The 72,089-nt window shown below is 37.5% G+C and overlaps 5 protein-coding genes and 1 pseudogene across 5 annotated transcripts in view; 4 read left to right on the top strand and 2 right to left on the bottom strand.

The window, feature by feature from the left end:
• The window catches only part of LOC147513116 (putative pectinesterase/pectinesterase inhibitor 36), a 10,826-nt gene extending 6,995 nt beyond the window's left edge, over window positions 1-3,831 (top strand). The window contains exons 3-5 of the mRNA XM_086598860.1: window positions 2,766-2,801; window positions 3,142-3,208; window positions 3,315-3,831. Of these exons, the coding sequence (XP_086454986.1) occupies window positions 2,766-2,801; window positions 3,142-3,208; window positions 3,315-3,831 (620 nt within the window). The remainder of the gene's footprint in view (window positions 1-2,765; window positions 2,802-3,141; window positions 3,209-3,314) is intronic.
• A 2,713-nt stretch (window positions 3,832-6,544) lies between these two features.
• On the top strand, window positions 6,545-9,300 carry LOC147513115 (pectinesterase 2-like). The gene is made up of 2 exons (XM_086596143.1): window positions 6,545-7,596; window positions 8,356-9,300. The coding sequence occupies exons 1-2, from the start codon at window positions 6,747-6,749 to the stop codon at window positions 9,033-9,035; spliced, it is 1,530 nt and encodes a 509-aa protein (XP_086452269.1). The 5' UTR covers window positions 6,545-6,746; the 3' UTR covers window positions 9,036-9,300.
• Window positions 9,301-37,496: 28,196 nt separating this feature from the next.
• LOC147513114 (vacuolar-processing enzyme-like) lies at window positions 37,497-40,988 on the top strand. The gene is made up of 9 exons (XM_086596141.1): window positions 37,497-37,738; window positions 37,830-37,994; window positions 38,123-38,279; window positions 38,469-38,554; window positions 38,869-39,068; window positions 39,557-39,605; window positions 39,735-39,944; window positions 40,048-40,254; window positions 40,591-40,988. The coding sequence occupies exons 1-9, from the start codon at window positions 37,550-37,552 to the stop codon at window positions 40,771-40,773; spliced, it is 1,446 nt and encodes a 481-aa protein (XP_086452267.1). The 5' UTR covers window positions 37,497-37,549; the 3' UTR covers window positions 40,774-40,988.
• A 75-nt stretch (window positions 40,989-41,063) lies between these two features.
• On the bottom strand, window positions 41,064-42,499 carry LOC147513113 (uncharacterized). Its single transcript, XM_086596142.1, has 2 exons — window positions 41,477-42,499; window positions 41,064-41,308 (listed from the first exon to the last, which is right to left on the bottom strand). The coding sequence occupies exons 1-2, from the start codon at window positions 42,205-42,207 to the stop codon at window positions 41,278-41,280; spliced, it is 762 nt and encodes a 253-aa protein (XP_086452268.1). The 5' UTR covers window positions 42,208-42,499; the 3' UTR covers window positions 41,064-41,277.
• A 1,245-nt stretch (window positions 42,500-43,744) lies between these two features.
• LOC147513112 (14 kDa proline-rich protein DC2.15 pseudogene) lies at window positions 43,745-44,325 on the top strand (annotated as a pseudogene).
• An 8,825-nt stretch (window positions 44,326-53,150) lies between these two features.
• LOC147513111 (uncharacterized) lies at window positions 53,151-55,426 on the bottom strand. The gene is given in 3 exon segments (XM_086598859.1): window positions 53,151-53,926; window positions 53,928-54,499; window positions 54,612-55,426. Coding segments are annotated over 3 exon segments (1,959 nt in total). The 3' UTR covers window positions 53,151-53,354.
• Window positions 55,427-72,089: the final 16,663 nt, after the last annotated feature.

The raw sequence follows: 72,089 nt of genomic DNA, 5'->3' as shown, positions 1-72,089 counted from the left end.
AAAAAGCAAAATGATACCCGCGAGAAATTGAATTGAGAATTCGAGATGGTTTGATAAATGAAACCGAGAAAATGTCCAAATAATAGAGAAGGTGATTGAGAAATCGAGAACATTTGAGAAGTATACTAGAAAAAAAATGAAATGAATTACTCATTGGAGTAAAAGTAAAAGTGTGGACTTGGCCTATGTTACAGTCTTACAAAGTCCTTAATCCAAAATGTTAAAAATCATTAACTAATGAGCCAAGTTTTTTTTGGCTAATTACTAATGGGTTAAGTTAAATATTAAACATTTAAGTCTACTATTTTTTATTTTTTTTTAGGAAAAACTTGAGGGTATTCACTTGAATACCCTGCATATACACTGGGTCCGCCCATGCTTCTTGGTGATGGTATTGGATAGACAATTATTACTGGAAATCAACGACAAGTACCCGGAAAAACCAGCACAATGAACTCCGCAACTGTAGGTAAGGATTTCTCTTGCTACATACTGGCCGGCCTACTTCTACCATTTATTGTTCGGGGGAATATATTATGGGAGCGGATGAGATGAGTCCGGTTTTGTTGTCCAAAAGTTAACCTATCCTACCTATCCCACCAATCATACTCAAGGAAAATAGGAGTCCTTTGCAATTTAAAGTTCTTGTATTATTTCGAATTTGCATCAAAGTCTCTACTCTAAGAGCATTTCCAATGCAAGTCAATATTTTTCCCCTCTTATCACCTCCACGTAGGCAGTATTTCCTCTCTTTTCCACTGTTTTGGTGAAAAGCAAGGTGAAGCTGCCCACTACAAAGGTAAATATTAATCTCGGACGGGATGTGTCTGGACGTAAAAATTGAAAAAACGCTCCGGATGGAATGAAACATCCCGTCTTAAAAAAAAAAAAAAAAAAGACGGAATGAAACATTCCGTCCGAAAAAAAACCCATTTTTTTTAAAAAAAACACACGAGACGGAATTCAACATCCCGTCCGAAATTCACAACTTAACCACTATCTCGGTTGAAGATTTCACCCTAGTAATGACTTAGGAAAATAGTCACCCTCGTTTTCACCTCTGCATTGGGCACTGGATTTGAATGAAATGGAGGTGAAATTTTTCACATTCCCTTCAATTCCACCTGCATTGGGAATCCTCTAACCACCCACCCATATTTCACCGTGGAAATTGCCTTATTATCTTCTTCTTTTTAACATTGTCTTGGCCATTGTTGAATACCATCAAAATAATAAGAAATTAGCATCAGAAGAAAGAAAGAAAATAATTTACTTCAAGACATAAACAAAAAAACAATCTTATTCTAAAAAAACAACAACAATCTCATTCTTTGCTTCTTCTTTATGATGACAGATCGCGCAATTTATTTATGAAAATGAAATTGGTCATATATCCAATACCAAAACAGATTATGTCCCAAGATTTAATCGTGTTTAAAAGACTCTTATCAAGTATCAAGAGTTCTAATTCCGAATAAATTATGCTAATGATGTATCTAACACATAGTTTATAATTCATATGGTCATTAAAAATGGGACTAGTACTTGTACATAAGAAAAATTAGTGATTTCGGTAAAAGCGACTTTGTGCACAATAACAATGAGAAAACTAATTGTTATACAATGATGTTTATGACTAGAAGCAATTGTTATTTTCACTCAAAAGTTTTTTAATTAAGACTATTAAGTAGAAGAAAATGGGAGTAACAATGAGGAAGAAAGAATTTGTTTCCTTTAATAAAAGCTATCTTATTTTCTTAGATAGGAGCTAGAATCTGAGGAGATAAAACCTGATGGTTAGAGTAGGGACTTGGATACAAATTCAAGATAATATAAGAATGAGAATGAATTTGTGGACAAACTTGTCCACAAACATCACATTTTTATTGGTCAGTTTAACTTTTGGGCAGCTAAATAGTTTTTAGGGGCAGTTAAATAGGTTTTTTAGGCAGCTACTCCACCAATAAACAATTGATGTCTTGTGGACAACAAACAGTTGTCCGTCCACAAATTTATTCTGTATAAGAATTCTATATCACAAAACACTTCTATTTTAATTGAAATTGATTGGACAGCTAGGATAGCATAGTTACGTTTGGGACAGCAAAACCGGTATCGGATGAGACATAGATTTCACACAAATTGACAAACTCACGATAGTTAACACATTTAGGCATTTTAAATTGGAAGAACTTATTGAATCAATCGGGAACCTAACAATGCAAGTTAATTAAATGTTGCCCCTGCTATCTGATAATTTCTTGTTATGAAGATTTTCCAACTTTATGATTTAAAAAAAAAAACTTAAATGCCAGACTAGAAATTTCTACCGGTCCAAATCTGTTTGATTTCTATTTCTATTTTCATTTTCATTTTCATTTTTATTTCTTTTAATTCCCCCCCCCCCCCCCCACATGGGTTACTTTTGTGGTTCTATCATCACAACTTGTTTCATATCATTACCTAGTTTAGTAACTAACTACAACGTTGTGGCTCATAGCTGTGGAGGTGTGACAGATTCATTCCACAAGGAATAACAATCCGCAACACGGCTGGCCCAATTAGTCAAGTTGTTGCACTTCGTTCAAGTTCAGACATGTCAGCCTTCTATCGGTGTAGCTTCAACTTTCAAAGGATATCAAACATACTCTCTACCTTCGAAAGAATAGACAATTTTTCAGAGAGATTTTTTTTTTTTTTTTCGTTAATACCTTATATATATATCATCAAAACTAAACCATGACTGGCACTATATTGTTTGTCAGGATACACTGTGGAAGCTGACACACTTGCTGCTGATGGTAAGTCCATTTCGCCAGCAAATGTGCCTCACCATTATCTCTCCTGTTTATCCACTGTATTAAGTCCACATGTTTGGCTATTAAGAGCCTTGATACTTTATGAGCAATTTTCTTCTATCAAAACATCAATCCATCCCGAAGCTAGAGCCAGTCCTACTGCTATTTCTGCAGCCACCATCTCAGTTTCCTCTGCTGATCTGGCTTGATACCTTCTAGTGCCTGCCCCTACTATTTTTCCTTCATTGTTCCAAGCAATTGAAACAGCTGCTGCCCATTCTGTTGCAATCTAGAAAGAAGCATCAAACCTAATATTAATACAATTATATATTTGGTATAATAGGAAACACAGAGTCAAAATCAAAAAGAGTTGAACGATGTTCAGGAGCAATAGAAGTTCTATTTTCAAGGTTGTTTGTAGCAAGGCTAGCATAACACTTGTCTGCCTCCAACACACTCCTTGTGATAATCCTTTCTCAGTTTGGTGGTCTATGCTCAAACTTGACAATTTTTCAGAAAATGTGGTATATATGGTACTCTTGATTTCATATTCGGAGATGCGACTGCTGTCTTTCAAAGCTGCACTATATATGTACGGAATGGTGATCTAAGACATGGACATGTAATTACCGCTCAAGGTAAAGGAAAAAATCGTGATGGTGTTATTTCAGTATTGGATTCGAGAGTTACAGCTGCACCTGCTTTTAGACCGTATATGGACAAATATCCGGTTTACCTTGGACGGACGTGGGGAAATTTTTCTAACACTGTATTTATCCGAACATTTCTTGGTAGCTTCATTGCTCCTGAGGGATGGTTGAAATGGTCTAAAAAATTATATCTTGATGGTACAGTATATTATGGAGAGTATATGAACTATGGTCCAGGTGCTTGGACCGATCGGCGTGTTAAGTGGGGTGGTTATCATCTCTTGTCAACTGAGTACGAGGTATCACAATTCACTGTTGAAAAACTCATAGGAGGCCTTTCATGGTTGACTGCTACAAAGGTCCCATTTTATGCTGACCATTGATTCAATCCATTGCAAGGTTACGAACTTTAAGTAATTATATCTGGTGGTTTCCATTTTCGAATGCTGCATGTTCAAAAGTTTAGGCTGCATCTCGTTTTCCCTAATTCTTGAACCTTTAATTTTTCTTTGGATTCAGGAACTCCTAAAAGGCCATAATGCTATCAGGAAAGTTTTTTTACACAAAATAAGTGGCCAACTAATTAAGTGGGCCAATTCTGCCCAAGTGTTACATATTTCTTAAAAATATATACAAGCATCCATCGAGCAAAGGTCCTAACATTAATGTGGTAATTTCTCAAACAGGACTCAATAGTCATTTTGTTCCCAACCCAGACAATGTCAGCAACTTAGGCCAAAAACGTAGCTGACATAGATGTACATCGTTGTTATAAATTTAAACGATGTTGGTGACATGGTCCGGATTGGGAACAATCCATCCAGAGTCTGATTATACAGTAACCGGTTACTGGGATCAAATCCCAGCAACTATTACAAATTGCTGTTGGATTGTCTCGGTTACGGATCTCGGCGCACACACACGGATCTCGGATCTAAATCAATGGTGACTTGTAATGGTTGCTGGGATTTGATCCCAGTAACCGGTTACTGGAAAGTCGAATCCATCCATCAATAGCATCCCAAGTCTTTACGGGTTCATCTACTCGAAATCTATTACAAATTCCCTCAAAATTCTCAAAGTTTGTCAATGGACAAACGGTTGACTATATGATTTCAGATGCAAGAGGATGTTTCCCAGGCCCCAGTGCATGTAGAGGGTTGCCTGATAATTTTGAGGTTACTTGGGCCTGTCAATGGCCAAAGTAGAGCCCTACTATTGGACTAGTACACAGGCTTGACGAAGGAACTAGTTATACACTTATACATTCTATAGGTCCGAGCAACCTAATGTGACATTTAATTTACCCAATTCCGGCTCCATCGTTGAAAATAATAGTTTTTGAATTAGAGAATATGCGGTTCTAGCCCATTTTTTGAATTCAGTACAAGTAAGGGGGACGGAATGACGGATGGAGCATTCGAGCCACACCCTCGGAAGTCAGAAGAGCAAAATGTTAAAAGTTTATAGTGGATTCAGGTTCAGAACTTGGGATCAGATCAAAACCAGGGAGAAGTATTTACAGTGTTGGGATATTTACCCACTTCACAGTTGAATCTTCACTATGTCAATGAAGGTAAACCTGTATTTTTGTGAAGTTTGCCCTTGTATTGTAGAAAATTTTCAAATATAAACAAATCTTTCTTAGCCGAAATTCTAAAATCTTTAATTATATATGCAGATGCAACATATTCTACAATACAAGATTTTAAAGGGAGGCTACATTCAATTTGTTACGAGATGCTATTTTGTTTATTTGCAAATTAATGGGATGTGATCTTCATTCTTTTATACCTGCCATATTCTAAATTGTATGAAATCCAATTATCCATCTGTTTGTAAGAAGAGGCCTGCAATCTTACTTCACCGTGTTGAAGGCACAACCAATATCTTGAAGAGGTCAAATATTGGATGAGATTATTGCTGGATTAAATTTCTAAATTATATACTGTGTATCAATTGTATTCAATATTTCACATTTCCGCAAAATTCTATTCTACGACTACCTAAACGTGCACATTGAATAGTTTAGTTAGTATCTGTCTTGGTTTCTTGTGGCCTTGGTAGTTGGTCGTGATCTATTGGGATTTCCTAAGTCAACGACCTAGGTACCAAAGTTGGAAGGATAACAGCCCTAATGGCTAATAGAACCCTCATACAGTCATATGTTTATCAAAATCCAGGATTTTGTTTATATGAAAAAGAAGACAGTATAACAACTTTTAACTTTTAGGAAAATTGTATCTCTCTCATCCTTGAACTTGATCTTCGACTCTATAGTATTGGTTGATCCTAATTTTCCTTGCATGGTACTAATTAGTCACATCATGCTTAGTAACTTTCCTCCAACACTTGGTTAAAGCTTAATCCCAAGCTAGTACTTGATTAACCGAAGCTAAAATTGGTTCATTATTTTAGTTTGATTTTCTAATAGTTAGGGAATTGAATTTTCCGGTGGTTAGCTATTTTGCGATAGGTTTCAGTAGATATCTTTCATTATTACCGCAAAAGCAAAAAAAAACACATTTATTTTGCTTCTTAAAACTATTACACAATTTCTTACGAGGAATGAACAATGCTAGCTCCAAATCCACTGTGACCTATACAAGCCACAGACAACTGCACAACATTTGTTGTGCATTGAGAATTTGAGATGCACGTAGACATCTGCGCTATCCTAGCTAGAGCTAAACCAATTTAGATGTTGAATTCAATCATTCAGGCGACTAGCACTAGAAATTTTGTCTGCATGATTAACAGGACTAAACATATAACTCGTTGAATCAAACAGGCAAAAAAACTCAAATTATTTAAGATCAAAATGGACCCCGGAATGTATATGACTGCAATAGCTAGCTAGTTTTCAAATTTTACTGCATGCATCTCATGATTTCAGTTTCTGAATTTCTAAAACAACACGCATCATGCCAATGGTAAGTCACCTTTCCATGTCAAGTTGTCAACTACGAGAAAAAGTCCATAAGTTGAACAATCATATCTATACATCACTAATTAGCTGAGAACGTCAGATCTTATACTTAATTGAACCTGTGAAGCTTCCCTTCTTTCCTAATATAATCACAAACATACTTCTACAAACGTTGTTTATTTTCAAATGCCAAGTGGTTAAATAGAAACTAAACAATTTTCTTATCGATCAATTTAACATTGTTGACAACTTGGCATCCACATCACTAGTACTTTTGCACCCTTCACTATAAATATAGGAGTTCATTGACATATAAACACACCAACAGTCCAACAGAGAAAATTCGATAAGCCATTGAGAAAAATATTTATGGCATTTCGTCTATTTGTGGGGCTATTACTTGTTTTTCTCTTTTGTTCCTCTGTTACATCTGATAAAACTGGTTCCGACATAAAATGGTGGTGCAGCCAAACACCGAATCCTGAACCATGCGAGTTTTTTTTGAGCAGCAAACCTGTTGCGCATTCTATCAAGCATAAGTCACAATTCAAAAAACTTGCGGTACACCTCGCCTTGGAGCGAGCGGTAAAAGCCAAGGGTCGCACCGAAGGGCTTGGACTCCAGTTGCGCAACAAGAAGGAAAAAGCTGCATGGGCTGATTGTGTAGAGTTATATGACAGCACCATACGCCAACTCAATAAAACTGTCGATCCAAATAGAAAGCACACTGGTGAGGATGCACAGACCTGGTTAAGTACAGCTCTAACAAACCTAGGTACATGCTCGGATGGGCTCAAAGAGCTTGGGGTCTCTGAGTATATGTCGCCACTTATGACAAATAATGTTTCGAAACTGATTTGCAACACTCTTGAACTTAACAAGGTTGCACCTAGTAAACCAAAATACAAGGATGGATTCCCAGATTGGGTACCAACTGGTGACCGAAAGCTATTGCAAGCAGCAGCTCCTGCTGCTAATGTTGTGGTTGCTAAAGATGGATCAGGGAAGTTCAAGACTGTCAAACAAGCTTTTGATGCGGCAGCGAGTTGGAAGGGAAAGGGCAGGTTTGTTATATATGTGAAAGCAGGGGTATACAGTGAAAATGTTGTGACCAAAGCGAAGAATGTCATGCTGATAGGTGATGGCATAGGGAGGACCATTCTTACTGGAAGCAAGAGCGTAGTAGGAGGTTCTACTACCTTCGCTTCGGCTACCTTTGGTAAGGCACTAATATCTACTAGTTTAAATTATTTGACTAGAAATTTATACTTGTCTAGATCTTTTTTTTTTATGTTGTTTATCTTGAGATGCATATAAAATCTTGCGTGTATAAGAAGCGGCTGCTGCCGCTCCATTCATAGCCAATCGAGTTTTGGATGTTCCAATTATATTTAATTGTTGAAGCCATGGAATTACTGTTAGTGACTTAGTTCTTCACTTAGTTATATCAATTACTAGTTATCCAGAGTTTAATATTTTGAGCTTGTTTCCTAGATGTTTAACATGATAAACTAGAGACATTTAAAACTAGTCAATTTGATGAAACTAACAGTACGAGAAGGTTGATGTGTTCAACATTAATCTACACAGCTATACTCTTATATACATTAGAATGTATACTAATTAGATTGTATGAATTGAAGGGTCAAGTAGTGAGATTTTCAGAGAATCTACGTTTTATTATACTAGAGAAATTAGTTCGTTGTTTAGTAAGGGACCCTGCTTATTGATTTATTTCATATTGATTATTTCAATCACATAACCAATTAGAATAGTTGCTTATATGCAGAAACCATCATTGCGTCGTTTTCGTCACTATTCTCGTCATTATATTGTTTTATAAAGACCAACATACCTTGTTGCAATTTTTGAGACTAGTAGAACTGTTTGAACTTTGAAACCAAGGCATTTCTGCATTGTTTTTGCTCTTATTTTATACCTGAAAAAGCTCTAACTATTTCGAATTTTTAAATTTTAGCAACTGGGGGTTCTGGATTTATTGCTCGAGGGGTTACAATCCGTAACACAGCTGGACCTCAAAATCATCAAGCAGTTGCACTACGGTCAGACTCCGATCTCTCCGTGTTCTATCAGTGTAGTTTTGAAGGATTTCAAGATACACTCTATGTACATTCCCAGAGACAATTTTTCCGAGAATGCAATATAGTTGGTACAATTGATTTTATATTTGGAAATGCTGCCGTTGTTCTCCAAAACTGCAACATTTATGCTAGAAAGCCCATGCCTGGACAACCCTGCACATTAACAGCCCAAGGTCGAATGGATCCCAACCAAAACACTGGAATATCAATTCAAAATTCCAGACTACTAGCTACTGCGGATCTCGGGTCAACAATAGTATACTTGGGGAGGCCATGGAAGCAGTATTCCCGGACGGTTTATATGGAAACATTTATGGGTGCCCAGATAACTCCAGCTGGTTGGATGGAATGGGTTGGAAATTTCGCACTGAAAACCTTATACTATGGCGAGTACAGGAACACTGGTCCAGGTTCATCAACAGCTAATAGAGTGAAATGGCCTGGTTACAGGGTAATAACAAATCCGGCTGAAGCTTCAAAGTTCACCGTAGCAAACTTCATAGGTGGTAATTCATGGTTACCACCAACCAAAGTTCCTTTCACTCCTGGTCTTTGAAGGAAACTATCATAAGGTCCGAGAGACACATTATTCTGTGCCACAAGTCTTTTTAATTCTTTCAATAGTATCTTCGTCGTCAATTGTCAATAAGGTGTGCATGGCCTGTTATTATATTAAGTATATAATTCATTCAATTTACCCCGCAAATGTGAATAATTTTCGTATGTATCTGTAATTCTGTATGTATAAGATGAGCATTGTGTGGACTATCGAATTCATTCTCCAAGGAGAGATTATAGTAAGAAACAATGTTTTGGACAAATTTTCAAATAATTTCAATTCAGTGCATAGTTGGAGATTTCGGAATATTTGGAATTTCGAAAATATAGAAAACCGAAATTGACAATATTTCAACCCATATAATATTTTGATTTTGACTAATTTTGGAATCATCAATATTTCGATCCTAAGTTGGTTTTTCCATTTTTTTTAAATTGAAATATTCAGTGGAATTCTGACATTCCGTTCAGAATCGTGAACACTGATTCAATGAACATTTAACTTCTTAAGATTCTTTTGAAACTCCCAAGTCAGAGAGTTTATTATCGGACAAATTTCAAAACAAATATGCTTATAAATTCACTAAAAGTGAACGTTGTAAATCATTTATATTTCTTAGATTATTAACACTAAATACGTTTACATGTGCATGTGTCAAAAGTTGGTAAAATCTTTGGGTGATGATACCAGAGGTCTGGGGTTCGAACCCCACCCATCAATGGGTTATTGATCTTGCTTAAAAACATGTTTGTCAATCAATTATGCTTACATGTTGGTTACACAGGCACTATAAAACGTTATTTTTGCCTGAAATATTATGGTACCTTAAAGCCAATCAGTTCCAACTTTCAATACATTTAAAGACGTGATCAACTGAAATTTGAAGAGATTCTATAAAATTTTCTCTTTGGTGCCTACAAATTTAGTGATATTTCTCAAAATATCGAAGACTTTTTGTGCAATGGTTGGTAATCAAATATATGGCTAGGACAATATATCAATCATTATGTAACATTATTGTACCCAGGAAAGCTCATTTTGTTGTGAATGTTTTCTTGATTTTAGAGCACATGCTCATGGATGCTTAGTATATAGGAGGGATCAATATATCATGTCCTACAATTTCACATACAAGACAAACTAAAATCTAATTTTTTGTGGATATGTTAACAAATCATGGAGATCACCTTCACAGAATTTCATCTTATTTGATGGTTTTTAACAATATCAAAAGATGATTGCAAAATTGAAGAATCTCGATCGTTAAAAAAAATTCAAAGTTGGCAACATTTTTTTAAACTAGGTTAGAGGCTTCCAAATGAGCCAAATTTTGGTGGAGTAGCTATTCATAGTTAGCTATTTATAGTTACTAGATCATATCTACAAAATATTGGCTCTTAACTCATCTTGTAAAAGGGCATGGTATAAACCATAGTATAAAAAATCATGGTAAACGGATCCCTCCCCTCTCTCCCCTATATGTATATAAACAGGTGCAAGGTTTTAAATCATTAGCAAACTTTGCTTGATTTAAACTATGGTTTGTACCAGCTAGGCAGCTAATGATTTTTTTTTTCCAATAATTGTATCAGCTGATGATCAATGGAGGTTGCGCTGTTTTGTTTTTTAGTAGAAAAACCAAGTTTAATAATGACTTTAAAACAAAGAAAAATGAAAAGTAAATTTGTCTTAATTTGTGAAAATAATTTCCCTAGCTAATTGTTTACCGATAACCTCACAAGGGTAAGGGGTAGTAAACTAGTAATCATTGCAAACTCCGCAAAGGCTGGACTTCACGACCACTTCTAGTTGTACAGTTCCACTACGAGTCCGAATTTGTTCACCTTCCGTTTTGCTAGTAGATACTACCAGCGCTCTTAGTGGCCATGTGTGTTTACAAAACTCTCACTCCTTTTTTTTCTTTTTCTTTTTAAGAATTATTAATTAAACAAAATATATATCCAATAAAGGAAATAACAATTTTCTCCCCAAAATATTGGGGTCACTCTCTCTCTCTCTCTTCCCACCAACTTCCATTCTCTCCCTCCATCCCTCTTCTTCTCCACTAGTTTTTTTTTTTCCTATAATTGTTTTTTTCCAGTAAAGATAATGGAACCAATACTTGAGATAATATTTGACAGTGTTAAACATGCTCGTAATTATTATAACAATTATGCATGAGCAGTTGGGTTTAGCATTAGGATTAAAAAATCGAACAATAGTCGCTTAGATTTAAAAAATATATTAGGGTGAACTAGTCCCCTACTAGATATCCCCCCTCCTAAACACACGGTCAACTTGGTTTGACCGTTAACTTTCAAGTCAAACAACTAAAAATGACATAAATGCCCCCACCTAATTAAAATTGAATATTTATTTTTTGAAAACAATGTGGGCATTTGTGTAATTTTCAATTGTTTGATTTGAAAGTTAATGGTTAAACCAAGTTGACCGTGTGTTTTAGGGAGGAGACCCTAATTTCCCATTTAGTGGGGAATCCTAATTGGCTCATCTAGAGGGCGTAATACTAGTTAACAACCCAAAATATTAAAATGTTGTCTCTATTATTGTTGCGAAGGAGTATACAAAAAGATCAAAGTGCCGGAAAAAAAAAAGAAAGAGATGAAAGGCGATTCGAGTGTTTGGATGAGTTTGAGATTAGGCTAAAGAATGAGAAGTATATTTTGATTAAGTTCATTAGTGAATATAATCAGGAACTTGTTCCTCCATTGGATTCTAATTTGTTAAGATCCCACAGGTCAACAGATGAATCCCAAGAAGAAATGATGAAGAAAATGTATTCGGCAAGACTAAAATCAAGTCAAATTTACTTTTATGCTTGCGCAGAAGCAGGAGGAGCTAAATATCTGGACTACACTCGGATTGATTATAATAATCAGTTACAGAAAGAGCGAAGAGAGTATCTCAAGAAAGGAGACGTGCCAAATGTCTTCTTGGTTATTTCAGGGAGAAAAAGAAAGATTTTTTTTTATTCTATTCGGTACAATGAAGACAGTGAAATAACTGGAGTTTTCTTTTATGATATATGCAAAGTCAATATGAGATTATGGGTTATTCGGTGATGCAATTGATTTCGACATGACCTTCAAAGCAAACAATTATAATCTGATATGTGCTCCAATTGTTGGTATTAATAGTCATGGGCAAACAATACTTTATGGGTGTAGCTTATTGAGTGATGAAACCACACAATCATTCGTTTGGTTATTTAACACATTCTTGGAAGCCAGGGGGTAAGCATCCAAAAATTATTTTCACTGATCAAACTATGGTAATTTCTAATGCTATTAATAATGTATTTTTTGATAGTAGCCACCAACTTTGTCTTTAACACCTACATATGAATGCTCTCAAGAATTTGGCGAAGAAGTTTGGTCAATTCAAAAAAATTTATTCGATGTTCGAGAAATGGATATATGAACCAGAGATGGTAACTGAATTTGTAGAGAATTTGGAAGCCATGCTTAAATAATTTAGATTGGAAGAAAATGTTTGGTTGACCACTTTGTACAAGTCACGTACGTGAAAAGTGGGCACAAGTTTATGCACACACTTTTTTTTTTTGTGTTGGGATGACAACAACTCAAAGAAGCGAGAGCATCAATAATTAATGCAGTGAATGCACTGTTGAAACAATACTTAGTTTGGGAGTACTATCATTTTGTGACAGTTTGTGTGAGAATGAAAGAGTAGCAGAAACTAATGTTTGGTGGTCCCTCACTATGTGAAGTGTCACAGCCCGAATTTCTAAACAATAACAAAGTGAATATTTGAAATATAAATATCTCAAACATCACTAGGTTCACTTGTTTAAAAACCCAGACTATGACAGGGGATACTACACATACAAAACCCTAACAGCCATGTCATAAAAGAAACAACTTAAAATAAAATAATCCCAATAATTATCCGAAATCTCTTTATTAAGATAACATCCTTCAAAATAAAACATCAAACAAACTCTCCAAATAAAGTTCATCACTACCATGTCCTCATGCCATGAAAAAGGTAAACTACGTTATTACATTCTTCCAACAAAGAAATCAAACCTAAAAGAAAACTAACGGACCGCTCCAGGCACGAATCCCAATCACACGCCGCGGTTCCACTGCCTTCCACCTATGTTCCCAAGAACACACCCACGTTGCCAAAACAAAGCAAACATGGGTCAGCAAAATGGAATTTGCTGGTATGAGTAGACTAACCACATATAAACATTTCAAACTTTACTTATCCAACTAACACTTTAAATCTATCATAACCTAATCATTCTCAGCTTGGAAGACAAGTAGTTCCGTCATCTCAAACGGCATAGTTTCTTCCCAAGCAAAACTTCCATTTTATTAACCTCCATTTTATTAACTCATTCTAATAACTCCCTTTTAATATCTAAGTAATTGAATTACACTTACCGATATCCGCCGCTGTATAAGGGTAGGACCGCGTCCCTGCACAAAATATTATTAAGTCCTACCCTCCTGCAAAAGAAAGTTAGAACTTGTATATAACATATGTACATATCCTATATGTATTCAAAAATAAGCCCAAACACACTTGCATCATCAAATAAATTTCTCTTATCACTTAATCAATTACTTTTCTTATACACCCACCCTTTAGTACCTACTCCACGATTTGCACTCCACACATTTGCCAAAACACACATTCCTGTGTGCCTCTCTCCCACCGAATACCACAATATCATAGCCATCTCTGGGCTTTCATACACATATTTCACAGCCTCTTTGGGCACAAAAACTCAGGTCATTCATGGCACATTCAATGAATACCTTAGGTCATTCCCGCCACATTCAAGGAATACCTATCATATCACTAACGGGCCATTCATGGCACATTCAATGAATGCCCTGGGTCATTCCTGCCACATTCAAGGAATACCCAATCCTACATTCCCGTACACTCAAGGAATACAACTAACCCGCAAGGCGAATACCTTAGTTCCTCTTTAGGGCAGTCCACTACAATCTGGTCATTCATGGCACATTCAATGAATACCCTTATATAACACTAACGGGCCATTTATGGCACATTCAATAAATGCCCACCTAACATATGACATCATCAGTCATAAAACTCGATTCCAAAACTTGAAGTGGAGAAATCTAAAAGGGTGCGGTAAGTTTTGTTTTACGATTATTGTACTTTTATTGCATAGATTATTTCGTGAGAACGAGGGAATATCTTGATTCAATTAATTTTTTTGGTGTACGCGTTATTAATTTCATGAATGTATAAGAGTCATAACGTGGGGTATCGCAAAAGACTGAAAAATCACAAAGCAGTAAATACACGTACACAAGTATATTTATAAAGGTCCTAGCCTAAGTCAAACAGGCTAATAGTCCTAGACTTATCCTAATAAACCGAATCATAATTTTAGGAAAAAGTCTAATTTTCGGGTCAACTGGTCAAAGTCAACAGTCAACTCTGGTCAACCCGGCCTAAACTCCAAAAGCCCAAATCCTAAGGCCCATAGTCTAATCTAAAAGTCAAATTTTAAAAATTCAAAATAAAAAGATATTAGCCCACGATTTTGGCCCAAGCCCAAAATCGTTTTTTGGCTATTGTTCATCTCATTCCTCTCCAATTTCAACCAACCACCACCGACCACCACACAGCCACCACCGGCCACCTATAATTAAAACCAACCCAGCGGTTTGGTTCAGGGAGAAAAACCCTAACTACCCATATCAACAATTCACCATTCTGTTATACTGAAGAAATTCGACCGACGCCATTAAAGGTTTTTTTTTTCAAGCTTCAATTGTCAAATTTCCAACACCCAATCCTCACCAACAATCCCCCTCAACCCAACAACATAACCTCACAACAAAACAATCAAACCCGACAACAGTTAAGCAACAACATACACAAAACGGTTATGTTCTTGCTTGAACGCCATTAATGGCTGTTCAAGCTTCACAACACTTCCCCTCATCTGAAACAACCACCTCTACTTCACCACGCCCAGTCCAAACATCATCAATAACATTCAAGTTAACAAATTAACAATTCCACAAAACAAATAAAAACCATACAAAAAAACAAGGAACAGTTTGGTGCTGCTGATGGCGACGCCATTAGCCAATGTGTCCGATTAATCGCAGCTTTAAATGCCAAAAGTCGTCCTGTTTGATCTACTGCAGGGGTTCAAAATGGTGGCTAACCATTTACAGAGTTGACAAAAAATGAAATTTGAGAAAAACGGCATTACTGGTATGTTTAAATCGAAACCAATAAAAAATATAATATAGTATGACTACTCACTGTTAAAACCGAATGCCCGACAAATCTCGAAATCGAAAACCTCCAAAGACCAAGTCGACGGCGATCTTTCTTGTTCAAACCCCTTTTTTTTTTTCTCTCAGTAAAACTCTCACCTTTTTTTTTTTCTTCCCCCAAAACTCTACGTGAGAAACCCTTATTTTCTAGTTTTTTTCAAACCTCTCCGAAAAACCAGGGTTTTAAACCTATCTACTTACTTACGGGCTTTTTTTTCCAAAACTACTGGATATCCTATTTCTGTTTTCTATTTACATTATTATTATTATTATTACTATTAATATTATTATAGGAAAATGCAAATAAAAGACGGGGTGTTATAATATACACACCTTAAAAGGATCTCGTCCCGAGATTCAAGGTAGAGTGTCAGAGAAGAGCTCAGGGTGCATCTGCCTTATCTTATCTTCAAGTTCCCAGGTCACGTCATTTTCCCTTTCACTCCACTGCACTTTTACCAAGTTTACAATCCTCCTCCTAAGGTGTTTCACATCCCTATCTACTATCATGATAGGCCTCACTGTAAAAGTTACATCATCGTTCAACTCTAGCTCTGCTGGCTGAACAACCTCAGTAGGATCTTTCACACATTTCCGTAGCATAGACACGTGGAAGACATCGTGAATCATTGCTAAGTTAGGCGGCAAAGCAAGACGATACGCCAAACTACCAATGGAGGCTACTATCTCATATGGTCCAATATATCGTGGACTCAACTTCCCTTTCATGCCAAACCTCATAACTCCTCTCATAGGGGAAACCTTCAAAAACACAAAATCGCCTACAGAAAACTCTACCCGTTTCCTCTTCAAATCTGCATAACTCTTCTGCCTACTCTGTTGTCTTTTAATCCTTTCTCTAATGACTTTAATCTGCTCAGATGTCTCTCTCACTATCTCGGGCCCAAGCAATACTTTCGGTCTCCCACATCTTCCCAACAAGCGGTGATCGACATGGACGCATACAAAGCCTCAAAGGGTGCCATACCGATGCTCGACTGGAAACTGTTATTATATGCAAACTCCACCAAAGGTAAATGCTCCTCCCATCCTCCACCAAAATCCATTACACAAGACCGTAACATATCTTCTAATATCTGATTCACCCTCTCCGCCCGGCCCATCCGTCTGCGAGGATGATAAGCGTGACTCATCGCCAAACTAGTGCCCATAGCACGCTGAAAACTCTTCCAAAACTCGGAAGTGAACAAAGGATCTCGATCTGAAACAATACTCACTGGAATCCCATGTAACCTGACCACTTCCCGAATGTACAAGGAAACTAACTTATCTGTATTTCTACGCACGTCAATAGGGATGAAATGAGCAGATTTCGTTAGACGATCAACAATAACCCAAATAGATTCATTACCTCTCCGAGACTTAGGCAAGCCATCAATGAAATCCATAGAAATGTGCTCCCATTTCCACATCGGTATCTCTAATGGCTGCAATAATCCAGAAGGCCTCTGATGCTCTGCCTTAACCTGCTGACAAGTTAAACACTGAGAAATATATTCTCCGACATCTCTTTTCATTCCTTCCCACCAAAAAGTCCTCTTCAAGTCTTGGTACATCTTCGTTCCTCCAGGATGAATTGTAAACCGAGAACGATGAGCTTCATATAATATTTCCTTCTTTAACCCTACATCATCTGGTACACATAATCTCTCATGAAATCTCAATCCTCCCTCAGAATCTATTGCCCAATCAGACGGACAATCATCTAAAATATCAATGACCAGATCATCCAACCGACTCAAAAGAAATAGGTCTCTGTGTTGCATGGCAATCACTCTACTGAAAATCACCGGCCTAACCTCCAAACTACATATATACCCCTCATCTGTATCTGGTGTAGTCCGGACATCATAAGTTGCTATAGTCTCTAAACTCTTCCACTCTTGCACCATAAGAGTGGTCAAAACACCAGGCAATCGACTAAGTGCATCCGCAACTACATTGCCCTTGCCTGGGTGATACTGAATCTCGAAGTCATAACTACTTATAAACTCCATCCATCTCTGCTGTCTCATATTCAACTCTTTCTGTGAATAAAGATACTTCAAACTCTTGTGATCTGTGTAAAGCTCGAACTTCTCACCATATAAATAATGTCTCCACACCTTCAAAGCAAAAACCACTGCCGCTACTCCAGGTCATGAGTAGGATAACGTCTCGTGTATCTTCAACCGTAGTGAAGCATCACGACACCACCTTCTCGATCTTGCATTAGCACACAACCCAAACCAGTTCCACTAGCATCCGTAAAACCACTAGCTTTTCGCCTCTAGTCGGGATTACTAGAATTGGAGCTGTAGTCAACCTCTGTTTCAATTCTAGGAAAGCTTTCTCACAATCATTAGTCCACATAAACTTCACATCTTTCCTAGTTAACTTGGTGAGTGGAGCTGCAATAAGTGAGAACTTCTCAATAAATCTCCGATAATATCCAAATAACCCCAAGAAACTTCTAATCTCTCGTGATGCTGGTTGGTTGTTTCCATTCTTTCATCGGCAACCTTTTCGGGTCCATGTTAAATCCCTTCACTAGATACCACATGTCCAAAGAAACGAATTTCTTCTTCCCAAAATGGCACTTGCTAAACTTAGCATACAACTTATGTTCCCTTTAACGCGATGCAGATCACTTGTCTTCAAATGCATCTTATGTTCTTCCTCGTGTTTTGTGAATACACTAAAATGTCATCAATGAAAACAATCACAAATTTATCCAAATAGGGCCTGAATATACGATTCATCAGGTCCATAAAGAATGCAGGTGCATTCGTCAACCCAAAAGGCATCACAGAAAACTCATACAACCCATAACGAAGTTCTAAATGTAGTCAAGGGATATACTTTCTTCTTCGACTCCCATCCGGTAATAACCAAATCCTTAAATCAAACTTTGAAAATATCTTAGCCCCTTTCTCAACCGGGTCCAACAAGTCATCAATCCTAGGAAGCGGATACTTATTTTTTATAGTCACCTGATTTAAATCCCTGAAGTCAATACACATCCTCAAAGTACCATCCTTCTTGGAAACAAAAATAGCAGGCGCACCCCATGGTGAGTTGCTCGGTCGTATGAACCTGGTCATACACACCTTAAAAGATTCAAACCCATACACTCAAAAAGATATGTTTAAGCCAAAACAAAATCACTAAACATTAAACTCTTACCCCTTCTTGAGTAATTCCTCGACTTGCACTTTCATTTTAGTCCCAATAGCTTAGGTGCCAACCTGTAAGCCGACTTTGAAACTGGTGCAGTCCCCGGTAACAAGTCTATACGAAACTCCACCTCCCTCTTGGGTGGCAACCCTGGAATCTCCTGAAAAACATCTTCGAAGTCTCTCACTACTTCCACATCGCCGATATCCCTCGTGGGTATCTCTATAGAAACGCATGTGAAGCTAGACATCACCGAGTCCTCCTTACTAACACGGTGTGAATCAACCTCGGCATGCCGGTGTATTCACTATAACCTCCCTCCTCGCCTGATCCAAGGTAACATGATAACGTGTCAACCAATCCATACCAAGTATGAAATGGAAACCCTCAAACCCCAAAACGATCGGTCTACCATAAAGACACGTTCTAAGAAACATAACTTAAAACCTTTGCACTCGTCATACAAGGTAAATGTAACCTCCTAATTGTCTCAACACACAAGGACTTAGATAAAAGGGTAGTTTAAAACTTTCTTTCTCAACATACCGACGAGATATAAAGGAATGTGAAGCACCGAATCAAACAAAACTCAATGTAAACCGAGATGAACTAAAGGTACCTTCAACATTCCTGTGTCCCGGCATAGCTGCATAGGCTCTAGCACGAAGTGGCTGGTCTTTGGTGCTCGCTTCTGGCCGATTACCCCGCTTTGGTAGGGCAATAATGAGATAAATGCCCCACCGCTTACACTCCCCACAAGCCCTTTCAATAGGAACTATGGCTCGAGCATTGGTCTTTGGTGCGGGTAAAAGTAAAAAGTAATGCTATCGTCGATACTGAAGAGCGGGAGCTCGACCACTCAAGCTGGGGACCCCGCCTCGCATCGATTCCCCGAGGTCTAAAGCCTCCACCGCTGCCCGGTGGCCTATAACCACCCTGGCCGATGAAATCCTCCCCGGGTCGGAATACACCCTGGCCGATGAAATCCTCCCCGAAAAACCCCCGGGATGGTGGTCTCTCAAACGGAACCCTCTCGAGGTACATCATAAGGCCTAAACCGATTCGCCGCTTTGCTCTCAAAAGGCCTAGGACCAACAACCGGTATCTCACCAAACTTCCTCTTCCCCCGACTCTCTTAGGGGCTGCGTTCGCTCTTCTTATCTCAAGGCCAAGTCCAACACACGATCAAAAGTGTCCCCATCAAAAAGAATCAACTTGCTTTGACAAGTGACTCTCTAACCCACGTATGAACTTTTGGTTTTCTTCTTGTCGGATCCACAAGATAGGGAGCAAACCTCGACAACTCATTAAACTTGGTCACATACCCAGTTACCGACTTCCCGCCGCTTGAGTCAACTCAGAGAACTGCTTGAGCCAACCGCTCTTTTCGCCTCGGAATGAACTTACTCTCAAATCTAATCTTGAAGTCTTCCCAAGTCAAAGTTCTAGTGTCGGACTAGGGGTGAGAGCTTCGCCACCAAAACCTAGCGGCGTCATCAAGTTGGTGAGTACGCCAACTCCTCGCCGAACCTCGGTAAAGGCTGCGTATGCTCAAAGACATTTTCACAACTTTGAATCCAAGACTCCATTTTGCAATCGCGTTCCCAACACCATGAATCGCTGCCCACCAAGAGTACCAAACTCCTTATGGGCTTTAGCAAAAGGATCTCCCCGAATCGGATGGTTATTCTCGCGATAGCCCGCAACAAACCGATTCAATCGTACTCGACATCCGTCTTCGGAGTGTTCACTGCAGGTCCAGTGGTATTACCATGTCGTGTCTCAACCATGATCTACAGTTCAAACAAAACTCCCATTAATATTCACATATATCCAAAACTCTCAACACTATAACCCACATTCTACATCCGAGGATCACTTAGACTTTCCAACACTAAGCTAACCTAGGCTCTGATACCAAAATGTCACAGCCCGAATTTCTAAACAATAACAAAGTGAATATTTGAAATATAAATATCTCAAACATCACTAGGTTCACTTGTTTAAAAACCCAGACTATGACAGGGGATACTACACATACAAAACCCTAACAGCCATGTCATAAAAGAAACAACTTAAAATAAAATAATCCCAATAATTATCCGAAATCTCTTTATTAAGATAACATCCTTCAAAATAAAACATCAAACAAACTCTCCAAATAAAGTTCATCACTACCATGTCCTCATGCCATGAAAAAGGTAAACTACGTTATTACATTCTTCCAACAAAGAAATCAAACCTAAAAGAAAACTAACGGACCGCCCATGCACGAATCCCAATCACACGCCGCGGTTCCATTTGCCTTCCACCTATGTTCCCAAGAACACACCCACGTTGCAAAACAAAGCAAACATGGGTCAGCAAAATGGAATTTGCTGGTATGAGTAGACTAACCACATATAAACATTTCAAACTTTACTTATCCAACTAACACTTTAAATCTATCATAACCTAATCATTCTCAGCTTGGAAGACAAGTAGTTCCGTCATCTCAAACGGCATAGTTTCTTCCCAAGCAAAACTTCCATTTTATTAACCTCCATTTTATTAACTCATTCTAATAACTCCCTTTTAATATCTAAGTAATTGAATTACACTTACCGATATCCGCCGCTGTATAAGGGTAGGACCGCGTCCCTGCACAAAATATTATTAAGTCCTACCCTCCCCAAAAAGAAAGTTAGAACTTGTATATAACATATGTACATATCCTATATGTATTCAAAAATAAGCCCAAACACACTTGCATCATCAAATAAATTTCTCTTATCACTTAATCAATTACTTTTCTTATACACCCACCCTTTAGTACCTACTCCACGATTTGCACTCCACACATTTGCCAAAACACACATTCCCGTGTGCCTCTCTCCCACCTAATACCACAATATCATAGCCATCTCGGGCTTTCATACACATATTTCACGACCTCTTTTGGGCACAAAACTCGGTCATTCATGGCACATTCAATGAATACCTTAGGTCATTCCCGCCACATTCAAGGAATACCTATCATATCACTAACGGGCCATTCATGGCACATTCAATGAATGCCCTGGGTCATTCCTGCCACATTCAAGGAATACCCAATCCTACATTCCCTCACACTCAAGGAATACAACTAACCCCGGCAGGCTTAATACCTTAGTTCCTCTTTAGGGCAGTCCACTACAATCTGGTCATTCATGGCACATTCAATGAATACCCTTATATAACACTAACGGGCCATTTATGGCACATTCAATAAATGCCCACCTAACATATGACATCATCAGTCATAAAACTCGATTCCAAAACTTGAGGCGTGGAGAAATCTAAAAGGGTGCGGTAAGTTTTGTTTACGCATTATTGTACTTTATTGCATAGATTATTTCAGAGAACGTAGGAATATCTTGATTCAATTAATTTTTTTGGTGTACGCGTTATTAATTTCATGAATGTATAAGAGTCATAACGTGGGGTATCGCAAAAGACTGAAAAATCACAAAGCAGTAAATACACGTACACAAGTATATTTATAAAGGTCCTAGCCTAAGTCAAACAGGCTAATAGTCCTAGACTTATCCTAATAAACCGAATCATAATTTTAGGAAAAAGTCTAATTTTCGGGTCAACTGGTCAAAGTCAACAGTCAACTCTGGTCAACCCGGCCTAAACTCCAAAAGCCCAAATCTTAAGGCCCATAGTCTAATCTAAAAGTCAAATTTTAAAAATTCAAAATAAAAAGATTAGCCCACGATTTTGGCCCAAGCCCAAAATCGTTTTTTGGCTACTGTTCATCTCCTTCCTCTCGATTTCAACCAACCACCACCCACCACCACACGCCACCACCGCCACCTATAATTAAAACCAACCCAGCAGTTTGGTTCGGGGGAGAAAAACCCTAACTACCCATATCAACAATTCACCATTCTCATTTATCTTGAAGAAATTCGACCGACGCCATTAAAGGTTTTTTTCAAGCTTCAATTGTCAAATTTCCAACACCCAATCCTCACCAACAATCCCCTCAACCCAACAACATAACCTCACAACAAAACAATCAAACCCGACAACAGTTAAGCAACAACATACACAAAAGCGGTTATGTTCTTGCTTGAACGCCATTAATGGTCGCTCAAGCTTCACAAAGACTTCCCCTCATCCGAAACAACCACCTCTACTTCACCACGCCCACCCAAACATCATCAATAACATTCAAGTTAACAAATTAACAATTCCACAAAACAAATAAAACCATACAAAAACAAGGAACAGGTTTGGTGTTTGCCGATGGCGGCGCCATTAGCCACCGTGTGTCCGTGACCGGCAGCTTTAAATGCCAAAAGTCGCCCCTATTTGATCTATCATAGGGTTCAAAATGGTGGCTAACCATTTACAGAGTTGACAAAAATTGAAATTTGAGAAAAACGGCATTACTGGTATGTTTAAATCGAAACCAATAAAAAATATAATATAGTATGACTACTCACTGTTAAAACCGAACAGCCCGAACAGCTCCCCGAAATCGAAAACCTCCAAAGATTGAAGTCGACGACGATCTTTCTTGTTCAAACCCCTTTTTTTTTCTCTCTCAGTAAAACTCTCACCTTTTTTTTTTTCTTCCCCAAAACTCTACGTGAGAAACCCTTATTTTCTAGTTTTTTTCAAACCTCTCCGAAAAACCAGGGTTTTAAACCTATCTACTTACTTACGGGCTTTTTTTTCCAAAACTACTGGATATCCTATTTCTGTTTTCTATTTACATTATTATTATTATTATTGCTATTAATATTATTATAGGAAAATGCAAATAAAAGACGGGGTGTTATATGAAGATTGGGTACTGATTGTTGAGATCACCATAGATGGTGGACGCCTTGTGATATGCCTTGTGAGGAGGGTGCACGCCCCATAGCTTTGCATGATTGAGTTTCTCCAGGTTGTGAAGACATTAGTACTGACTATTAGGATCACTATATATAGAGGCGGATGCCCTTGAACATGCCTTGTGAGAGGGGCGCACGCCCCCATGGCTTTGCACAAACAAATTAAGTTTCGATTTTTTGCAGATAAACCGAGATGAATTGGAATTTCGTTTTACACTGAAATTTCAAGAAACTATATATAAGAAGTTAGGATTTTGACCCAAAATATATGAGAGAGAGAAACCAATTTTGAGAGACAACCAAAATTGAGAGAAAACCCTTGCAAAGAGATAAAGTTTGTAAGAAGAGAGATTAGTGAAGAGAGATCTAGTAAATGTGGAGATACTTCAGAGGAGTGATTGTAATCTGCTTTCCCACTCTTATAAATGGATTGGCTTATGTGGAAGTATGTATCATTGGCCGAACCACGGTATATTTTGTTTCTCATTATATTGTGTTATGTTTTTACTTTACATTGCTATTGTTTGTTTGTGATAATTAATTCTATTGCTTAGAATAGATTGAGGTTGTTGATTGTAGTGAAAGTTTAGATTTTGATTGGAGTTTATTAGAGTGTATATATACAAGTTATCTTAGTGGGGATCTTTTGGTATCATTTTTCCCAACAACCAAGTCTAAGCAAATTGCACCCAACTTAATGTCGATATACTTGGCGTGTTGAGAAAGAAGCGTCTAAAAATATATATAAGAAAGATATTTAGCCTTTTCTAGCAAGAGTACACAAAATTTCTTAATCTTCATTTATTGCAGGAATCTGGAGATAGGAATACTATTATTTACAAAGTTAAAAAGAGGGGAAAAGACAAAATGGATCGTACACTAACATATGTTCAAGCAGAACAAACAGTGCAATGTTCGTGCATAAAGTTTGAATTCCAAGGTATTTTTTTGATATTATTTTTGTTTTGCTAATCATTTGAATTAAATCTAAAAAAAATTATTGATTTGAATTCTAAGGTATCTTTTGCTCCCATGCGTTAAAATTGTTCCATGAATTGGAGTTTACAAGTCTGCATTCACAGTATTATTTGAAGAGGTGATCGAAGGAGTGTATAAATGAAGTTGTCTACGATGCATATGGTGATGCAATTTGTAGTGACTTTGATCCATTGCAAACGGCTTGTTACAATGAGTTGTCACATAATTCACAAAAAGTTATTGCTATTGGTGCAAAGTCAAATTTGTTGTGTGTGTATGCAAACTCAACGATGCTAGGACTCCGATCCATGGGGAATTGATAGCCTTAGATGTTTTTGAGAAAGAACGAGATGTGGGAAATTTAGAAAAAATCACATTAAATATTAATGATAATTCACCACAATATTCCTATTATGATGTGCAATTGAGGTCCCCAAAAGTAAAGTGCGCCAAGCCGAGGCTTGTCAAAAAATCGAAAAAAAGGTGTTATGGAGACGATCACATAAAAGAAGACGGTTCAATCCAAGCAAGAAGGTTTGTACTGGTATTTGGATTTCTGAATACATTGTTTTGTCACATGTACACTCACATTCTTTTGTGTAGGCGCTGGAGATGAAAATACAACCATGACTCACAATCTATCAACTATCCCAATCGATATGTGTGATACTTTAAAAGTGAGTGGATGAACTTTTGAGATTATATTTACAAAGAAATTTGTTTATTTTCCTTATTATTTTGAATGCTCAAACCTATCTTGATTGTGGGTCTTTACTTTACAACAGTCAGGTCCCTCGACAAGTGATGAACAAAGGAACCCGAACAATTTGGGAGCTCATCCTAATGCTTACAATCCTACTCAGGTGTGATACCAAGAAATTATATAACCCAAATTAAATGGGAGATTTCTTCTAGTCTTTATATATATATATTATAGCTCTATCCTCTTCAATTGAGGAAGCGTTTTTAGAGTGTCCACGTGTCATGGCTAATTAAGAAAAAGTATGAGATAAAATAGGAAACAAATATTTATCTTTATCCTTAGATATATATTATAGTTATACCCTCATAGAGACTCCAGTTCTTTCTAAACTCTATTACTAAATATAAAAAAGTAGGATATAAATAAGGAAACAATCCCATCTCGAGTTTCATAGACTCGCTCTCCAACTTTTTCTAAACATTATAGCTAATTACGAAAAAAACAATCTCATCTAGAGTTTCATAGAATCTCCAACTTTTCCTAAACAATATAGCTAATTACGAAAAAAAATAGGAGACAAAAAATTAAATTGCTAAAAACAATAATTTCCACCGAAAACGATTTTCCTAAAACCCTATCGATTTGCTGCGTCATCCATTGTGTGATTTAGACATTTATTCAGTTAAGGATTCAAAAAATCACAATTACACCCACAATAATTACGACATATTCTAATTCCTTAGATATATATTATACTTATACCATCACCAATCTATTTTTTGGAACACTCGCAGGGACTCCAGTTTTTTCTAAACTCTATTACTACTTATAAAAAAGTAGGATATAAATAAGAAAACAATCTCATCTAAAGTTTCAGAGAGTCTCTAACTTTTCCTAAACACTATAACTAATTATGAAAAAAATAATCTCATCTAGAGTTTTATAGTCTCCAACTTTTCCTAAACAATATAGCTAATTACGAAAAAAAATATGAGACAAAAAACTAAATTGCTAAAATAGTTTCCACCGAAAACGATTTTCCTAAAACCCTTTCGATTTGATGCGTTATCCACAATAGAATTTAAACATTTATTTATAGTTAAGGATTCCAAAAATCACAATAATTATGACATATTCCAATTAAATTTATAAATTTTCAACACGATATATATATATATATATATATATCAGTAATTCTCTAAAAAGTAACTACTTAAGTTAACTTAAAATAAGTATGTACGTAAAATTTCACCTACAAAATGAATTCAAACCTAATTTTTTGTGGTTATGAAGCACTCACTAAAATGATTATCTTCCCAAAATTTCAGTTCATTTGGGAAGATAATTCGGCTGAATAACGAGATTCAGTTAAAGTGAACGTTGGGCTTAAATAAATTATATACCAAACCAAAACAAATTACATGTGAAAAATTAAATTATACAAAAAATAACATCACAAAATATATAATAGAAAAAAAAAATAACGGCAAAACAATAATAACAAATATTTTAAAACATATATAATATTGAATGAAAATAACGTCAAAGAACAATTAATGAGGAACCGAAAACTGGATGCAATTGCATCGAACTAATCTCAGATAATATTTAACGAGAAATCGGAAACTGGATGCAAATGCAAGCATTAAACTAATCTTAAAAAATAATTAATAGAAAATCGGAATATGGATACAACTGCATTAAACTAACCTCAAAGAATAATTAACGGAAAATCAAAACTTGGAAGCAAATACATCAAACTAATATCAAAAAATAATTGTCAGGAAATCAGAAACTGGATGCAAATGCATTGAACTAACCCTCAAAGATTAAATTAATGGGAAATCGAAAACTGGATGCAACTGCATTGAACTAACATCAAAGAAAAATTAATTATAAATTGGAAACATGATACAAATGCGTGGAACTAATCTTAAAGAATAATTAACAGAAAATCAGAAACCGGATGCAATTGCACTGAACTAATCTTAAAAAATAAATTGGATGCAAATGCATTGAACTAACCTCAAGAAATACTTAACGGGAAATTGGAAACTGGATACAAATTCATTGAATTAACCACAAACAATAATTAACAGGAAATCGGAAACTAGATGCAAATGCAACCTTATCAAATAATAAACGAGAAATCGGAAACTATTTGCAAATGTATTAAACTAATCTCACAGAATAATTAATCGGAAATCAGAAACTGGATGCAAATGCATTAAACTTATCTCAAATAACAATTAACATGAAATTGAAAATTGGATGCAAATGTATTGAACTAACCGCAAATAATAATTAACGAGAAATCGAAACTAGATGCAACCGCATTGAACATACTAACCTAAAAAAAAATAACGGGAATCGGAAATTGGATTCAACTGCATTGAACTAACCTCAAAATATAAATAACGGAAAATCAGAACTGGATGCAAATGCATTGAACTAACCTCAAAACATAGTTGGATTATATGTTGTGTTTTGCATTTAAAATTGTGTTTATCTTATCTCTTTCTGTATGATTGGTAAGTCCTATTCAAGTAGCTTCAATATATACGAACTTCGCCTTATTAGGCAATCTCACAAAACTTCAATCAAACTTCTATTATTAAGCAACCAAATGAAGTTGAAGGGTTTTATCAAATGTGAGTTTTTCTTTAATAGAGAGTGGGGTTTTCACATTATAAGAAATTTGGATGAATGATTAATATAATATTAATATATAATAGTTTGTATATTTACAAATATTTTTAGAATAATTAATATAACAATATCCGTTCGTAGATAATCTTTGTAGATTTCACATAGTAAGTAATGCATAATTTAAAGAATAATTAACGGGAAATCGGGAATTGGATAATCTTTGATGATCCAATATAGTAAATCAAACATAATTTATTTTTTATGTCATGTTTGCAAGAATACTACAGATGGATCAATAGAAGTTTGTATTACACACCACATTGGATAATTAAAAGGAAATCAAAAACTAGATTCAAATACATAACTAAGCTAAAAAAGTAATTAACGGGAAATCGAAAATTTTATGCAAATGCAATAAACTAAACTCAAAAAGTAATTAACTAGAAATCGAAAACTGGATGCAATTGCATTAAACTAACGTCAGAAAATAACTAACGGAAAATTAGAAATTGGATGTAAATCCTTGAAAAATATTTAATGGGAAATCTTAAACGGTATGCAAATATATTAAATAAACCTCAAATAATAATTAATGGGAAACCAAAATCTGGATGCAAATGCATTGAATTAAACTCAAAAAATAATTAACAGAAAATAAAAAACCGAATGTAACTGCATTGAACTAACCTCATAAAATAATTGGTGGAAAATCAGAAACTAAATGCAAATATGCATTGAAATAACCTCAAAGAATAGTTAACGGGAAATCAGAAACCGGATGTAATTGCATCGAACTAACCTCAAGAAATAATTAACGGAAAATCGGAAACTGGATGCAAATTTATTGAACTAACCTCAAACAATAATTAACTGAAAATCGGGAACTATATACAAATGCAATCTTATCCAATAATAAACGAGAAATTGGAAATTGGATGCAAATGCATTAAACTAATCTCACAGAATAATTAATCGGAAATCAAAAATTGGATGCAAATGCATTGAACTTATCTCAAAGAATAATTAACATGAAATTGAAAATTGGATACAAATGTATTGAACTAACCACAAATAATAATTAACGAGAAATCGGAAGCTGGATGCAACTGCATTGAACTAACCTAAAAAATTAAATAACGGGAATTGGAAATTTGATACAACTACATTCAACTAACCTCAAAATATAAATAATGGAAAATCAGAAACTGGATGCAGATGTATTGAACTAATCTCAAAGAGTAATTAACGGGAGATTGGAACCTTGATGCAAATGCATTGAACTAATCTCAAAGACTAATTAACGAAACATCAAAAACTGGATGCAACTGTACTGAATTAACCTTAATGAATAACTAACGAGAAATTATAAAGTGGATGCAATTGCACTGAACTAACCTCAAATAATAATTAACGAAAAATCGGAAACTTGATGCAACTGCATTGAACTAACCTCAAAGAATAATTAATGAGAAATTGGAAACTGAATGCAATGTACTACATTGAACTAACCTCAAAGAATAATTAATGAAAAATCATAAACTTGATGCAAATGCATTGAACTAATAACCCTAAAACATGTTTGTATTATATGTAGGGAGAATAAATGTCTCGACAAATATAGTTTTGCATTTTAAGTAGTGTTTATCATAATTTTGTTATTATGATATATTAAGAATGTCATGTTATATATTCAAGTAGCTTCAATATTATCTTCGTCACATTGAGAATTCTCACAAAACTTCAATCAAACTTCTATTATTAAATCTAACAACAAAAAGAAGTCGATGAGTTTTATCAAGGTTTGATGCTTCCTTTTTATAGAGAGTGGTGCAAGAAATTTGAATGACTGATTAATATAATTTTCATATCTCATAGCTATGCATAGTTGCTAATATTTTTTACAATAATTTAATATAACGGCACAAATTCGTAGGACATGTTCGAAAACTAGTATATCAAATCACAGTAGTTATAATTAGCTTTATTTCCATTCCAAATTTTTTATTTGGTTTAATTGAACCCTTAAACGACTGCATATAGTTGACATTCATTATTGTGCGGGAGTTTTTTACATACCGTACCAACCACCACAGAACTCAAATCAGGTGCCACTTATGCAACAAAACGTCTATCCACCATCTTATATGACAGATACCCGATGATGTATAACATTAATGGTGCTCCACAAGTGAATCTTTGACAACAAAGTGATAGACCATTCTTTTTAACCAATGACCAGGATAGGAATCAATCGTAAATTCCATACGAATGTCCTGTACCTATGTTTTAGGTGCCAAGTTAGTTATCCAGGTCGTCCAGTCTAATGGCTAGATTTTCAAGACTCGTCAAGGGGTTAGTAAGCTATGTTGCAGTAAATAAGAAATCTTTTCTAGAAAAGAACCATTAATAATGTCACCTATAAATTTTTTAGGTGGAAGAAGGATATAATCTAGGAATGAGCCTATGTATCGTTTGCTTCCACTATTCGAGGCTTAGCTCTTATGCATGTTATTTGTGTATTGGGACAATTGAAAAGAGTTTTTGAATAGAGTTGTGGAAACAGATAATTCATCGAGTGTTACGAATATCAACTGAAACTTTTTAAGTAAAATGGCAGACACTCATGAAGATGCCAGAAAAAGAGGTATTTTTTATGTGGATTTCGCATTTCAAGAGTGATTGGTCCTCCACGATCACGTGGATTTCACAATCGATCATGTTCTTCATTTTGGTTGTGGCCACTCTTGGACAGCAGGGAAGCTTTATACTTAGGACTTCACAAGTCAGTTGCCACATACATTCCCTTTTATATCAGTTTAGTCAGTAGCCACAAAAAAATGTAGGGGATACTTGACTAACAGTAACACAAACTTGGCTTGCGTTTTCAGTTTGGTCCTTTTGAAATTCCCATTAAGTAATGAAACAAATAATTCTCAGTATCACACAAGTTTAACTCATCTCTGTACTGTTCTGCATAGGAAAAAAATTTGCATCTGTTCCATTTTCTTTGTCATATCATAAATAGGTTTATGTTTCCTATACTACTTCTCCATGTAGTTCTTGACTATTGTTGGGTGAGCCTAAGGAAGTTGACCACCATATTTTGTCTCAATGAAGTTAGAATTTTCTTCGTTAGTAGGCTTATCTTTCTCCAGTTCTATATGTGATCATCTCCTCATTGGAGCTAAAACGAAGGCTTTGTTGGACATGCTAATATTTTTTTTTTCCCGATAAGGACTGGACAAGCTAACACATTATATTACATATATGGTATCTCTTTTTCATTTTTTTTTTCTGATTTTTTAAAGTGAGGAAGGAGGGACGAGTGGAGAAGAAAAATGATGGAGAGAGAGAACGGAAGTTGGTGGCTGTGCAGTTTAAGCACTAATCGGGAGCAAGTTGCTCCAAGAGCTTATAGCGATTAATCGGAATTAATCGCATTAGTTAACCTATAATACATATGTCACATATAATTAAGTGATATAACAACCTAAAACAAAATAAAGTAAAAAAACTACAAGCCTGAGTGGTGGAGTTGAGTGGTGGAGTGCTAGCTGGCTTAATAGTTTTTTCTTTGGTGGTTTTTCACTTTTTTTACTTTTGATTATTTTTTCCCGGTGAAGCGAAACGTTTTCAATATATAGATTCGTGAGCTTTTCTTTTTTGGGCTTTTTTGTCGATTTAAATTTTTTTTAAAAAACAAGCAAAACCTGTAAACCTATTAATCGGCGCTTTTTTTATACCGATTTTCCGATTAATCGCCGATTAAGCAGAAGAAATCGTCTGTTTTATGGCACCCGTTCAGAAATCTAAATTTTTTCTTGATCTGATCGGTCGAGGGGCGCATCACGCTTATGCACCGATTAATAGGCGCTTAAACTGCCCAAGTTGGTGGGAAGAGGGAGAGAGAGGCGCCAATATTTTAGGGGAGAAAATCTCGGTTGGATATAATATTTTGTTAAAAAAAAAGAAAAAAAAAAAGGAAGAAGAAATGAGAGTTTTGTTAACACACGTGGGCCACTAAGAGCTAGGGGTGGGCAATGGGCCGGGTCGGGCTAGCCCGGCCCTAAACATTTAAAAACCTTTTAGATATTAAGGTCGGCTCGGCTCGGCCCAAAAGTTAGTATAGGGTCGGGTCGGGCCGGGTCACAAGTCTAAATCTCAAGCCCTGACCCTACCCTGCTAAGCCCTCTTTAAAGGCTTTAGGGCCAGGTTTTAGGGTCGAGCCTATATATTTTATTCGTTTTACAAATGCCATTTTCGCATTAAAAGTTGTTTTTTTATTTCGTATTTACAAATGTCTTTCTATATTTCGCTTTAATGGTGTGTTGGAAAACCTTTAGTTTTAGACTTGGCTTGGATGTGAATAAAAATATAATTTATAAGAAGTAAATGGAAAAATAAATTGAGAATAATAAGTTCTAGACTTTGATTTGATGATCAAAGGAATAAAGTCTTATTTTTTATTAGGCTGGCTAGTGCTCATTGTTCTTCATGGCCGCTATATAGGTTGACAAGTTTTGTTATATAAGACAAGTTATTGGAAGTACCCTTGGGTGTAAGTGATAAATTACAAAGCGACAATGTTATTTTAATTTAAAATATTTAACAAAGAGTTGGACAATTATGGTACGTGTATTTATAGTGAAAATGTAAAACTATAACTAGGGTTTGGTTAGGGTTGAATTAGGGTCGGGCCTATGTTTTAGAACCTTAGCCCTAGCCCTGCCCTAGAAGGCCTTAGGGTCGGGTCGGCCCTGCCCTAAACTCTGTGAGGGCTTTAATTGTGAGGGCTTTATAGGGGTTAGGGTCAGGTCGGTCTGGGCCGGGTTAGGGTCGTTAGGGCCAAATTCTCACCCCTACTAAGAGCGCTCGTAGTATCTACCAGCAAAACCGAAGGTGAACAAATTCGGATTCTTCCACTACTCCCTAAATCTAACTGATTCGGACTTCTTAATATATACTAGTCTTGAGCAACGTGGTTCCCACGTAGGTAAGTAGATATTAAAAAAAAAAAAAAAAACAACAACAACAACAACACACACATACACACACAAAACACAATGGTTAGAACTGATGGACAGCTCCATCGGCTGCATTGAAATAATGTACCAGATTACAAGACATGGTGCCAACCTTTGAGAAAAAATGTGCTCGTTGCGTCCTTGTCCAATGGGAAAGCTACATGTGGCAATCTTTTTCTCTTTCACCTCAATGGAATTGTTAACGAGTAGTGCTACAAGGACCTACTTTTTAGACCTACTATTGCGAATCATTATTTGGATAACGTTGGTTTGTATTACAATACACATGGACACGTATCTCTATGTAAATCAATGATTATGATTTTTGACACATCAATATGTTCAAATAGTAGGTCAAATAAGTGGGTCAATATAGCATATAGCATTACTGATTGTTAACGAAGACGGAACTCCTTAAAAGGAAATTTAACCATGACCACACGAAATAAGGAAATAATAATTGCACTTCTCTCTCCTACCTGGTTAGTCTTCTCGCACTTATCTCTCGCATGAGAACCAAAAAAGAAAAATTGTCACTCCATTAATGCTAGTGATGATTTTCAGATTTAAGGGAGTTATGTTGAGGAAGTGGAACATAAATGGTTACCTGAACCACATGCACCATTACATGACAATCTTGTATTTCAAATGTTGATAAAAAATAATAGTTTAATTCGTGAATTTCATATGGTGATCTTGGACACTCCCATAAAAACACTCTCATATATACTTCATATCTATGCCCAGCTATTGTTCCTTGGGTCGAGTACTTGTATTGTCAACCTGTGAGGTTATACGTTGGGGATGCATGGCTACATATGGTCTGCTATTGGGGTTCAGCAAGGCGACCCTTTGGGTCCCTTTCTATTTGCACTGGTGTTGCATCCTTTGATTCTATGGATCCAGTCCAGTTGTCAGTTATTGCTACAGGCGTGGTACCTAGATGATGGGACTCTGATCGGGGATACAGAACAAGTGGCGACAACTTTGGGTATAATTCAGGAAGAAAGACCTTCTTATAAGCCCATACGTAGTATACAATTTATAATTTATACACCATTTTATACTTTATACCCAACTATAATTTACAATTTATACTAGTTTTAATGTTTTATATACATTTTTTTTGAGTTTGAGCTCGAGTTCGAATTCAAACGAGCATAATTGAACTCGAGCTCGAAGTGTCAAGCCGAGTCGAGCTATTAGTAGAACTAGACGAGTCGAGGTTGAGCTTCAATATTAAGCTCGAAGGTGAGTTCGAGTCGAGCTTCTGCATGTGTGAGTCGAGCTTGAGTATAGCAAAACTCGACTCGAATAGCTCGATGAGCCCTAGCTCTCTAACAGTGTATTTTGTTTGGTTAATTTGTGATGAGCATAGATTGGGAGAACATGGAGAAACTAAGAGCATCATCAACACATTGTTATAATCTATTTCCAATGTGACAGTTTACAATTTATTTGGCAATTTTCGTCACTAACACACTGCCAAATCATCGTTTTTATTTTAACAATTGTCAAATCCGAAACCAAATTCGTCAGAAATATATAAATGACTCGCACGAGACAAGTTGTCCCGTCCAAGAGTGGGACGGGACAAGTTTTGTCGTCCAACATTTTTTCCTTTTTTTTTAATAAAAAATTAAAAAAATTCGATTTTGCATGTGGGGCCCAAGATGTTGGACGGGACAAGTTTTACCATCCATAACTTTTTCAATTTTTTTTAATAAAAAATTAAAATTAACAAATTAAAACGGGCTATATTTTTTTGGGCCCAAGATATTGGACAGACAACTCTTCCTGTCTAAAATTAAAAACCAAATTTTGCCCAAAACACACCGGTTCTTTTCTTGGTTTGAGAAATTTTGAAGTACAAAAACTGCTGAGGTGTCACAACGAAAAATAGAAATACATGATGATGCTCTAAAGTGGAATAGAACATGAGAAAAGAGAAAAATGCTTTAATTTGTGGGTTTGGTTTTTTATTCTCTTAATTTAATTTCCTTTTAAGGTGTTCCGTCTCTATCAAATTTTCCATCAAAGTGAGAGAAAAAGTTGCCACAGGTTTTCCAGGAGCAAACTGCCCAATGTCTGGCTAACTTTTGCAATAAAAATTTCAGCAAAGTCGATAAAATTCAAAATCACATGATGTAATGCGATCATATCTTTGTTAAAATCATATATTATTAAGTAAACTAAAACGACCTTTAGGCCTCTGGCCTCTGGAACATTTCATTTGTCAATAGAAAATTGTCGACGGCATTGTCCTCTCTCTATCCATTTGGTCGGAAGTTGTAGTTCTGTTAAGTTAACACATCAAATACAAATTTAATATAACCAAAGTCCAGATTGACAACTACTCGGCAAGTTCGCCGTTTGCCGAGTAAAATCGATGGAGACAATAACAACCCTACTAATAAGCAGTCTGATTTAAGAAGCATTCATACATTCTTTACGCGGAACCACGCACTTGGAAATTTTTTATTGTAAGTTCTCAAAATTAATCGCAAGTTCGTAACATACTACTCCATTGTTTAATTATTAGTACTTTTGAAACTGGATTACTAGTTCTCCAAAGATTTATAAATCTGGAAGACTAGATTAGTGACCAATTAGTTTTAACCAAATTAGTTTAACTGCTGTGCTTTGGTACAAAGAAGGGTGAAGAGCAACTTTCTTAGAATTTGGGGAACCGGTCAATTCAAAGAGGTTGGGGATCAATCTTTTTCTGTAGAAAGTATAAACATATTGGTGTTGTTATTTCTGTTTCCCACTTTCCTTTCTTCAAAACTTTCTACCCTTGGTTCACCCCACCGGCCCACCATGTACCAGCTCGCAATCAAAGACCTGAATATCCCCATCCACTTATATAGATATATGCCATATTCAAATGAGGGATCGATTTGGAAAATTGGAAATAAGATTCGGAGATATCTTTTGAATGTAAACCATTATCAATTTCAGACATGAGCATTGGATGGGTTATTGATTTGGAACATTTCAAAATTTGATGGTAACTACACATTCCACAAATGAAAAGGTGCATGGTGGGTTATTATCGGAAAAAAAAACAAAAAACCAAAAAAACAAATAAAATAAATGAAAAGGTGCATTTCAAATAGGCATCCCTTCTAAGAGTAAAGAAAACGAGAGCCCAATTTTTCCAAATATTTTCGCCCTAAGTTCATTTCAATTTTATTTTCGCTATAAGTTCTATTTAAATTTAAATTTGTACATGTAAATTTAATTTTTTTATAGGACTTATGGCAAAATTATAAGTTAAAAATGATGACCGTGCCCGATTTGAGATTTATGGCGAAATGAAAAATTAAGATGGATTTATTGTGAAATTATTATTGGGCTTTGTCCTTGGGCCGTAATCTCTTTAAAGAAAATGAAATTGGCAAGTAGCAAGCTATGATCTTTATTATATTAATGAAAAGGGGTAGGGAACTTCTATAACAACCTCGTTTTTCCACCAAAAAAAAAAAAAAAAATTGGCAAATAAATTGACCTTATTAAGCCCAATATACTAATATAGGTGTGGTGGAGTTGGGCTTGGACTTGGACTTGATATATTTAAATTACTTGAGGCTGGCCTCAACGGCTCAATCTGATAAAATCCCGCAAAGTGTTTGACTGTTTGCCAATAAGTTAACCCAAGTCCAACACAAGTCTAAATTTGGGCCAACTCTCCAAACACTTAAACTGGACCATTCGAAAATGGCAAAATGAGACCCAACATATTCAGGACGATCGAACGTAGAAGGCGCAAACCTCCTGATCAAAATGTAGCATACTCAACTGAATTACTCACGCTGCTCATATGGTGGTACACCATCGAATCAGTATCGACGTATCATGTGGACAGGGGTACTAGTAGTTACCTTTAAAGAATTGTCATTCGTCAATTCTCAAGTGAGCATGGCTTGCTGTGTTGGCCAATGGGCTAAACCCAAGTGACCAAGTCTGATTTTGCGCCTAATATCCAAGTTTCAAGCTCAGTAATTTGAATTTGAAGATAGAATTACCTTGCAAACTCATCTGTGTCTTTTGATGATCAATATGTATGTAATGGTCCTCCCTTAAACAGTAAATTTTCTGAACTAGTTTCAATTGTAGGTAAGGGTCTGCCGGGTCTGCCAAACCCTATTAACTTGTTTCCAAAAAAAAAAAAATTGAAGTTTGAAGTCGCAACTCCAAACTGCCCCAGCCTGATCAAACTCATGAACTTAGTACATAATGAAGCATTATGGACATCGAACTCATGAACAATGGTGCTATAACTTGTTAATCAGGAAGGTTCTTTGAAAGAATTCTCACGAGTCACGCCTTCATCTGCTGCGCACACACTAAATTGCAACTCACAAGTGACATTTTATTCTTTTCCTAAAATGCTCATCATTAATCATAGTCGGTTTTCAGTTTCACCTACCAATTTTTTTTTCAACTATTCAAAAAATCCATTGTCAACCATTTCGTCTTTCTTAACAAATCTCAACCATCAAAGTGATCAAACAATCTTAATCATAAGATCAACGCCTAATAATAATCTAAAATAGCCTCTTACCACTTTCCCAGTGAAAGCAAAAGAAAACAAACAAATGTATAAACGGATCAATTTGCTTTTGCCACGTTTTCTATCCATGTTAAAGCTATGGCTTTCCACGTGTCATCGAATCTTTACATTTCTTTGCATGCAAAGCTACTATAAAGCCAGCAAAAACTTCACACTTGAGCTCACTCTTGTTTTCTTCTCCAGTTCTTCTTTCTTTCTTAATCTTTGCCCATGGAAATTCTAACTCGTCTTCTTCTTCTTCTGATTCTGTTCAACGTATGTCTTGCAAATGATCCGTTTGAAAGGGCTATCAAAATGCCATCCGAAAGAAAAGGTTCTAAAAAACACGGCATGGAAAAAGGCACTAAATGGGCCGTTCTTGTTGCTGGGTCCAATGGGTACGGAAATTACAGGCACCAGGTAAATTGGGCTTTCTTTTGTTTGTCTCGCTTTCTTGTTTTACAAGTTAAGTGGTAAAGGTTTAAGGGTGTTCTGATATGGTGTGGTGCAGGCGGACGTATGCCATGCATATCAGTTGTTGAAAAAAGGAGGATTGAAGGACAAGAATATAGTGGTGTTTATGTATGATGATATTGCTAAAGATGAAAATAATCCAAGGCCTGGTGTTATAATTAATCATCCACAAGGTCAAGATGTTTATGCTGGAGTCCCTAAGGTACATTCTTATGTCAAGTATTTGATTACTATGTATGCACTTTGGTCATTTGGCTCATAGACGCAAATATCGTTGGAAAGTACGAAATTTTAGCTTATTATTAAAATGCATTTTACATGGCATTGCAGGATTACACAGGAAAGCATGTTACTGCAAAGAACTTTTATGCAGTTCTTCTAGGAGATAAAGAGGGTGTCCAAGGTGGAAGTGGTAAAGTAGTTGACAGCAAGCCAGATGACCGGATCTTTGTGTACTATACTGATCATGGAGGCCCAGGAGTGCTTGGTTAGTATAGCATTCTTTTCTTTCTGTCATTGTATTAGTTAATTTAATTCTTGTTTAATAAACTGGACACTCAATCACCCCCCTTGCTCCATGTTTTAAATCTGAAGTGAAGGGCATTCTAATTTCTAAAGATGTCTGCTGTAAGGATATTTTTTTTTTACTGAATGTGATTAATTTTGTTCGATTCAGGTATGCCTAACCTGCCTTACATCTATGCCGGTGAATTCATTGAGGTCTTGAAGAAGAAACATGCCTCTGGTAGTTACAAAGAGATGGTCAGTGTCTCAATCTCGCCTCCCTTAAACATTTATTGTAGAAGCACACACATGGTACACCATCCATTTGTTTTGAGTAGTTTAATGATGCTGCACTCTGTTCTGGTCGTGTGCGGAAAAATACTTGATGTGGTTCTTACCTCTTAGCTGTTAGGTTTCACATTCATGTTGGTTTCTGAGTGCACCCAGTTCCTGGTGCATTTAAGTTTGCGCTTCGTAGACAGACATTTAAGATATCAGTATGCAAGGTCTTGCATATATAGAATTACCGCCCTAAGTTTTTATCGAGAGTCCAATGGCTTCAATGTCTGTAGGTAATCTATGTGGAGGCATGTGAGAGCGGGAGCATTTTTGAAGGTTTGATGCCTAAAGATCTCAACATTTATGTCACGACAGCATCAAATGCTGAGGAAAATAGTTGGGGCACTTATTGTCCAGGCATGGACCCTCCTCCTCCCCCAGAGTATGAGACTTGCCTAGGGGATTTGTACAGCGTCGCATGGATGGAGGACAGGTCAGTTTGTTGCATTGATTCTCGAATATGTAGTTTATTATCATTTGTGTTAATTTATTGGCTCTTGTATTCCAACCTTGGGGGACTTCTGACCCAGTCATATCAGACAAAGGAAGAAATGTGAAAAGACAAGGGAGTAGAGGGATTACCTTGCTTGTGCTTACCAAAGGCATAACGATTAGATCTAATCAATAGCAGCCAACTAGCCATATCCACAGAACTGTAAATCAATGAAGCTTTAAGTTCTATCTGTTTTTTTCTCCTTCTTTTTTTGCTAAAGGGTGATTGTTTGTATTGATAGCAAAAGACGAAAGAATGTTACATTGTGAACTTGTGAGAACCTTGTACAGGTCTCCAACATTACAAAGGATTACAGTGATTACAATCTTGTGCCCTTTGGTTGCTTTACAGTGAAATACTGAATTCAACAAACTTTATTCAACTTTTGTTTTCCTTTTCCTCATTAGCCATTTTGATTTTTTTTGCAGTGACACCCACAATCTAAAGAATGAGACGCTTAAACAACAGTACGAAACGGTAAATGAATTTTCTAGAGGCATTTTTGGGCTTATCATTTCCTTTGAATGCTATCTTCTGGCAAGCTGGGTATTTGTTATGTAGTTTAGATGTATAATTGAAATGGGGTCTCACCTTTTTTTTTTGCAGGTAAAATATCGAACGTCTAACTTCAAGACATACAATTCCGGGTCTCACGTTATGGAATATGGGAACAAAAGCATTAAAGCTGAACTTCTCCACTTATATCAAGGTTTCAACCCTGCCACCGAGAATCTCACTCAGAACAATATTCCTCGGTACAGCCATATGGAAGTTGTAAATCAAAGAGATGCAGATCTTCTCTTCTTGTGGCAGAGGGTATCTAGAATCTCACTATCTTTTGCAAGTTCTGACACTGCTCCTTTCCCCCAAGAAAAGGAAACTAATTCATATTTGTCATATTCATTTGATTTCTGTGTAGTATGTAAAATCTAAGAATGGAACTGGCAACCGAACAGAATTGCTCAAGGAGATCAAGCAAACGATATTACACAGAACACATCTAGACAATAGCATCAAGTTGATCGGGCAAGTCCTTTTTGGCCCACAAATAGGTTCCTCCATCCTCTCAGCTGTAAGGCCATCCGGCTTGCCCTTGGTTGATGACTGGGGTTGTTTGAAGGCAATGGTACGCATTCTATATGCTTAATTCCTCTTTTAGAAGATCAATTTTCTATAATGACCCATTCAAGATCCAGAGCAAATGGTCCGTCAAAACAAATGTTACCACTTGTTTAAAAGTCAATAGTTACTAACGAAAAACTTAATACACTGTGGAGTGGTACTTGTGCACATCTGAACTGTTAAATTGTTGTTAAAACTTAATTTCACAAACAGGTGACAATCTTTATGATGTACTGATAGTTATTTTATAATTACCAACTTATGCACTATAAACTTGAGCACTATGTATTTGTCTTTGAAAATAAAATGAGTATGGTATATGCCATGTATTTGCATTCAGGTCCGGTTGTTTGAATCTGAATGCGGGTCACTCACACAATATGGAATGAAGCACATGCGAGCATTTGCAAACATATGTAACAATGGGGTATCTGAGAATGCAATGGAGGCAGCGTCGAAGGCTATATGCAATATAGATAATATGGAATTGTGGAGTCCTACTACTAGAGGTTACAGTGCTTGACCAAAATGAACGGTGGAAGGAAAGAGAACAGGGTTGACTTGGTGTCTGTGGCCCTTTGTCTGCAAGTATATGATAATGATGAGTGATAGAAGTTTATAGTGTACAGAATACTGGTATGTCTGCAACACAGTTTGTTATAAAGCTTATTGTAAGTTATCAGAACTTGCCTAGTTTTTCAGGAATAAATGACGAGGCTTTTGTAGAACTTCACATGATACAGGTTTAGAATCTGCTTTAGGACATTTTGTCCGAATCGATGCTTTCTTGTTTAATTGCCTACAACTACAGGGGCGAAGTCCATTTCGGATACGTGGCGATGTTTGAAATGATTGAACTGCAGTTTCACATTGGCAATCTTCTGCGGATATTTTGGAATACTTCGGACGATTTAAATATCAAATGTATAGAACAGAAGCATCTGTATCTGGTTTCCAACTGAGTCCCAAAGAGCCCGAGGAAAGAGTTCCATAATATTCAAAGTTGAAAAATGCTCACACCAAGAGATTAAAATTTATAATCTTTGAGGCAAATAGAACTACAAAAAAATAAAAATGTGTCACTTTTATTGTGCTTGTTAATGAATACTGTGAATGATACAGTCCCCAATGGGAAATCAAAATACAACTAACACAGGCAAAAAGCATCAAAGAAAAAAAATGTCATGGAGCGGATAAATGGAAGAACATCAACATGAGAGGGTTACCATGCACACTGAAAACCAGAGGGAGCGTGTTTACCGCAGGTGTTGAGAAGCAAGCTGAGCGATACAGGCAGATTCAGATGAATACCTAAAACATTGGCTTTAATGGCAGTGCAAAGGCACACAGCTGCTTCAAGGTCAACAAGGCCCTTGATAAGGCTGCAACACGGAGTATCAGGAGGAGTACCAACAGAGATAGTAACCAAACCGCCGAGCAAGTTTGCACAAACACCTAGCTTTAGTGCATCTATTGGGCATTTACCATTGGAAGGAAGTGTGGGTGTAGTAGGAGTGGGATAGGTTGGTGTTGGAGGGGGAGGAGACTGTGGCTTTGGTGGAGGTGGTGAGGATGGAGGTGTTGGGCTTGGCACTGGCGTTGGAGGAGTAGGAGACTGTGGCTTTGGTGGAGGAGTTGGATAAGAATGTGGTGGTGGAGGAGGAGACTGAGGCTTTGGTGGAGTAGGAGTGGGATAGGTTGGTGTTGGAGGGGGAGGAGACTGTGGCTTTGGTGGAGGTGGTGAGGGTGGAGGTGTTGGGCTTTGCACTGGCGTTGGAGGAGTAGGAGACTGTGGCTTTGGTGGAGGAGTTGGATAAGAATGTGGTGGTGGAGGAGATATATATGGATAGGACTGCGGGAGGAGGAGGGAGTGATCATTGCAAGCAGTGACTGCAGTAGAGAAGAGAATGTTCACTAAGAGAAACATCACAGCTGATGCAGAACTCTTAGAACCCATATTTCCTCTGCCTTGATGGTTCCTACTACTTAGTAGTACTAATTGTAGCAGGAAATGTGCTGGTGGTGATGAGGAACATGGAACATTGTGAGGTATAAATAGTAGTTAAGAGAAAAATGTGCTTGAAGTAGTATGACAACTTATTATTAGTAAAGAATTTGCAAGTCGAGTCGTGCAAACATGTTGCCTTGAGTTTAGCTGGCATATCTGCTTGTGGATACGCAAATATTCCAGGTTATGCATAAGTTTGTTGAATGATCAGCTGGATATGATATTGCAACCCATGAAACTATGATAACTGTATCAGGCTATCAGCTAAGGCATTGATGCAGTGACTCAAGTTTTAAATTTAGACTCATGAAACAGGCAAACAGCCCTAAGCATTTCCTCTGACTCTTGACTGTTATATACTTATATCTAGTTGTTATGTAATGCTAGAATACTTGTATCTACTGGTACGTAATAATTCAAAAATTGAGGATAGGCAGTGCAAAACCAGTCATCTTTGTCTTTCGCCCTGATATGTAGTCCTGTGCGAATGGACGATGCGAGTATGAACTAAACTACTCATTTGCATGCCTTCAATTTTTATCTTCTTCCCAGTTTGTGCATACTAGCTGCCAAAGGTATCATTCGAATTTCTTCTCATCCAGCTCGATTTGAAGTCATTAGGCGCCGAATTCTGATGGGTGATGCTGATAAAATCTGGAATTATTGTTCGTGTTACGTTATGATGCATATAAGATTTAACCGCTTCCAAAACTGGAGTTAGATTAATATTTCAGTAGTTTTTTATTCCTTTGTACTATTTTTACGATCCAACAGAAAATGGGAATGGGCGAATGCAGTCATTTCTGATTGAGTGATTGGTGTAAAGAACTTTTGGCAATCCTAAAACTCCGTTTGAAACTCAGAGTGATAAGCAAATTAAATTATTAATCTCTCTAAAATATGGCAACTCGTGTAACTCATGCAGCATTGAATATAGCAGATGTGGAAAACGTGTTCTGCCGTTCTGGTTATAGTTTTAAACAAACTCAGCATTGAATTAATTAATAAGATGTACTTAATAGAATATACAACGATTTCATGTTATTTTCTTCTCATTTGTAGTAATATTAATGATTTATTTGGTCTCGAATAAGGGCTGTCACAAATTCTTCACTGAAAGTATATATGCAGAAATGCAGAATGCGAAGAAGCAGAAAATTTGAATGTTGTGTCGGAAAACACGGCCACCACCCAACCCCTAGCGGCCTAGCATACCTTTTATTAAGAAACTGCCATGAAATTGATAGGTTTATTGGGGGTTGTACAAGTGCAATTCTTTATAGCACTACTCTAATACATAATTCTCTTAAACATGTTGCACGATTCATTTAATTGATATGAAATTCTCCTGAGCCAGCTCAGTGGTGGTTAAATATGATGCACGATTCAAGTTTTAAATCCTAATATGAACTAATTTGCTTTGTTAATTAAAACAACTCTTCTCATTGAACTCTTATAAATAGACAAGACACATTGCATGTTCTGCATCAAACCAAACATTTTGTGTTGCAATTTGCAAATAATACCAGTACTACATACTAAGAACCATTAAGGGAGAGTGAAATGGCTTCAAAGATCTCTACCTCAGTTGTTCTGTTTCTGCTACTAAACATACTCTTTTCTGCAATGGTCACTGCTACACCAACACCTGCTTCTAAAGGTAAATGCCCAGTTGATGCTCTGAAGTTGGGTATCTGCTTAAATTTGCTAAATGGGTTGGTTGATGTCCAAATCGGCACTCCATCTGACATTCCTTGCTGCAGTCTTATATCAGGCCTCGCCGATCTTGAGTTAGAAGTGTGCCTTTGTACTACCATTAAACTTAAAGGACTTATCAATCTCAATCTCCCAATAGATCTCAGTTTGCCTCTCAACGCTTGCGGGAAGACACTCCCCACTGGTTTCCAATGTCCCTAGATATCATTTTTATTTTTCATGTGTGAAATTGTTCCTTGGTGTTACTAGTGGTGTGCTGTGTTAATAAGTGTTTTCATGTTAATATAAGTATTAACATAAGAAAACAATTGTACTCGTGAATATTTGATTGATTGTTTTCATTTGTCTCAATTACTAGTATCCTACTTTTTGTGCAAAAGCTTTCTCCTTTGTTTGAATAAATTTTGCTTTCTGTGACTAGAATTTCGTATGGCGTCTTTTTACATGACAGGACTCGTAGCAGGCCATTAATCTTTACTGACTCTGTCTAGCATAAGTAAAGTTCCACCATGTTTTAGTGGAATGGGAGGTTTCCCCCCACATAGATTTTAAGTATACAAAAGATATGCCGCGCGCGTGCGAAGAAGTTGAGGAAACGAGAGTTGAAATATCAATTTACGTTGGGGTGAGATTCATTTTGAAGAAGTAGAAGCCTCCTACCTATAATAGTCTGCTGCAGATCTTGTGCATGGCCATTAAGGAGCATCCAGAGTAAGTATATGGCCGAGTATAAGCTGTTTTTCATTAAGAAAGAATGGAAGATAGCATCTGAGTGTATTTCAAAGACGCTCTCGAGATCAGTGTAGTAAAGGCGTTAAAGCGCACCTAAGGCGCAACACCCTCCTGTGCCTTAGGCTAAGGCGCTGAGGCGCATTTGATCGGGCGAGGCGCCAGAGTAATAAAAAAAATAGATATATCAAATAAAAAATAAAATAAATATTAAATATGACATGAATTATTACTGATTTGCTTAGCCAAACTTTAAAATTAATTTTATGTGATTGTAAACATAAAACTATTGTAGTCATTTAAAATAAAAATCTTAAGCAATAAGTAGAGAGCAAAATAAAACTCGTATCTCTCAATACAATTTAGCTCAACTTCAATAAACTAAAATAATGAACCGATAGAATTGAGTCAAATGAGTTTTTCATAAAATAGAACACGTGATTCAATTTTAGAATCCCGTAAAACTTCATTTAAAATTTAATCCATCTTTGTGTTTTCTCTCAATCCATACAACTTAACAAAAACTAGTCAAAATTAAGTTTAAAGTGTACTCTCCACAATGAAACTTATTAAATTTGTACAATTTCTTATATCATACAACAATTGGATCGAGTGTAAATGTGTCACGTATAGCAAAAATTGTAAAAAAAAACGAAAAAACTGTAAAAGTTGATAAGGCGCGCGCCTTGTGCGCCTCGCGCCTCAACAAAAAACGCAAAAAAGTGCACGCCTTATATTACCTCTGCGGTTGGGCACTAAAAGTGCGCGCTTTGCGCTTTACTTTAGGGCCACATTGACTACACTGCTCGAGATATCATTCTGTTGTCTTCGTGGTAGTACTTGAATACTTGATATATGTAAATTTACTACTCAACTCTAATCCGTCCAAATTTTAACTCGTGAGAGTCGCAATGGCACGTAATGTTTTTTTTTTTTTTTTTCTCAAAGATTTGCATATTATTATACTAAACGTGCCGTTGACACGCCGATATTGTCGTAATACAAATATTTACAAATGAAAGCGGTGGCTTGGCATGCCATACCATGTAACGGGATAAAGAAATTCCATGTTGTGCTAGAGTATCACCGTGGCGTTTGCCTCCCTCCCAGATGTGAGTTAGAGACAGATTGGTGAAGGAGGAAAATAGTTTGCGGATATCCTCTATAATTCCGGCCGCCGCCCATGGAGTGTCCCTGTCATTTCCTTTAATACACATTTAATCAACGCCCGAAGTCGCCTCGATGTGTAGCCGTGGGATGTTGTGTGAGGCCGCCAGAGAGAGACCAAGTCTCATTGCCAATGCTTCGCAATGAATGATGTGGAGATAGGGACAAAATCGATCGCTGCAATGACGAAAGTCCCATCGAAGTCCATAGTACACAACCCAAACCCGGCGGACCGGGGTTTCCATGGCGGCGCCCCGCGGTTCAAAGTGATGTGTGGAGGTGCATTCGCTTCCAAAGAGGGGTGGGCTAGCTGTTTCGCTCTCTTGGGTTTAAGGAGTAGATTTTGGGCTTCCTTTGTACTTCTCCAAAATGCCAGACTAGCTCGTAAGGTGCCTTGTGGTGTTACCCTTTTTTGCTCAAACAGTTTCTCGTTTCGACTATTCCAGATGCTCTAGCAGAGGATGGCGAATAATTCTATAGCAAAAGGGATAGTGCCATCGTGTTCCGGCAAAAGAATCGTTGGATCTTTGTTATCCAAATTTGTGGGGTCTCGAAGTGAAGGGGACGTAACCTATTTGGGGAAGTGGACTAGTTTGCCATACGGGTCCGGGTAAAAGGGCATTCATGAAAGAGGTGTTGTCTTTGCGGTCCGGTGGTTGTTACGTAAGATGCAGCGGGTTAATGTTCAACCCAAATCGGAATAGATTTGAGGATGATTTCAGAGCATCTCGGGAGAGTTTCCACATGAATACTTTCACTCTAGGAGGACACTTGAGTTTCCAAATGATCCTCCAATCAAAGAGAGGTGTTGTGTTGGTGGAGTGGAGGGCGTGGTAGCCTGATTTGACAGTATATTTTCCATTGACTGAAAGAGTCCAAATTCTTTCGTCAGGGTTGGCGCTGAGGGAAAGTGGGATGGAGATGATCTGTTTGGCAATATCTTCCGGCCAGCAGTGGTAGATGATGTTTGAACGCCATTTTCGCGTTGTACTATCAATTAGATCGGAGACAAAGAGGGGGGTGATGCTGTTAGTCAAGTTAATTGGAGCGATGACACCTTCATTTCCTGGAATCCAGCTGTCGGTGGAAAGGTTTATAGAAGTGCCATCACCTATTTTCCAGCCCAAGCCTTTATGTAGGATCGAAATGAAGCTTTGAGGATATCTTTCCGGACTCTTGAATCACCGGGTTTGGGGCGATCGTTAAGAAATCATGCTTCCGGAGATATTTTGCCTTTACAATATCCACCCATAGGGACTTGCCGCTTGCAATGACTGCCCATGCTTTTTTTGCTAGAAGGGCGAGATTTTTATGTTGAAGATTGTGGACTCCCAAACCTCCCTGAATCTTTGGTTTTTCAATAGTATCCCAGTTAACCGAGTGCAATTTGCGAGTGTTGATGTCATGGCCCCAGAGGAATGCGCGCCGATGGACATCAATTGGCTGTGTGATAATTTCCGGTGGTTTAAAAATCGCCATTTGGTGATTTGGAATAGCGGAGCAAACCGCATTGATGAGTGTCAGTCTACCCGCTTGAGAGAGGGTAGATGCCTTCCATAATCTGAGTCTTTGTTGCAGTCTCAGAATAATTGGGTGGAAGGACTTGCTTGTAACTCTGCTGAGGCAAGTGGGGCTCCCCAAATAGATTGTGATTGGTAGCTGTTTTTTGATGCCAAATACTGATCGAGCGCTGTGCTTGAAATCTACCGTTGAACGAGGGCTGAAGAGCATATCAAATTTATCAAAATTTATTTGATGTCCCGAGGATTGGCAAAAAAGTTTCAAGGCAGAGACCGTTTCATTTACTTCATTGAGGTCGTTGTTGCCAAAGAGTACAAGATCATCTGCGTAGAGTAGGTGGTGTATAGTTGGCACACCACGGCCAATGGAGATTCCCTTTATCAAATTGGACTGTTGGGTATGAAGGAGATGAGTGGAGAGGACCTCCATACCTAGGATGAAGAGGTATGGTGACAACGGATCCCCTTGACGAATACCTCGCTTTGGGCTGAAATATCCGCAAGGTCTACCATTGACGATGACCGAGTAGGATACGGACTGCACACAGAACATCACCATATTACACCAGTGGTCATTGAAGCCAAAAGAAGAGAGAGTTTTCCTAAGGAAATTCCAGCCTATACGGTCATAGGCTTTAGATAAGTCTATCTTGGCACCCCATTTTTGCGAAGCTTTTTTGTTTCTGGTGTGGATGTGGTGAAATAGTTCGTTTGCAATTAGGATGTTATCATGGATGCTCTGAGAGGGAATGAAAGCGCTTTGGAAAGGTCCTATAATCTTGTGCAGCAGTGGACGAAGTCGATTCACTATTACTTTGGACAAGATTTTATAGACCACATTACAAAGGTTGATAGGACGAAAATGCGACGGATGATCAGGTTTTTTCGTTTTTGGTATAAGGACGATGTTGGTGTGGTTTAGAGGTTTAGTGAATTGAGTAGTGATGTAGAATTGTTGGATGAAGCTAGTGACATCTTGACCGACGGTATCCCAGTAGGTATGAAAGAACTTCCCAGTAAAACCATCGGGTCCTGACGATTTATTTGCTCCAATTTGGAAAGCTGCTACCTTGATTTCTTCCTCCTTTGGGATTTTGATCATGTCAATGTTGTCCAGTGCAGATACCCGTGATGTAAAGGAGTTGAAAATTTTGCTTGTCGGGTCATCATCCGACTTGTCAAAGGATTTGTGGAAATGTTCCACAAAAACCTTGGAGATGGCTTCTTCTTCATGTTGCCATAGGCCTGCCGTGTCTTTGATTTGCAGCTATGCCGTGTGCTTGTCTGTTGATGATAACAGACATATGGAAAAATCTTGTATTATCATCGCCGTCTTGGTGCCAGGTAGTATTCGCCCGTTGTGCCCAATGTCTTTCTTCTCGCAGCACTAGGTTGGCAAGGATCTTTGCCAAGGCCTTTTCTCGTTGGTCCGTAGCTCGAGTGCGGGCTGAAGGAGGGGTTTGTTGGATATCAGTAAGTATTTCCTCAATTTCACATATTTTCTTTGCGGAATTTCCAAAAAACATCAGCTTTCCACCGAATGAAGTTTTTCTGGCATAGTTTTAGTCGCTGTGAGAGTTGATAGGAACTAGAACCTTTAAAGTTTTGATTCCAGCTGTTTTGTACTGGGGATTTGTTGTCATGATGTAAAAGCCATGCATTTTCAAAGCGAAAGCGGTGAAATTTGTGGGAAGGTGGGTTTATGACACTAGTGAAAACCAAGACTTTGTGATCTGATTTCTGAGAGAATACATAGTTAAGTTGGGAATTTGGATATAAAGAACACCATTCCACATTACAAAATAAGTGATCAATGGTTTGAGCAACTCGAGCTAGGCCATCGCGCTTGTTTGTCCAACTGAAGCATTTCCTGTGAGGTACATACTGCATTAGATTGCAGCTATCTAGCATGTCTGTGAGAGGAACGACTCTTCCCGGTGTAACCGGGACACCACCTATCTTGTCTTCCTGGGAAAGCACCTGATTGAAATCACCAAATATTGCCCAAGGACCCCGTATGTGTATACCAATAGCCGAAAGTAGCTGCCATTGAAGTTTTCTTCCATGATGCTTTGGGTGGGCATATATACCAGAGAAAGTCCAAGTAATTGTTGGTGTGGCGATACAGTGAGCAGAACCATGTATTATCCAGCTATCAGATTGCTCGATGGTCACCGACAGATTATTTGTCCATAACAAACTCATTCCACCAGATTGTCCATTTGAGGGGACATGAAAGTAGTTTACAAAACCTTGTCTTTGGATTGTTTGGGATATCTTTGGAGATTTTACCCGTTTCAACAATAAGAATCATCTCCTATCGAAATTTGCGAATTTTCTTAAGCAAATCAAAGACTGTCGAGGGTGACCAAACCCTTGACAGTTCCATGAGAGGAGACTCATTTTGGGGGTGGGGGCTGTTTACGGCCACCGCCAACACCGTTCAAGACACTTTCGGGGTATCTCCGTGGAAGTGGTATCATCATCATGGATTTCCATAAGGGAGACCGATGCATTGTGGGTAGAACCATCTTCAGAGAGTTTCATGAGAGTGAATTTTCGTTTGAGGTTTGACGGTTGAAAGAAACAGCTTTCTAGAACTTGGTTAACATCTAGGATGACTTGATTTTTTGAAGCATCTAGTTTCTGTTTCTTCATGCCTTGAATGGGTATCGGGCATTTGCCTCCGAGGAGCAATTCGATATCAGAAGTGGGTGAGATGTGTGAAGGTGAGGGATGATGGGAAATAGATGTTGGAACAGGTGAGTGTGTTGGTTCTGTGGGTATGGATGAGGGTACAGTTGTGAACATGAGCTTCGTCATTCGTCTCTCTATAGGTGGGGTGTCGGGGATGAAGTCGAGGAAGGTAGAAATGTTTGATTTGGTTCGAGATAAGTTGTGGGGTATGATAGGTCGCGGTGGCGTAGAGTAGTTGGGGTGGGATTTTGGATTTTTGTGCTGATCGGTTGGCCCCTCAAGATTCTGGATGCAAGTCTTGGCTTATATTTCCTGACTGGGAAGGGTTTGGTGGGTGTAGGGAAAGTGTCTAGATCTTTGAAAGCAGGGTGCATGATTGGTAAGATTTGGCGGATCCTTGAAAGCAGGGTGCCTGTGGTGTCACCCTAAAATCAGGTGGTTTGAGTGTTAAACATGTGGAGTGGGTAGTAGGTAAAGGTGGATGTTCCGTGACAGGCGGGGTTATGATGTGTTGACTAACTGTTGATTGAGGTTGGGGACATGATTGATCGAAGTTTGAGGAATTTCCTGGTTCTTGTGATGTGCATTATTGGTTATGTTTTGTTGTCCGATACTGTTTTCATGGGGTTGTGGAAGATCGAGGGTGTCGATCATTGGTGGGGGTGTGGTGATGTTTGTTGGAATTGAACCGAGGCTTGATGTGAAGAGAGGTTTTGTTCCAAAGAAAGTGGTCAACCCGCTGATAGCTGGAGGGGGTATTTTGCAATGCAAAGTTTGTAGTCGTGCCGAGAATGCCACATCGAAAACGACTGCAGGTAGATGTTCATATGCATATTCAACCCGGATACCACCAAATGTGGATGGAGTGTCGCACTGTACCGCTATTGGTTTATCCACCGCTATTTTAATTTTTGCTTTCACCATGCAACGAGGTGGTGCATCGCCTTCCTTTCCGGTGGGGAATGCTAATGAAAAGAACTTCGCCACACTTTGGGGACGCTTCTTTGATCTAGAATACTACTGAACCGCTTTGTTCGGCCATAATAGCAATGAGGGAGGTTTACAAGATGAATCCGAAGATAGCTTCCTGAAATGCTCTATCCGCAGAGTAGTCCTTCCATGGTCTTAATCAGAAAGTAGTTCTTCTTTGGATTCCATGGCTTATTTTCTAAGATGAACTCAGTATCCTCCTCAGTTACTTGAACACAAATTCAAAGAGGCCTCCCGGGTATACCATAGATTTAACCGGGTCGAATTGGGTCCCAAGTCAGTAGTGAGATCCAATTTGATAGTCTTGTACCTAGTTTTGTCCACAAGTATCTTCCCATTAGAGTGAAACCGTTATGCTTATTGAAAAGTAATGCCATCCGATTATCCATTGGGAGAATATTTTGACCATCCGAAGGTAAAAGATAATGTCACCGTGGGGTGGAAGAACCCTCCGTCGCTGGTGCCTTACCTTTGTCTTCGTAGTTGGAGGGCAAAGCATGGGTTTCATGGCCGATGTTTGTAGTGGTGGATGACCCTAAATTACTCTGCGGGGGAAAGATGTCGGTGGTCTTTATTGGTAGTATCCATTGGGTAGACGTTGGGTGGTATGTGAAAAGGTGTTGATGTTGGAGTGGAAGAAAGGTGAAGAAACCCTTTTATAGGTGGTTGTACCCAAAGGTGTGGTGTTGATGGTTATGCTTTGAAAAGATTTGTGGGCACGATACTCACGATTAGTGAAGTTACTGGATCATCCAAAGATGTTATGTGGGGAGTCATTTGATTTCGTAGAAGGTATAGTGCCAAGAGTGGTGGTGATGATAGCCTCCTCAAAAAAGTATTCATAAATTTGTGGCTTCCCTGTTCTCCGAACTCGCTCTGAAGCATAGTTCGGGATTTCGGAATTCTCGGAATTCCGGTAAATCTAAAAACCGAAATCCAGTAAATTTCTACCCTATAGAATTCGGAATTTCGAATTCTTTCGGAATTTTGATTATTTCGACACTATATTTAAAATTTTGATTTTTTGAAAAATCGAAATTCCGAACGGAATTCCGGAGTTTCGTTCGGAATCACGAACTATGCTCTGAAGTGAAAAAATGGGTTTCTATTTCCATTTCAAAATAACTTCAAGTGGGGCATATATTCCAATACTCTCCGGCACATTAGTTTATGCAACTCCTAAGCACTGGTTTGAGTCTATAGAGTGTCAAACATCGACTTTGTTACTTTGTCAATTAATAAATATATGTTTTTCTTTTTAATGTATAAGCACCTAATTTATTAATTTAAACAATATTTCATACTTCTTTTGGTAATTATTAACTTAGTATTTATTGAATATATTAATTATAAATACTATATTCATAGGCCCTCTATAGACGCTCGAAGATCTGGTGACTAAGGTCGTCACTCAGTCTCACAAGTATACACAAGTATGCAAACCGTGCTACGCATCGGTGTTTTTTCAAGGCTTTAAACTCATCGCTCTAATATTTCTCCGATAGTATGATTTTTTGAATTTTAGTTTTAATCTAAAAAATAATATAAAAATATTAGGAGGGATTGAATATAATTTCAGTAATGTGAAGGAGGTTTTTTAAATTATTTTAAATGATATGAAACTAATTCTAATTTCAGTAAAGTGGGAGAGTTTTTTGCAAATTGTTTAAAAAGAAAAGAACTGATTAGAAATTTAAAATAATTAAAGGAGATGGTTCTAAAATCTTAAAATAGAGAGATTGGAAATACACTGTTCGGTTGAGAAGTGGGACTCCTAAAGACCCGGCTATCATATAGTGTAGAGATTGTTCAGGTTTATCATAAATGAAGTTATTTGCATGTGAATCTGAAGATTTTGGATGGAGCTTTCATCCAAGCAAACTCAGTTTAAAAAGTATTAATCCCATTTTGAATAAAGGATATTTAAAGAACTTGGGATGACCCATCAACAGTGGCGCCCAATTAAGTAATCCCAGAACCTCTATCAGGCAAAATCCAACACAAACTCAGAACATCATATGTTTACTTATTTCAAGATATCTAATGAACTTATGCTCTATAAGGAAAATCATACCTGCTTGAAACACACAGTACATGTATTATTCCTATATTACTTGTAGCAGGGATGGATATACATGATTTATCAAGAAACAACAAAGAACAGGTTCGAGATGCACGTGAAAATAAAAACAAATCAATTGAACAATGATAGATACTAACTTATTTCTTCTGTACACTTGTCCAGAAGGACAAATAGAGTATCACCAACACCAGGTATCACGACGATGTATGCTTCCAACTTATAGTAGGCTGCATCCAAGCGCAATGTAATAGTTCTTTTGTATTGTAAAGATCCTCCCCAAAATAGTCGCCAAAAGAGGACTGCCATCTGCCTATCTGAAGAGAGTAGAACAGATAGTTGTTCTCGCTATTAAATGAGACAGAAAAATAAATCTTGTTCTGCATTCTTTCTGCTACTGCCTTCAGTGCTATAGATGAAAAACGGCTTACAAACAACATTGTATCTTCTAAATTACTTAAAGTCTTCCAAGTCTCATTCGAATAATCCAACTTCAGCACATGAACATATTTCCCCTTATGACTGACAAAAACCGATAATATTTCTCCATTATACTCCAGCAAATAGCTTCGGTGGATACACGAACAAGGCCGAGGAGGACAGAGAACAGTCCAACCATTTAAGCCATCTTTTTTACCCCAAACAGTAAAAAGCTCCAGTGCAGAAAACTGGAGTGACATTAGAAGGGGTGAATCGAGCTTCACTAACACCCAATATGTTAGTCCAAGCATCATCTTCCAGATGCACAAAATAAATATTAACCTCATTAAACCCACGGAAACAAATACCAAAAGTAACACAATCTGGAGAAGTTGGTGGAGATGAAAAGGATACACCAGAGAATGAAAAAATTTCTGTCAAATCTGGAAGTTCGACTATCTCCTTAGTGAAGGGGTTGAAAAAGAACATCGAATAGTCACCTGCGGACATTAGTAACCAGCCATCCTTTGAGGAGCAAATTCTAGCATACAATAGCTCTGGCATGTCAAAGTGAGAAGTAATATTGCACGTCGGGTCAAGGAATTTGCATCTACTGCTCTCTCTATTAGAGGACATGAGCCAAGGATACTCAATTGTGGAACCAGTTGGATTAACTCTCCACCGGATTGGACGAACCGAAAATGCCCATGTTTTACAAACGCAACGAAGATTCATATAATCAATAGCCAAGGGTAGATGCATTGCTATCATCGCTACGAGATCAAAGGGGAGATCAATCCAGCAAATCCTTTCTGATTTCTCCACATTTACTTTTATTATTGCTAGTGTGTTACGCATTGCCTCCATCTTCAATTCCTTCTTCGCAGTTGTATTTTCATCTACGTTCTGCTTTTCAACCAGCCTAGTTAATAAAGTTACATCAGCCATTAGATAAAAATTTGAAATATACAACAGATTACAGGGGGAAACATAGAAATAAAGACATATGAAATGACAAGGAAAGGAAGACATACCTGTTACTAGGCAGTAGCCAAAAAGGTAAAGAGGAAGGTGTCCTTAAATTCGGACAGGGCAGATAAATTGATATACTCTCGTCTTCCAGATCAAATACATACAAATTATGCTTGTCTTGCACCAGGGTGAAATATATGCAATTTCCTTTCAATCCTGACTGAGTAGCAGAGACAGACATAGAGTCAGCGCCAATAGTTGATACAAATATCACGTTATCACCTAAACAGTCCATGATCACCCATGCCTCCTCGGAAAAATCCATCTTGAAAAGCTCAATATGGTTGACTCCCTTAAAAGTTACACCCTCAGAATGTATGACTACGAAAATTATTTCGCCACAAGATTCAACCAAATAAGCATGAAAGCAAAGTGTTTCCGGGTAAGATTGAGGTCTTTCGAAATCTAATGTCCTCGCCAACAATTTGCCACAAGGTTCCTTATCAATAATTATTGTCAAACCTTGCATGGTAAGAGCATAGATTGTTCCATCCGTACAACTAATGACCTTGTGAATGTAGTCATCTATTTTAATTCCATCCCTCACAATTTCATACTCGTCCTTCGTCCAACTTTTGTCTCCTACTCGCCACCACAGAAAGAAACTTTTCCCCACGAACAAAACCGTACAATCTGGATTGGCAGGTGGAGACAATAAGATGCAATCAGAATTCTTTATTTGTTCAATGTCATCCTCATCCCGCGGTGGTAAATCAATTATTTCTCGTGTATCAGGATTCCATAAAAACAGTGGTCTTCTTTTGATAAATAGTCCATCATAATTAACCAACCGTTGATGGACGCCAAACAACAGCATCCAAAAATCTCGTCGAAGTTTTTCGTGTAACTCTTCTTGTTTGGATATGATAATATGTCGAAGAAAGTCAGCTTCTTTGTACCCTCTCCATTAGGGAAGACGAGCCTAGGAGCTGCAAGGTTGCTTATTATTGTCTTCTTCATATTCTCTGTAAATCAAGTTAGTCAGTAAACACCCAATCTAGCTATTTCAATCAACTAGTCATCTATTTTGGTGGTAGAAAAAGAACATTAGTAATGGATGTATAGTCCTACTATGTATATAGACTTCCGTTTCCTAGTTGAAGCAGAATTAGAAAATTTTAGTTTCCTAGTATATATATAATGACCGTCGTTTCCTATTTCAGTTTCCTATGTCACTGTTTCACCGTGAGAATCTAGTCACAAAGACCATCTCCAAATTTCACAAAATAGAAACGCAAACTTCATTGCCATTTACCGAAAAAATAAAAAATTAATAGATAAAAAACAGTTCATTGCACATTTTTGGTGAGTTTTCATGAAATGATGGGCTATCACTGTGTGCCACACCATCTTAATTGGCCTCCAGAATTACACGCCCTTTTAACTAGAGTAGATGAGTGGAATCATGCATCTATAGACACGCTATGCTATGCAGATCATAGCGACCGGGTAGACCGTTAGATGCCTCTTCACACATCCCGATGCAATGTTAAAATCTGAGAAAATTAAGAGAAAAAAGAAGTACCCAAAATATTTTTCAATAAAACCCACATTTTTCTACTTTATTATTTTCCATGAAAAATCTTGTCTTGTTTTAATTTGAACAAAATCAATATATATATATATTAATGTCTAATATTAAATTAAGCCGGTCTAATATATATATCTACTAGTAGCATATCCTATAATGATTCTGGCCTCTTAAATTCATCCGGGTATTTTTCTTACATATAATACCTACCCCTGGATGAATAATTAAATCAAATGTCTAGATATTTATTAATGAGGACTACTTGGTCTTTTTATGCCTTCGAGGGGCGAGATCCGTTGAGTTCTTACTTTTGAAGACCATATCAATGGGTGTTCCATCTTGCAAATAGGGCATGTCTTGTCTAGGCAGCTGTAGAGTGTCATCTTGACGTGGTGGAAGTCATCAGTTCGAGCCTGATTATCCCTAAATCCAATGTAAATCAAGGCATAAGAAACTTCGCAAATTAGGAATGAATGAATGGAAAAATTGCTCTTGCTACCGTTAAACGATCCTCTTCAGATAATTCGTCCAACCCAAGGATAACTATAATGTCGTTTCTCGCATGCCCCCGGAAATTCAGAGTAGGTGCAAATTATCGGACCAAATAATTCGATCGGGGTAGTTGCTGAGCCATACCTTCCCGGAGCTCATTCTCCGGGGCCCCCGTTTAAATCAAAAATAAGAAAATAGAATAGATCTTTGGAAAATTCTTGATTATAATGTATGTCATCGTAGCGAGCCCGTATATATATATATATCTACTAGTAGCATATCCTATAATGATCCTGGCCTCTTAAATTCATCCGGGTATTTTTCTTACGTATAATACCCTGGATGAATAATTAAATCAAATGTTTAGATATTTATTAATGAGGACTACTTGGTCTTTTTATGCCTTCGTAAATTTTCAGTACCGATATTGTCCTTAAATTAAAATGTTGATTAACACTTTTGAATAGGAGCAATCAATCTTTTCATGTGGCTGTATGTTAAAAAACCAATTCCACGCCATTTTGAATTGTACGGCCTTATTATAAATCGCAGTTAATTAGCAAATAATTGTTGTTAAGAAAATGAAAAGTCTAATCCCTTCGTCTCCCATCTTTTCTGCTTCACATATTTTTTTTCTCATTAAAGAAATTAATTCATTGATGCAACTACTACTCACATTCTTTTAATTTTGGGTTTCTACCCGTAAGACCAAAGTAAAAAAAAAAGTAACCAAAAAGTTAGTGTAAAACCATTAAAGAAGAGCTCGGAGAAGAAAGTGCCATGGAGGAAAACCACTCTCTTTATCTCCTATCTACCTTTTGATCTTATCAAAAGTAAGTTTCTGATCATATTATTCTATGTTCATCTCTCTTTGCATGCTTACAATTGATTGTAAAAACCAATGACATGGTTTTGCTTTTAATTTAACATCAACGATTATTCTCCTGAGAAAATGTTAGTTTTATGTTCAATTCCATCCTTGAGAGGTTTTGAGTTTTGTGAGATTTCATTGTTGGGGTTTGGTTTTGTCATGTTTTGGTCAGTGGGTTTTGCTGGAACTTGCTTTAACAATGCTACATCAGCATCTGTTACACATTTATTTATAAGGTTGGTTCGTTGGTTCATTGATTTATTTTATATGTTGTTTGTTGATCAGTTTTCTTATTGTTGCATGAGGAAATTACAATCATTTTTTATCTCTATTTTTTTGGTAGTTGATTTGGATTTTGTACGCAGGAAAAAGAAAAAGGAGTAATCAGCTAGCTTCAGCCTTCAGCACATATTTCTATATTAAAGAGTAGTTTTAAATCCTTCGTTTGGTTCGATATTGGTTTGAATAATATTATCTTGAGTATAAAGACGAGAGGTGTAAATATAACAGAACAGAACAGTAGTTTTTGTGCCCTTGGCTGGAGTCATGGCTACATCGTTACATCCTGAATCGAGACGTATGTATTCATGGTGGTGGGACAGTCATATTAGCAAGGAACTCAAAATGGCTTCAGGAAAATCTTACTGGTATTCCCTCTCTGTTTCCTATTCTATCTTTGTCAGTTTGGTTGTAGTATGGAAATACTAATGCCCTGTTACACATTAGTAAGGAAATAATATGATGTACTGATCAGATGATTAATGTTATTGATTAAGGTTAGGGAACATAAAATCCAGCAGTTGTCCATTGCTGTGATATAGTAGTCAAATGACAATCAACAGGTTTACTGTATTACCAAAAACTAGGGTAGTCATAACCACAATGTCATATAAAAGCTTATCCGTCTCTTCATATACTTATCTAAGAGAATCACAATTCAGACAAGAAGAAGGTGAAATCAGAAAGAGCAGACATGTAAGATTCTAAATACTCATACATGTGTATATTATACGTTGAAGGACCTGGATCAAAGCTATGCTATGTGATAATGAGGACCATCCTACACTTTTTATAAAGACATCGATATTGTAGGGGTTTCATTACTGTAGCATTAACTCAAATATTTCACATATAAATGTGTGCATGACCACTCATTTAGTTATATGAAATTTAAATTCCGTTTTTTATGCTGTAAAGCCAAATAGTAGAAGTTGGAATATCTGTAAGGAGAAAATATTACTCAATAAATTCTCATTGATTTCTTTCAATGCATATTTGTTTCCTTGAAATGTAACCATAAGGATATGCTTCTAAATTTTCGTGGAAGTACCAAATATACGATCCATGGCTCTAATATCTCAGCATCATATTGGATCGGCTATCAAAAAGTGGAAGCATTTATGAGGAGGAAAGGAATAGGCATTTGACTGAATATGGAGAAGCTGGTTTCCGTACATTGGCTCCTCTAAGGTGAATGTAATTGCATATCTGCTAATTGCTAAGAGTATTTTGCACTATTGAAATACTTGTGTACATTCTTATTAGCGATTAACATGAGGATTATTTATTAGAATACATTTTAAGCCTAGAGTTGGTCTAGACTCTACAATGGTTTTGGCAAAAGATTTAACAAGGGTAGTTTCAGATAAAGATTGTTTTGGAAGGGTGGTACAGACCAAGATTGTCGTGTATCCAAGAATCAGATCAACTAAAATAATTTAACGTTGTCAAAGCTACTTCGCAATTTCCATTCAGACTCTAAATCTTTTGGTTGGTGATTCTCCATAAGGTCTTCAACCTCTTTTTGGCAACATTAGTAACTTTTAACTGAACTCATTTTTTATTGTAATGATCTGTGTGACCCCGGATCATCCTCTGCAACACTCATAATCAAGCAACTGTCAAACACTATCTGCCGGCCATCTCGGGCACTTCAACTAGATAATGTTAGAATCACCTATGCTGTTCAAAGCATGGGTTAGCTCGACAGTGCAAAGTTCGTTTAGATGTTCGAGTTCATGGGGCTTCTCTTCATTTGTCTGTCATTGTTAAAATCTATTTTCTTACTTGAATAATGTATCCTAGCCCTTCTCTGGATCATGCATAACTGATTTTGTTTTTCTGTGTCAGAGCTCTTCTGATATTGAACGCAATGCGACAGTCTTCACGCACTCAAACTTCCTTATTAGTAGCTTAACTCATGTCAAGTCTTTAGGGTTTATTCCATTCTATATATCAACCAGTGAATCAGTTGGCCTGGTCATGTTTTTCACATTGGGTTTTGAATCAGTTTGCATTTTTATTTTTATTAGGTAAAAAGATCCCACCCAAATTCCATTTAGTTTATTCCATCTATATATCAACCAGTGAATCAGTTGGCCTGGTCATGTTTTTCACATTGGGTTTTGAATCAGTTTGCATTTTTATTTTTATTAATTTGGTGTATGTCAAAATGTGTATGGGTTTGAAATATAGCTAACAATTTGTTACATTATCTATTATTTAACAGATCACTAACTTATGGGCCTAATGTTTTACCGATAACATCTCAATTACTCGATACAAAGTAGTACAACATGAAAGTATGTAGCAAAGTAGAACCTATAGGGCTTTAATTCTCGGGTTCTCATCCTACAGAAAAAAACCATTTGCAATGGTAGCATGACCGACAACGTTTAGAACTGAAGCAGGATAGCCATGTACTGGTGTACATTGGCAACAATTAAATCAGGATGATGGTGGACATGTACATGTTGGGGATTATACCAATACCAATCGGTTCCCCCACTACACAGATAACTTGTATGAACACACTTCAACTCGGATAAATCTCAAATATCACAAACTACCTATACTAACATGCCCAACTTCGCTAAACAACTATTAACAACGGATAATAATGTAAAGCAGTAAAAGCAAACCACAACACAAAGATTTACCGTGGTTCGGCCAATGATGCCTACTTCCACAAGAGCCAGTTCTTAATAAAGTGGGAAGGAAGATTACAATCTCTCCTTTCAGTCTCTCACCTTACTAGATCACTCTTATCTCTTTACAGGGTTGTATCTCTGTAAAGGTTCTCTCTCTTTGTTTTAGTCTGGATTCCAATCCTTTTGACTTGTTAGGTTAGATTTTCCAAAACCTTGATTTTGGTTTTATCTCCAAAAAACCAAATTTCGCGGGTACTGTAGCAAAGCCCACGAAAATTAGACTGGCCTTCCTCATTGTAATCGAGACCGGCGGGCTGGTCGCCTAGTAGTCTATCGAAACCCTGGCCTTGATCGCCCCCGTCGCCTTCATCCTGATTTCAGCCTCGACATTTCCAAACTCTTCGGCCCGCTTCCAAAATCTCCCTCATGTGAGGGATAACTTCAACAATCTCCCCCCGAACGGTGGGGGGCTACCTCCATGCAATTGCCAAATCAGCAGAGGAGGAGTGTCGCGCCATTCCCAAATAGCACAACAAACATCAAACTTACCTTCGGTAAGACTTTGGTCATCATATCCGGCCCGCTCTTGTCGGTATGGATCTTCTCGATACACAAATGCTTGTCTTTGAGTACTTCTCTAATCCAATGATAACGCACGTGTATGTGCTTGGATCTAGAATGAAAACTCGGATTCTTGCTCAAGTGGATGGCGCCTCGATCGGCATCACATAGAAATGATAGAACTACAAACTGTTTCTGCTTTAGCCCTAGTTCGTCGAAGAACCTCTTCATCTATAGCAACTCTTTGCAACACTCAGTGGCTGCAATATACTCGGCTTCTGTAGTGGAGAGGGCAACACACTTTTGCAACTTAGATTGCCAAGAAACCGCCCCCCCAAAAGTAACCCGGATAACCGTGAGGTGGACTTCATCGAGTCAACATCACCGCCATGTCTGCGATCGATGTAGCGCTTCAAGTAAGGGCTTACTTCCACCAAAACACAAACACGATTTGGAAGTGCCTTTGAGATATCTCAATATCCACTTAACACCTTCCCAATGCTCTTTACCCGGTTTGATGAAATCGCTTACCACCCCAACGGCGAAAGCAATATCCGGTCTAGTACACACCATGGCATACATCAAACGCCCCCACCGGGATGCATAAGGAATCTTTTCCATCGACTCTGCTCATGCTCACCCTTAGGACACATCTCTTTGGTCATCGCGGGCGGCGCCACCAAAGCGGACAACCGGCCGGGCTTCGCTTGATCCATGTTGAATCTCTTCAACACCTTCCGATGTAGCTTTCTTGAAAAGCCACAACTTTCCACTCTTTTCTCACACGATTGATCCGCATCCCAAGTATCTGCTTTGGTTGACCCAAATCCTTCATCTCAAAGGACTTACTCAAGTCTTTCTTTAGCTTGGATATCTTGTTGATGTTTGGGCCAACTATCAACATATCATCCACATACAACAATAAGACAATGAAATCCCCATCCGGAAATCTCAACAAACAAACACACAATGATCTAGCCGGACTTCTTGTATCCTTGCTTCGCCATAAAGGAATCAAACTTTATATACCAATCGTCTCCGGTGCTTGCTTCAACCCATACAAGCTCTTTATCAGCTTGCATACTAGGTGCTCCTTGCCTTTGACCTCAAACCCCTACGGTTGGTCCATGTAGACATCTTCTTCAAGGTCTCCATGAAGAAAAGCTGTCTTAACATCTAGTCGCTTAACCTCTAGGTTCATACTTTGCGGCCATACCCAATACCACCCGGATAGAAGTCATCTTTACTACAGGAGAGAAAATCTCATCAAAGTCAATCCTTTTCTTTGACCGAATCCTTCCTGAACAAGGCGAGCTTTATGCCTTGGGTGAGGATTGTTCTCCTCATGCTTGACTTTGTATATCCACTTATTCTTGAGAACTTTTCTCCCCGTGGGTTTCTCGACTAACTTCATAAAGTGTGATTCTTATGCAAAGAATCCATCTCGTCATGCATGGCCTTCAACCACTTTTCTTTATCTGTACCTTCAAGTGCCTCTTGATAGTACATAGGTTCTCCACCATCCGATAGTAGCACGTCATTATGTGGTGGATACCGGTTGAAGCTATTCTCCCTCTGTCGGACCTCCTCGCCCCCCATCTCTGGTGCCTTCGCCTCGAGGTTGCACTTCTTTGCTCTCGGTGGTGGTTCATGCATCTCATCTCAGATCTTCTATACCAATAGGTTCTATCCCATCATGAGCAATAGGATTCTCATCATGAGCTTCAAACTCATGGTTCTCTGCATTCTCAATGCCTTCTCGCGACGTTCCACGGAGGGAACTTCGGTTCTCAATCAACAAGATCATTGGTGAAAAGCACGTAACTTCTCACCTCCTCAAAGTCTGCTATGGTTTGGTCTTCTAAGAACACAACATCTCGACTTCGGATTACCTTCTTGTTAATCGGATCATAGAGTTTGTAACCAAACTTTTCATCTCCATAACCCGGAAAAATGCACCGCTTGGCTTTGTCATCAAGCTTGATCTCTCATCCTTCGAATATGCACAAATGCCCTGCACCCCAAATACCCCTCAAGTATCCATAATCAACATCTCTGCCAATGACCATACTCTCTCCGGATAATCACTATTCGTAGGCTTTGCGGCGACAAAGTTGATCACATGCACCTACCAGATGCATTGCTTCTACCCAAGAGCCTTCTAGGTAGCTTAGAGTGAGATAGCATGCATCTCATTCTCTACAATGGTACGGTTCATTCTCTCTCGCTATTCCATTCTCGTTATGGTGTCTTGGGAACGGTCCGCTCATGACCCCGAATCCCCACTCTCGCAATACTCTTCAAATGGCCCAATGTACTCACCCCCATTATCTCGAGCGAATACATTTCAACAACTTCCCGGTCTCTCTTTCCACCATGTTTGTGGAAACTCTCAAACACGCCAAATACTTCATCCTTGGTCTTCGGACTATAGGCCCATATCTTTCTTGGACGATCATCAATGAATGTCAAGAAGCACGGCTCCCCGGTGGGACTTCACTCTCATAGGGACCACATAAGTCCAGGTGCACTAGCTCAAGGGACGATTGTCCTTTCGTGAGATGGGAATCTTTGGAAAGACACCCGTGTTGCTTTCCTACCAAACAAAGGAGTACATGTATTTAAATGTGTACCTTTAATGTCCGGCATGGCCTTTTGCTTAGCAAGAACTTCCATCCCTTTTATGCCCATGTGACACGCGGTCTTTGTGCCACGTTCGGATGAAGTTTCTTCTTCTCAGCGCGCTTAAACCGCTTTTACACAAACTAGCCTCGTGTTTTGTAAAGAGAGCAAGTTTTCTTTCCTCTCGAACGCTTCAATGGAACCTCTCATTTCGGTTCCATACCCGCTACCAAACGAGTTTACAAAGCCATCGCCATCTAATTTCCCCCCAAATTAGGCTTTAACCGTATGTCGGGGGACATGTCTTACATCCTTGAGTGTCAAGGTGTAGCCGACATTGGTTTCTATATGAACATCTCCAATGCCTATAATCTTCGAGACTCCATCGTTACCCATCCTTATTTCACCATATTCACCACAGTAGGTAGTGAAGAATCCCCCTGCGGCGGTGTGGCGGATAGGATGCTCAGATCTATCACCCACTCAGATCGACATGAGGTACTAAGACAAAGACACACCACAATCGACACAATTCCCACTGGAGGTCGCCGACTAGTGCGGTAGTATCTCTCACCTGTTTTTCGTTCCTCCGCACCATGTCTTCATGTACACCGCTTATTCTTCTCATCCCTCTTCGTTCTCGTGACTCATATATGAAGTGGCCTTTTGTGGCACAATAGTAACATTGCCTCTCGCCTTTAGGAGTTCTAGCTTCACCCCTAGATTTATACGTCATCATCACCTCTAGAACGAGATGGTTTTCTGTTTTGACCTCTCCCCGTTTCTCTGTGAAAAGGATCTCCGAGTGAGAATAGCCGCTTCTTGCACTCCTTCTAGTCTCCTCATTCAACAAAGACGTGGTAGCCATCTCCATGGTAACAATTCCATCCTTGGCTGCTCCATGTAGAGAAACGCTAATGTCTCCCAACTTTCGGTTAGAGAGCCTAATAGAAACAAAGCCTCAACTTCGTCTCCCAAATTGATCTTCATCAAATGCATCGATTGATGATATTCGTACTTCATTAAGATGCTTTCGGACATTGAAGAACCTTCTTGGTACCGTGTTCCAAACTTCTTAACGACTAGCACTTTGTTTCCACCCGACTTCCTCTCATAAAGGTCTTCGAAGTTTCTTCCATGATCAAGGTCAGTCTCTTAGGCCACATGGTGAAAGACACCGTCGTCAATCCACCGTCGAATGTATCCAATCGCTTTTACGTCAAGCTTTTTCCACTTTCGGCCTTTCATCGATTTTTCTGGTTTTACTCCCTCATTCTCAATGGGAAGTGCCAAGTCCTTGCTGCGGTATAGCAAGTCTTCCATCTTGGCTTTTCGGATGGTGTAGTTCTTCCTATTCAGACTCATCATGACGAGTGTTCACGGAATGGTCCATCTCTACAAGTTATTTAACCTCAAATCTTCTCTCCGAATTTCACAAACACCTTCTGACCAAGATTCGGATAACACCCTAGGCTATTCTAACCAAGGCTCTGATACCACTTGTTGGGGATTATATCAATACCAATCGATTCTCCCACTACACAGATAGGTTGTAGTTGATATTTAGAATTTGTACGGAGTTGAATTGTGTTCAAATACAAGTTATCTGTGTAGTGGGAGAATCGATTGGTATTGATATAATCCCCAACAGTACATAGGCTGTACGATCAAAAGCAAATACAGCAGTTGCATGATGAACTTGAACAGTGGCTGCACGACCGACGACAATTAGAACACTTGCAACATGGCCACATGCAAATGTTGCAACTCGACTACAACTTGGACAAATGCAAGATGGTGACAACAACTATAACAGGAGCAAGATGGTTAAGAAGTGGTTAGAGAATTGGTTTTGATAGTAATCAATACATTGAAGGATTGTTCAAGAAGTGGGTTTTCAGAGGTAAATCTAATTCCGCATTATTTTCTATTTCATGCTTCCTTAAAGTTGATTTATTTGCTTCAGCAACTTAGATTTATTAACTGTTCTGAGTATATCATTTGTCAGTCAATTTTTTTAGACAAATATATTTTATTTATAAGGTTAAGGGATTTAAATATTATCAACAAAATTTGTTAGTTAATTACACATTGCACTATCAACCAATACATGGTTTCTATAGTAGTGTCTTATATGCGGTTATTTAAAGATTAATATAATGGATTATTAAGAGACTATTGGACCCACCGTTTCCATAATTAACTATATCAATCACCTTTAAAGCATCAAATAGTTTGGTTCAACGGGTTTCTATTTGGTGCTTTTAATCCTAAGCATTTCAAATGTACCTTTCACAGGAATCTGTGAGTGAGTTATCGCTGGCATTACCTAAAGGACATGTTTATCGATTGAGTTGATGTTCATAGGTCCCTCTGTGTGAATAATAATGGTCATCACCTTAATAATGTGAGCATCATCTAGCAGGTAAGATTATTGTTTATGGAGCTAGCCTAGCTTACGGTATTAGTTTAGAACTTTAGATTAACATGTTGAAATTCTAATGAGTAAAGCAGATGAACTTCTAGGTTCTTGAAAAATGGTCCAACGAGTTTTCCGTCGTATTATTCTATTATTCTAATGTAATTTATGTGATTCTAGGCAGTTGTTGTTAATGGGTTTATTAATTATTGATTGTTTGATTATTTGTGAATTTATTGTTTATTTTTGGGCTAGGTTACATTGACACGGACACGCGGCGTGTGTCCGGACATACCTGATACTGGTGTCGGATACGGTGAGCAGTTGAAGATCGACATTACGGACACGGATAGGAATAATTAATTAATTTTTTTAATAATTATAAATTTATTAAATTAGATGGTAAATCATAAATTTGAGGTAAATTAACTACAATATGTGTCCACCACGGACACGTACAAGTGGATACGTATTCGACACAATTTTTTTTCAAAATATGGCGTGTCCATATAACCTACACAATGACATTAATTATGGAATCGATGTCTCTAGCAAGCCGATTGATTGTAAAATCAATGGCCTTTAATTGGCTTTGTTGTATGAGTTTTGATTATAAAAAAAAAGGTTAGATTTCCATTTTTTAATTTCAGGTTTTGAAGAAAACGAATTCTTTAATTGAATCTAAAAGATTTTAGTTCCTTTATCAAGTTTTCAAATTTTAAATTAAGCCGGTCTAATATTATTGTCTTGTGTTTTCTTGATGGCATATATAAGTTGAACACTTGTGGGGAGTCTACTTTGTTTGCTGTTCTGAACAGAATGGATTTCCTGCAATAAGCTTATAAATGGAGTTATCCCGATTCCTCCGCAACAAGAAGTAAGTTGTCATATCAACTGATAAAGTCAACAAGGCTGTAGTCACAGTGCCTGCATACATCAGTGACTCCCAGAGGACTACAACAAAGGATGATGATCGTATTGCGGGATTAGAAGTCCTTTGTATTATCAATGAACCAACCGCTGCATCTTTGGCATATGGGTTTGAGAAAAAGAACAACGAAACCATATTAGTATTTGACCTTGGAGGTGGTACTTTCGATGTTTCAGGTATTTTAACAATGTCTAACTTCACTTTTTCCTCCATCTTTAGTGTTACTCCAATAGTTCCTGTTTGTGTTTTGCTAACTGTTAATCTTCCATTAGTTGAATGCAAGTAGTTTGCATATGTAACCTATGTGGATTATCTATTTTTCTTTATTCTATTACATGGTTTGAAAGAAACCGCTACTGTTATCATGTCAACAATGTAGTGCCATTGTAGTTTCTATTTGGTATGTGTGGTACACAAGCCTTTTTTGTTATAGCTCATCCTTAAAGATGTTGATGATCATATTGTACATTGTTTTCCCATTTGGAATATGAATATACATATTTGAATGTGGGCAAACAGTTCGCATGTGTTTCTATGACTATGTTGTGTTGTTCTTCTGTGATGCTTAATTTTATTAGGTGATATCTTGGGTTGACTTACATGTGATACATGTGATGCAATGCTTACTTTATTTACTTTTTTTGGTTAATACTCGCTTGTTTATGTAATAGTTCTAGAGGTTGGTGATGGGGTATTCGAGGTGTTGTCTACATCTGGGGATACACATTTGGGAGTTGATGATTTTGACAAGGTTTTTACAACTACCTTCAGACCAACTCTCTCTCTCTCTCTCTCTCTCTCTCTCCGCACACACACATTTTGCTTTTAACAATGTTATATGTTGTAGCAAGCAACTGCTCACTGAATAAAGAATCTGTATTCTAACAGAGAATTGTTGATTGGTTTGCTTTGAACTTCAAAAGAGATGAAGGTATTGATCTTTTGAAGGACAAACAAGCCCTTCAAAGACCTCACCGGTCACTGAAAAAAGCCAAGATGGAACTGGTCATCCTTGACACAAACAAATATAAGGTATGTAATTCATATTTGTGTCTTTGCCTCCCTTTTGTATCTATAAACCATCTGTTTTTCGATTGAGGATTTCGTTAAATTTCTCAATTTACCTTTCATCACTACAACGGCAGATGGTCCCAAGCACATTGATACCAGTCTTACAAGAGCAAAGTTTGAGGAGTTGTGTTCTGACCTCCTTGATAGGTATGTGATTTTTTCCAGTGAATAACTTCACCCATATGCATAATTAGAATGTCTATCTTGCTTATAGTTATTCATTGGTTACTCTAGTGTATCGGATTTTATGTACGGTATTTGTAATATTTATAAGTCGTCTACTTTACTTGAAGCTGACATAGGTATGTATTGTATACTTAAAACACCAGTTGATAATGCCTTGAAAGACGCAAAGCTCCCTTTTAAGGACATAGATGAGGTTATCCTTGTTGGTGGATCAATTCGAATTCCAGCAGTGCAAGAACCCAATGTTATTGTCAAATCCTGATGAAGTTGTTGCTCTTAGAGTTGCAGTTCAGGATAGTTGTGTTATTCTTGGTTTCTCTACCTGTCAAACCAGCCTTTAATTGGCTTTGTTGTATGAGTTTTGATTATCAAAAAGAAATGTTAGATTTCCATTTTTTAATTTCAGGTTTTGAAGAAAACAAAATTTTTAATTGAATCTAAAAGATTTTAGTTCCTTTATCAAGTTCTCAAAATTTTAAATTAAGCCAGTCTGATATTAATGTCTTGTGTTTTCTTGATGGTATATATCAGTTGAACGCTTGTGGGGAGTCTACTTTGTTTGCTGTTCTGAACAGAATGGATTTCCTACGATAAGCTTAGAAATGGAGTTATCCCGATTCCTCCAGCAACAAGAAGTAAGCTATCGTATCTGCAATGAAGATTGTTTCAAAGGTTAAAAACTTTTAAGGTAGATAACCAAATTCATTAGTATCGCTATACTGAATCGTCAACTTCGTCAATTGTTTCGCATAACACTACAGGTACTAGTTAAGTAGGCCACAAATCCATAGTAGTGATATGAAAAAAATACTTAAATATAGTTTCATCCATCCAACATGTGGTCTTCTCAGACCCTCATCGTATTCACATGGTTTGGTTCTCTTCTTATCTATTTTTTATTTTTGTTATGGCATTTCAATTCTATGTAGGAAGAAGAATGAAAGCCATGAAAGTGATTTTATGGATGTAGTTGATGTCTGCTTACCATTGATACAAGCAGCTATAGGAGATATAGAGAAGGGAGTTTTCCCCAAAAGTTGCTCGATAAGTATTGAAATACCCACTTCTCCTCTAAAAAACAAGGTATGTACTTGTGTTTTGGGTTAGACTTTACTTAAAAATCAAATTACATGAAAATGGAGTCACGACGTGTGAACGTCATCACCCATAGCGATGAGTGTGCGTCTGGTTAAGGACTGGTTTGTGGAATTGTTATGATTCAGCACTTGAGCAATCATATTCTTAATACTACTGAATGAAAATGATGCCAATCTATTACAGTAGTACTGTGAGCTGCGACTAATTTTTCTTAGTTTCACATATTATATTATAGGTTTTGTTTAATGTTGGCGATGTTTGTTTTTAAAGTCCTTTCTTTTAGTCTTTTGGTACTTTAGTGTTGATATGATATTATCTTATACTTTCACATCTCGGTAAGAATATGAAATATTTCATTAAGTCTGTGATGCCTGTTTAGATAGACTCAAAAATTTACCTTTGTAGACTTCCAATGTATATACGTAGAGAAACTTTGTTTGGCTATGCCATTCATAGCTTACTTTCAGAAAGTCTAGATATACTTTATGAAAAAGCTAATAGAAATTAGGTCTCTTTATCATCTGTCTTTTTGTACGTTTTGAAGAATAATGTATTTCTCTCAACTCCGTTATTTTCTTCCAACAAATCTGTGGTGTCGTTATAGCTTTTGTTTTAGGGCTGTTGGTGAATTGATTTGTGGTTTTAGAGGGTGTAGGCAGTGTGCTGTGTGGTTTCAATGATGGTGGTTTTATACATGTAGGTCTTGATTGCTTTGGTAGTGAAAAGTATCTGTTCTCAACAATGATTTTAAAGTTATTTGATTATAATACATACTGTTCTCAACAATGATTTTAAAGTTATTTGTTTGCCTACCGTAAGTGGTCTTAACCCTAGTCGTGACTACATGATATTGATTTCAAAGCTCTTAGTTGTGATGATGTACTCTCATCAAGAATATCATCTTAATAACAGTCGGAGAAGTTACAACCTCTATTATTTGTGAAATTGGGAAAACAAACCATCTAAAGCGTCCAAATAAAAAACAATCAAACTTTACTCACATTAGAATTTTTTTTATATTAATGATCTGGCATTGATCTTCATTTAACATCTAAAAGAATATTAGCATGTTAGAGATGGTCGTGTGGGATGAGATTTTGTGCAAATAATGTCTAATCATATGTACTTACCAATTTCCTCGCTGTTAAGAACATCCTTACGGTGCCTAATCCGACAACACTATGAATGCAAGAGAAATTGGCAAACACCTTTTTATTATCTCTTTTTCAATCTTACAATTCAAGCAAGTGCTAAGCAGCCTATTTTTATTGAGTCATGTGGTTAAAATTAATTTGTATACAATTTTATACTCCCTATTTTGATTTTTAGTTGATGCGGAAGCTAGCATCACATTCTATCTTCCAGTTACATGGTTACTATTTTTTATTCAATAATATGCTATATCCTTTTTCTTTTAGGGCTTTAAAGTTACAAGGTTGAGTCTATGGAGGTCTCCTCCATGTTGGCATGTGGTCTACTCAGACCCTCATCGTATTCACAGGCTTCGAGTTATCAAGTGATATGATCTGATTTGTAACACCACCGAAAGTTTTCGTAAACACTTTCCAAATTCATGGGGTTTTTCATTGGAGTAAAATGCATGAATCGGCATTTACCAAAGAAAAGCGGTATCATCTATCTTCTTCATCAATTAGTTTTTATTATTGATTTGTAGATTGTTCTTAATTTCTCTTAGAAAATGGTGGATTTTATTGCTGGAAATTGGAACTCCACATTCCTTTATTATGTTTTTCTATTCTACAGGCTGGTGCTATACAATAGAGTTAGAGTGTTTGTTTACAATAATCACTTTGGTTTTGGAACAACATCATGTTTACACTTTTCGGCAAGTTTTGTTTAACATCGCGTGCATAGCACGTGCATCTTGCTAGTATATATAATAAAAGGGTTTTTTAATGGAGACATAAGTACAGGCGTAGGAGCAAATGATTTTTATTTACTAATGAAACAGACTCTTAATTGTTAATGGGGCTCTTTCCTTTAATTTCATTCAAATTGTTATTTTGTTTGATGGGATGGCTAACAGAGAAATGGGGATTTTGATTCATGCTAAAAAAAAATCGCGTTTTATGGGTGAGGTCGTGATGGAAGAAGCTAAGAGAATATTTTTCCACTTTATTATTTTTTTTGGGTATTTTTTCCTCTCTTAATTTCTCTTGGTTTGTAATGTTGCATCTATGGAGTTTATATATGGAAGAATAGAAACAAAATGGTGTATGATGGAAAACAAGAAAACTTCTCTATTGTTTGTAAGAAGGGATCATAAGTGGTCTAAGGGTATAATGGCTAGTTCGGACATTGTCTTAGTTAGAAGTTGAATTTAGAGCCTAGATTATCCAGAGCCCCCCAAGTATTAGAGGCACTTGAAGGTACAGACAAAGAGAAGTGGTTGAAGGCCATGCATGATGAGATGGATTCTTTGTATAAGAATCACACTTATGAGTTAGTTGAGAAACTTGAAGAAAGAAAAATTCTCAAAAATAAATGGATCTACAAGGTCAAGCATGAAGAGAACAATCCACACCCAAGACACAAAACTCGCCTTATTGTGAAGGGATTTGGTCAAAGGAAAGGGATTAACTTTGATGAGATTTTTTCTCTTGTAGTGAAGATAACTTCTATCCGGGTGGTATTGGGTATAACCGCAAGTATGAACCTGAAGGTTGAGCAGCTAGATGTTAAGATAGCTTTTCTTCATGGAGACCTTGAATAAGATGTCTACATTGACCAGCCAGAGGAGTTTGAGG

This window comes from Coptis chinensis, chromosome 3, assembly GCF_015680905.1.
Source record: "Coptis chinensis isolate HL-2020 chromosome 3, ASM1568090v1, whole genome shotgun sequence".
Taxonomy (NCBI): Eukaryota; Viridiplantae; Streptophyta; class Magnoliopsida; order Ranunculales; family Ranunculaceae; genus Coptis; species Coptis chinensis.
The sequence above is the reverse complement of the archived record's forward strand: the minus strand, read 5'-3'. Positions and strand labels throughout refer to the sequence as shown.

Excerpts from the sequence above, each read along its gene's own strand:
- LOC147513114 (XM_086596141.1), top strand. The coding sequence starts at position 37,550 with ATGGAAATTCTAACTCGTCTTCTTCTTCTTCTGATTCTGTTCAACGTA. Across the intron at positions 39,945-40,047 it reads TTCTCTTCTTGTGGCAGAGG|TATGTAAAATCTAAGAATGG; the intron begins GTATCTAGAATC and ends ATTTCTGTGTAG. Across the intron at positions 40,255-40,590 it reads GGGGTTGTTTGAAGGCAATG|GTCCGGTTGTTTGAATCTGA; the intron begins GTACGCATTCTA and ends ATTTGCATTCAG.
- LOC147513115 (XM_086596143.1), top strand. The coding sequence starts at position 6,747 with ATGGCATTTCGTCTATTTGTGGGGCTATTACTTGTTTTTCTCTTTTGT. Across the intron at positions 7,597-8,355 it reads CTTCGCTTCGGCTACCTTTG|CAACTGGGGGTTCTGGATTT; the intron begins GTAAGGCACTAA and ends TTTAAATTTTAG.
- LOC147513113 (XM_086596142.1), bottom strand. The coding sequence starts at position 42,207 with ATGGGTTCTAAGAGTTCTGCATCAGCTGTGATGTTTCTCTTAGTGAAC. Across the intron at positions 41,309-41,476 it reads TCTGGTTTTCAGTGTGCATG|TTCTATTTGCCTCAAAGATT; the intron begins GTAACCCTCTCA and ends ATTTTTTTGTAG.